The sequence below is a fragment of the Choloepus didactylus genome, chromosome 8 (genome assembly GCF_015220235.1).
Source record: "Choloepus didactylus isolate mChoDid1 chromosome 8, mChoDid1.pri, whole genome shotgun sequence".
NCBI classification, from domain to species: Eukaryota; Metazoa; Chordata; class Mammalia; order Pilosa; family Megalonychidae; genus Choloepus; species Choloepus didactylus.
Window position 1 is genome coordinate 16684198 of NC_051314.1, and position 54928 is coordinate 16739125.

At 58.2% G+C, this 54928-nt stretch overlaps 2 protein-coding genes across 10 annotated transcripts; one reads left to right on the top strand and one right to left on the bottom strand.

Moving 5' to 3' along the window:
- The first annotated feature begins 4897 nt into the window (after positions 1-4897).
- TMPRSS6 (transmembrane serine protease 6) lies at positions 4898-40311 on the top strand. 4 transcript variants are annotated; one of them, XM_037846303.1, is made up of 18 exons: positions 4898-5104; positions 10663-10859; positions 15212-15345; positions 16585-16652; positions 17137-17321; positions 17570-17611; positions 22399-22603; positions 24744-24880; positions 25982-26094; positions 26446-26555; positions 33797-33942; positions 34369-34467; positions 35384-35497; positions 36393-36509; positions 36794-36962; positions 38183-38454; positions 38757-38893; positions 39440-40311. In XM_037846303.1, the coding sequence occupies exons 2-18, from the start codon at positions 10664-10666 to the stop codon at positions 39596-39598; spliced, it is 2403 nt and encodes an 800-aa protein (XP_037702231.1). In that variant the 5' UTR covers positions 4898-5104; position 10663; the 3' UTR covers positions 39599-40311. The 4 variants fall into 4 exon arrangements, with proteins under 4 accessions (XP_037702231.1, XP_037702228.1, XP_037702232.1 ...); XM_037846300.1 differs by lacking the exon at positions 4898-5104 and adding an exon at positions 5114-5232; XM_037846304.1 differs by lacking the exon at positions 4898-5104 and adding an exon at positions 6771-6916.
- Positions 40312-42915: 2604 nt separating this feature from the next.
- Positions 42916-53684, bottom strand: KCTD17 (potassium channel tetramerization domain containing 17). Of its 6 annotated transcripts, XM_037846310.1 has the most exons (9): positions 53469-53657; positions 52233-52341; positions 49815-49906; positions 48687-48782; positions 46836-46961; positions 45409-45508; positions 45140-45217; positions 44685-44775; positions 42916-43766 (listed from the first exon to the last, which is right to left on the bottom strand). In XM_037846310.1, exons 1-9 carry the CDS (start codon positions 53655-53657, stop codon positions 43697-43699), a joined length of 951 nt encoding a protein of 316 aa, XP_037702238.1. In that variant the 3' UTR covers positions 42916-43696. The 6 variants fall into 6 exon arrangements, with proteins under 6 accessions (XP_037702238.1, XP_037702234.1, XP_037702236.1 ...); XM_037846306.1 differs by lacking the exon at positions 45140-45217; XM_037846308.1 differs by lacking the exons at positions 45140-45217; positions 45409-45508.
- Positions 53685-54928: the final 1244 nt, after the last annotated feature.

Below are 54928 nucleotides of genomic sequence, written 5' to 3' on the forward strand. Positions count from 1 at the left end.
GCTTTCAACGGCCATCTTCAAAATGTGTCTCTCAGCTGTAGCTTTGAGCTCCTATTTGCGAGCTTTTGTAAAATTCCAGTGAACTAATGAAGGCCTACGCTGAAAGGGTGGGGCCACACCTCCATGGAAACAATCCCATCAACAGGTCTCACCCTAATCAAAGGTGTTGCTAGTCACATCTCCATGGAAACAATCAAAGGTTCCAACCTAATTAACACTAATATGTCTGCCCTCACAAGACTGCATCAAAGAACATGGCTTTTTCTGGGGGACATAATATATCCAAACTGGCACAGTGTCCTCCACTGCCCTCAAATCTGGTCATGTTAGCTGCCACCAGCCTGGTCCAGGGCCAAGGCCACTGTGTCCCTCCCAGTTCTGCCCCACTTTCCCCTTTTGTGCCTCATCTCCCTATCTGTAAAATGGGTTTAAGAAAGTGAGGGCGGGGAATCTGCCCCACCCCTAAGCTCCCTTCTCGCTGAACCAATCTGTTCTGTGAAGGCTGAAGGATGGGAAGGGGGCCCTGCTCAGTCTGGATAAAGTGACCCAGCACATTCACCAGCAGAGCTCTCCTCCCCACTTCCATTTTGATTTTAAATGCATTGGGGTGCTAACGTGGCATGCTTGGTAACCCACCCTATGGCAGGCAACTCTTTACTTGTTCATTCGAATACCTCTACTGAGCTGCTGCCATGTGTGCTGCACTGTTTCAATTGGACACTTAAATTTGATGGGGTTGGGGTTGCTTGGCATTGACTGAACTCCAAGGCCAAGGGCTCAGTGACTCTCCTAACAGGGGCAGGACAACACCTGCCACAGCACTAGTCACAAGCAATCACCCGGGACTGAATAGGTCAGCGAGTGAATTCTGTTGCTTATGATTTATGCAAATATGAAACCAACAACAAAACCTTTACTGCTGGGATCCCAAAGTCCGACGCTGATAGGGAACGGGGGGGCAGGACCCTCAGTGTCCTGTCCATCACTGCATCCCAGCACTCGGCACAGGATGTTTGTGGAATGAATGTGTAGATTGATGAAGGGGCAAAGGGAAGGAAGGAAGGAAGGAGGAGAAGGAGGGAGGGTGAAAACATGGACTTACATATACATTGGAGACCAACCTGGCCAGAAGAGGCAAAGCCCACTGGTGTTAGGCCACCTCTCAAGATCATCACCAAGTTCAACAGCTGTCCTGATGACTCGGATCTTCAAGGAGACGGGATGCCCCCAGGGAAGCCAGAGTGAGTGCTGTGGGCTTTGTACGAAAGGGCAGCAGAAGAGGGGCTTCCCGGAGAAACTTCTGTCTCCCTGGCCTTGCACGGGGCTCCCTTAGAAGGCAAGAGCCAGACCCTCGAACTGAGCTGCCTGCAGAGGAGGGGTTCTGGCTGCAACATTTTAAGGCAATAAAAATTAAAATGCTGAAAAGTGGCATTGTGTGCCTCTTGGAAATTTTTGACTCTCAAGCCTAAGATCTTATATTTATACTAATGATATTGTCCTTGAAAAATGTTTTGAAATGTGTTTTTGGATGACGCCTGGGAAAGAGCACAGGACTAGGGGTCAGATAACTTGGGCTGCAACCCTGCCTCGGCCTTGCTGTGTGGCTTTGGGTGCACCCGCCCCCTCTCTGGGTCTCGGCCTCTCTACCTGTTCCGGGAGCCCCTCCTGTTGGAACCTCAGGGCGGAGGAGGCCAGGCCAGGCTGGGTGACACATGCAGTTTCCATCCTGCGTCCCCGACATGGCTTCACACAACCCCCTGCAGCAGCGGTGGCTTCCTGACCACTCGGCTGGGAAAGCAGCCACGGGGCGGGCCAGGGGCCCGGTGAGTTCTCCCCCCGCTGCACCTATCGACAGAGGCCAGAAGCCGGGTCCCCAAGGCACAGGTGACACTTTTCTTATTACGGGAGGAGAGCAGTCGTGTGTCTGATTAACAGTGTCACAAAGTCATAGAGCCTTAGAGCCTCAAGGGCTCTCGGGAACCCTGAACCCCCTGCACAAACGAGGGAAGGGGGGCTGCCAGAGCAGCGACCCCCGTGAGGTGTCACACTTGGCCTGTTGCCAGGCCATCCTGACAGGTTCTTGTTCCTCGAAGCTCCATGAGCATCTGTAAGTCCTGCCGAGGGTCCCGTCCTCCATTCAGTGCTCTGGGGGGGGACGGTGGAAGGGAAGGAACCTCCATGGCCGAGCACCCAGCCTCTGTCCACTGTGGTACCCCCCACCCCCAGGTTCAGCTGCACAATTCAAGGGCCGAGCCTGTGCCTTGCTCGGTCAGTGGCTTCCAGGCCAGACACCAACCAGTTCGGCTTTGCATTTGGAGCTGACACCTCTGTAATACACGAGCAGGCGAGTTGCACTGGACGCACCGTGCAATGGACAGGGGTGCCGGGGAGCTTGCTTTCCTCTCACCAGTGGGGCCACCCACCCCAAGCCTCCAGAGTGGGGTGAAGGGAGCAGCACTGACCACTGCGGATTTGTGAGGGGAGCGAGGGAGGTAGGGCCTCAGATGTGGGACAGTGTGTGCTTCAGAAGCGACTGGAGGACTCAGGAATTACGTGGGAACTTTGAAACACTGGTCCAGGCAGTGTCACCAGCCAGCTTGTTCTTGCCCTCCTCGCCCTGCCTCTGAGGCCCTGGGGCTCCGTCCTCCTAGACATCTGTCTAGACAGTGTCTGGCTGGGGCATCTGGAGCCCACCCCCTCGAGTACCGGCCTTCCCCTGAGGGTTTCAGAGACAGGCTGATGTTCCAGAATCTTCTCCAGGGCAGGCTGGACCCTCTTGGTCTTTCCGCCGTGGCCTCCCGGTGCTCTGAGACCCACTGTCCCTCAGGCAAGCTGCCTAGGGAGGGCGGCTCTCCTGCCTTCTCACCACCTCCCAGCCCAACTCCCACCCCAGGATTGTACCCTCCTTCCCCATCAGAGACACCAGGCTGGATGGTCACCAGCTGCCACTGCAGAGGTTGGCAGTCGCTGTCACTTGTTCACTTGACAAGTGTTTATTCCTCCGCATCCGGGCTCCATCCTAGGCTGGATCCCACGGGAGACGAGGCAGCCGAGGCCTTTGTCTCCACAGAGCTCAGGTGCCTGCCCCTCCCCCTGGCTCTGGCCGATCGATGGCCACAGGGGAGGCCCCGAGGTACGGGGACACGGATTGTGCAATGCCCCTGACTGTCAGAACGCCAGCTACCACCTGCTCTGCCCTTTGCCTTTGAAGGACGGAGCGGGCTCAGCAGGCCTGGGGTGTCCCTGTCTCTCTCCCACGTTGCTCGTCCTGGGAAAGTTTGCAGTGGGGTGGGGGCCTGGGAAGGGGGTTAGTTGGAGTGGGGAAGCCGAAATGCCCGGAGTGGGGCAAGGCAGGGGTCCTTGGTCCCCGGGTCAGGGTTAGGCCCACAGGCAGGAGTTGGGTCCCGGGCAGAGCTGAGGAAAAGGAGGAGATGAGAGAAGGTGTCCCCACCCAGGATCCCTAAGCAGCCCTACAGTGCCCCCCACCCCCCAGCCCACACATGATGCTGTACAGAGGATGTGCCCAGACCCCTAATCACCCAGATATGTACCTTAGGATACACACGGGACCCCCCCATACATCTGGGGTGCACACCCTGTGTCACACGCTCTACAGAGCCCGCACTGTAGCCAGCAGATGACACAAGGAGGAAGCACGCGGGGAGGTGCTGTGCACGCAGAGCCACTGCATCCACCCCATCGCCGGCATGTATGGAGGAGGGCGTCCGCTGAGCACCCCTGGGTGCCTCCCGTGACACTGGGCTTCACAAGTGCCTTATCTCATCAGATGTCAAGGGGCGCTTCATTTTGTGCCTTTAGCGGATGAGGAAGCAGAAGCTCCCAGGAGTCAGGGAACCTGCCCAGGTCCATGCAACTAAGACGTGGCCGGGCCGGCTGACCACCAGCCAGTACGCCCAAGCGTGGGACAAATTCACCCCCACTGCACCGCCTCCCACAAAACACACACACACACACCCCTGCCATGCTCCACACACACACATTACACACACACACTTTCCCCTACCCACACACAGCCCGCATCCTATAGTACACACACAACTTGGGACCCCCATACCCACAGTGCACAGGGCTTCAGGTGTGCACACCTGATTGGAACATGCACTGATTGAAAGCCAACCCCCTTACTGGGGACAGACACCCCGGTTCATATCATGTGCTTGGGCGCATACCCGGGCAGAGCGCATCACCTCTGCAGCAGCGCTAGCTGATAGAACGGTCACATGAGCCACAAATGTGATTTAAATTTTCTAGCTGTCATACTTATAAAAGTAGAAAGAAGCAGGTGAAATCAATTAATGTATGTTAGCTAACCCAATGTAGCCAAAATAGTATCGTGTCAACATGTCATCAATACAAAAAATTACCGAGGAATTTCACATTCAGTTTTTGCACTGAAGCTTGGAACCTGGTGTGCATCTTACTTGTGCAGCCTGGCCACATCCTAATGGCTAGTGAGCCACATGTGGTCATCGGCCAGGTAATGCACAGCCCAGTGCTATAAATTCAGGTAAGACTTCAAAATCATTCCCAGCTCAACAGAAAATAGCAATGAGCCCCACCCTCCCCTTCTTTTTCCTCTCCTGTCCCCAGAGGACATGGGTTAGCCTCCTTTTCTCTCCCTTGGGCTGGTGGGCTCATCTGGTCTCACCTGTCCAGGTAAGGAGCACTGCATGAGCCCCCTGCAGCACCTGCACAGGGTGTCCCACCTCATGCTGCGGGACCCGGGGGGTGTAACCAGGCAGATGTCACCAAGCAACGGGCCCCTGGGGAGAGCTCAGATCTCCCGCACCTGCCTGCCAGCCTCCAGGTGCCCACGGGGCGGGGCGGCCGGGCGGGAACCGCCTGCCTCCTGCCTCCTGCCTGTTTACCGGCGCTCACTCACAGGGCTACCCTGGACCCAGCAGGAGGCCCATGGAGGCTGGGGCCACAGGCCACGGAGGACAAGGGTCAGACACCCCGGCCATGGCTCGGGGCCATTGATCCAGGCCAGGCCAGCCGGGTGGGGGTGGGGAGACCTTGGCCTGGACAAACAGAGGCTCCCGAGGCCTGCACGTAGGCCCTGCATCCATTGCCGCTCCCAGAGGTAAGCGGGGATCTCCAGAGTGGGGGGCCGGGACGTATGAATGGCCCAGTGACAGTGTCCACTCGGAGAGCCAGGCCTGGCTCCCTGGGGCAGGAGCTGTCTGTGCTACTCGGAGGCCAGGCCTGCAGGTGAGGTGGGAGGTGGGGGCTCCGCAGAGCTGGGCTTGGGGGAGGAAGGACAAGGCCAGGCAGAGCCTGCTGCAGGGGCATTGGCTGGGGGGTGGGGTGCTCAGGCACTGGGGGCTGGGAGGCCCGTGGTTCCTGCAGGGGCCCTGGGTGCTGGGCTGAGACAAGGGGGAGGAGAGAGGCCCAATTCTCTGGGCTGACCACACCACTCCTGCCCTGCAGGACTGGACATGCTGCCCCTCCCACACCCAGGTACCCCACATGGCTCTCCAGGGTGGGAGACGGGCCCAAAGCCCCACACCCACCCCTGCATGCTGCCCTAAGCTCCTGGGGCCCCTTAGCTCCCAGGCTCAGAGTTGAATGCAGTTGGCCGTGTGTGCGCGCGCGTGTGTGTGCAGGAGAGAAAGATATGCGGGTGTGCACCTTTGAGTTTGTGTATGACAAACAGGTGTGTATGTGCTTGCCTCAGAGTGTCTCCGTCTGCGTACGTGTGTGTGTGAGTTTGCTTGTTTGTGTGTTGGAAGGGACTGTCACTCACTCCCCCGCACACTCAGGGGCAGGACACACAGTGAGAGTGGCCGGTAGGGATTTACTCCAGGCCCCACTGGCCTCACGGAAGGCACCTCCCACGGTCCTAGATTAGAATTCCAGCACTAGATGAGTCATTCCTTTGCTCTGTGCCTCAGTTTCCCAAACGATTAAATAGAGGCAGCAAAACGAACGTCCCGACTGCTGGAGGCTGAAATGGAATGCAGTTTGCAGAGTTGCCTGGCCCAGGCATGGCACATGGCAGGAGCTCCACATATAGGAGTTGACCCCAAATCTGCACCTGCCGGCGTCCAGCTCTCTGCTGGTGAGGTGTGGCGCAGGGCTGCAACAGGGACCTCGGATTATGCTGTGTGGGTGGGAGCCCAGGGAGGGTGGGGAGCAGGGCAGACGGTGACAGGCCACTGGCAGTCAGCCTCTGGCAGGCAGACTGAGGATCCTCCAGTGGTCAGAATGAAAGGAGAGGGTGAGGCGTGGCTGCCCCTAGGGGCTGTCAGAGCAGGGCAGAACCCTTCAAACCCCTTGGCCATCAGGGCACAGACCCTCCTTCCAAGAGCCTGCCATTGGGGAGCCCAGAAAATGCCACAAGGTCAACTGCGCAGTGACGCTTTGCGGGGGCAGCCGACCCTCCTGGGCACTCTGGGGGAGCTGTCACGAGGAGGTGGTTCTGAGCTGATGAGGCCAGAAGGGGCCGTGAAAGCAGCCAGGCAGACCGGGGGGTCAGGCCATGGGGAGCCAGGTAGAAGGAGGAGAGAGTGCCTAGGCTTGGCGGCAAGCGAGAACGCGCAGGGGTCAAGGCACAGTCACGTGAGGCTCCTAGCCTAGGGCTGGCCGAGAGCCCTTGACCCACAAATGTTTGCTGTTATTCTCATGATAGGAATTGATAACCAATAGAAGTCCAGTATCTCTGGGTGCGCAGCAGGGAAAGGGAGGGGCGGGGAGCCCGGAGGCTGGAGAGACGGGCCAGGCCCCAGGCAGCGTGGAGGAGGGCACTGGGCCTCTCACTCATTTGTGCAGCAGCAGTTACTGCATGCTAGCTCCATGCCAGGCTCTGCTCGAGAGCCAGACACACGGCAGTGAACAGAACGACGCCGCTGCTCTCATGCTGTCTGCAGCCAGGGAGGGGGCAGGCAAAGAACGAGTAAGCATATCATGCAGGTTAAGCCTCGAGAAGTTATAAAGAAAGATGCAGCAGGCAAAGGATTGGAGGTGAGGGGTCAGGGAAGTCCTCTCTGAAGAAATGACATTTGAGTAAAGACTTAGAGGAGGTGAGGGAGTGGGCCATGGAGCAGACAGAAGGAAAAGTGTCCCAGGCAGAGGGAACGGCCAGTGTGGAGGCCCTGAGGTGGCTGTGTACCTGGTGTGTTGGAGGGACAGCAAGGAGATGGGCGTGGCTGCAGCAGAGGGAGGGAGAGGACAGGAAGACGGGCAAGGACTTTGTCACATAGACCCCTGTGGGCTGCAATAGGGACCTCGGATTATGCTGTGTGGGTGGGAGCCCAGGGAGGGTGGGGAGCAGAGCAGAGGGTGACAGGTCAGTCTGGCACTTGAGTGGGAATTCACCAGAGAGGGTGGCTGGGCCACTGGCTAGTGCAGTTGAGGTGGCAGATGGTGGCGACCAGGATGGAGGGAGCAGTGGAAGTGCAGAGAAGGGGTTGAATCTGGGCACCTTTGGAAGTTAGAGCCATGGACTGTTCTGGCAGTTTGGACCTTGGACAATGGGGGAGCACTGGGTGACAGTGACAGGCAGGGGTGGCATGGTCATCTTCACAATTATCCATTGCCTCTCTCTGCTGCTGGACAATAAGCCCCGAGAATGTGGGAAAAAGTTCTCCTATATTCACCATCGTGTCTCCCATGCTCAGCACAGAGCCTGGCATTGACAACTGAGGTGACTTGTGACTCAATAACTGAATTAGGACTCCCTGGGCCAACCCCTTCATCCAAGCCCTCGCTCCAAGCCTCCCAACTCCTGCTTCCTGGAGGCAGCAAGATGTACAGAGAGAGCACTGCGTCAGGAGTCTGGAGACCCAGCTGCATTCATTCATTCACTCATTCATGCACCAATCATCCATCCGTGTGGCCGACCATGTTCTGGGTTCAATGGGGAATAAGGGAAGAAAACACAGGCCTGGCCCCTGGCGGCTCCCTTTCTGGTGGGGGAGAGAGACAGGGTCAAAAGCCAGGCCTGGTGTTGCTCTGATCGAGGGCCACCCAGGGGAGGCGGCAGCTTACCTGCCAGGTCCTGCACTCATTGCCTGGCAGCTGGCCTCTGAGGACTCGCGCCGTCCTCCGGGCAGAGGCAGGGTCTCGCGGGCCTGTGGGGTGCTGGGCCCCATGAAGGCTAGGGCTAGAAGAGGGGTGGGCAGCGGCCTCGGGGTGGAGGGTCTTGGGTACTGAGGCTACCTGGGCTTAGGATCGCAGGTGGTTGGGAGCCGAGAAAAGATCCTGAGCAGGTGAGTGATTGGAGCTGGGCAGAGAGGTCTCTCCAGGGACAAGGTGGGGCTGCGTGGAAGGACCGGAGGTGGGAGGAGGCAGGGAGCACAGCCAGGGGCCACTCCAGGAGTCCAGGCCGGAGCTGATGGCAGCAGGGGGAAGATTTAGGAGGGATGCAACATCCACAGAGTGAGAGCCCAGCCTGGGCACCAGGGAGGGCGGGCAAGGCTGACAGGGGGTTCCGCCCCACACTGCCCCTTTGGGCACTGCTTCTAACTGATCCAGTGACCACCTCTGTGCCTCGCTTTCCCCATCTGTACACCGATGGTCTATGAGGCAGTGGAGAGTGGTGGTGAGAGCCCCACTTGGAGACGAACTGCTTGGCTCTGCTGTTTACCGACTGTGTGAGTGTGACCCAAGCTGCTCAGTCCCTCTGCACTTAGTTTTCTCACCTGTCAAATGGGGATAATAAGGTCTATGTAGTAAGGCTGAGGCGAGAGAATGCACATAAAGCATCGGAAACAGCAGGCAGCTGCGACTTGATACAGAGTCCCCATGTGTGAGTTTTCTAGAAACAGCTCCTTGGTGATCTGGACTTAAAAGTAAAGCAGGGGTATAGCTGTCTCTGGTGGAGGGAGAGGACCTGGGGCTGAGAGGGTGAGTTGCTGGCCGGTCCCCTGGGCTCCCCATCATCTGCTGCCCTGCTCAGATCACGGGGCTTTGGCCCACAGGCAACCAGCCCTGGACGGGGAGGTGGCTCTGTGCTGGGGACTGGGGCTCACTGGGTGGCTGGGGCAAGAGACTTTGCCACTCAGCCTCCTGTCCCCACTGTAAAGAGGACTGGTGTTTTGCACTGGGGTGCCGAGGGCATTCGGGGCAGTGAATGGGGCTGTCACACCTGTGGCAAAACTGGTCATCCCTGGCTCTGGTCCAGTAAAAGCCAGCAGCCCCCACCCCCATTCGCCCCAGCCCTCTGGGTGGAGGTGGGGGGGGGTGTCACGCCCAGTTGTGACTCACCTGCGGTGTCTCCCTTGCTTGCATCCAACGGAGGCCACACAAGACCACCACTGTGGTGGACGCCAGGACCTTGTCCCAAGAGGGAGAGCAGGGAGGAGGCCGGGGCCCTCGCGGCCACCTGGTAGGACTTTGAGCATCGCAGAGGAGGCCGATTTTCAGAAAACCCACTGAGTAAAAACCCAAGCTTCTAACTTGTACCAAATTTCTATTTAGGCTGATGTTGTAAAGGTGTAGAAATAGATGGTGTGTAATTAACAGCAGTGACCTACAAAGGTGAATGTGGTTAAAAGGGGAACTTTAGGATGTGTTTATTACTAGAATAAAAATTAAAAGATAAAACAGGACTGTACAACACAGTGAACTCTATTATAGACTATGGACTACAGTTAATAGTACAGTATAAGAATATTCTTTCATGGATTATAACAAATGTATGATACTAATACAGGTGTTAGTAATAGGCTAGTTTATGGAAAAAAACAACTAATATAAATTATGGATGAGAGATAACAGTACGATTGTAATAATCTTTCATCTATGGTAACAAAAGTCAGTATTGTTTAAAAAAAGTACAATTATTTTTAAAATGCTGCCGTCAGTTGTAACAAATGTTCCACACCGATGCAAGGTGTCGGGAGTGGGGTGGTATATGGAAATCCTGTAGTTCATGCGTGATTACACAACTTCTCTAATAAAAAACAAATAAATGTTTAAAAAAAACAAAAACAAAAACAACCAAGCTTAGATATAGCCCAAATAGGGTCCCTCCACCCCCACCCCCCAGTAGCTTCCGGAGATGTATTTAAAGCCAGGTGGCCATTTATTTATGTAGTGAGAGGAGACTAGCTGCCCACTGGTCCCGAATCCTTGCTTTGCTGGGAGGCCTTTCTCTGTGCTGTGGAAAACCCTGCCTGAGACTTCAAATAAGGCTCAGAAGTTTGCTTGTGGGGTGGAGGGTCTGAAGATGGAGCTGCAGACCTGGGGCAGAGAGGACGCACACTCAGTTACGATGCAGTCATGATTTATTAAATAACAGCTCATTTACAAGAAGTGGCCCCAAGTAGTGGGAACAGCAGGGAGTCAGACAGCTGGGCTCAAGCCACCTACCTACTGTGTGACCCTGGGCAAGTGGCTTAGCCTCTCTGAGCTTTGGTTTTTTCATCTATAAAATATGGCTGGTAGTGAACGTCAGATATCAAAATCACAACTGGACAATGAGTCTGGGAAAACCCTGGTTTGAGTTGTGACTGAAACACTCTGCACCTCAGTCTCCTCCTCTGCCCAATGGGTGCAGACCCTCATTTACAGAGGCTGGCATCATCCTTCTCCTCCAACAGGCAGGGCCCTGTCTTACTTCTGTGCACAGCTGGTGCTTGGTGAAGGCTGCTGTGCACGTGCTGGGCTGTTTCCAACCATGGTCTCTTTCCTTGCCAGGATGCCCATGGCCAAGGCCCCCCAGGCGGCTGGCGGGCAGGGCGACGGAGGCGAAGGCGAGGAGGCAGAGCCGGAGGGGATGTTCAAGGGCCCTGAGGACTCCAAGAAGAAAGCCCGGGACTACCTCCGCCTGGCGCCCCTGTGGCTGGCCCTGGTCGCGCTGGCTTCGGTGGGGGTCCTGCTCTGGTATTTTCTAGGTAACCACCTGGGCCCACCTAGAGAGGCACCTGGGGAGGGCTCGGGGTTGCCTGGGGTCCCAGCAGGACAGACCAGGATTCCAGGCTCAGCAAGGCCTGGCAACTCGCTGTGCTAACTTGGGCAAGTCACGTCCTCTCTCTGAGGCTCCTTCCCATCCTGTGAGGAGGGAGCTGCAGCAACTGCTTTCTATGTCCTGGGCTCAACTGGGGCCTGTTTCCTCTTCAGACAAGTGTTCCTTTAGCTCCCCACCAGCTGGGGATGGTGGGCTCCCCAGCACCCATTTACTGTGAACCAACAAGCCCTAACCCTAACCCTAACCCTAACCCCTAACCCCTAACCCTAACCCTAACCCTAACCCTAACCCTAACCCTAACCCTAACAACCCAACAAGCCAGGAGTGTAAACATGGCCTTCCCTTGCCCTCAGCCCTCCGGGGTTGCTCCTGGGGCTCGGAGCCAGCCTATCTCTCCTGAAGGAGGCTCAGTGGTGCCCATGGTGCCCGGTGCTAATTAGTGTCTCTGCTCACTCGCGCCCAGCCTGGGTGCTCCTCCAGTGTGGGGACCACAGCTCAAGCACCTCTGGGTCTCTAGGGTTCAGCAGGAAAGGAGATGAATGTGGGGGACACCGGCCTGGGCCTCCGGGGGCGTCCATGTACACAGATGGCTTTCATATCCCAGCTTGGGCCTGTGCAGAATTCAACAGTGGGGGGGGGGGGGCTGCGAATGTGGAGAGCACCCAGGCTCGGGGCCTCTGGCATGTCCTTAGCCTTGCCCCACCCCCCGTATCACAGCCCTCCATCAGTACCCTGGAGCCCCAGGAGCAGCTGGCCCATGCTCCAGCCCATCTATCCATCCATCTGTCCATCCATCTGTCCATCCAATAAGCACTCATTGAGCACCTACTACATCTTTCTCTAAAACTACAGAGACCATATCTCAGTCCTTTAGTGCTTGGTATCGGGCAATAATAGATAAACTGAATTAGATGGTACGTGCAGGAATGCTCCCTGCACAGCTAGAAGACTAATGCAGTTGTTCAGTCCTGTGTGCCAGGCTCTGTGCTGGTTCCACTCTGGCCTTGTGATTTGGCAGCGGGGTCCAACAGAGCCACTATAATTGAGCGTGGCCATGCAGGGACAACTCACCGACTTCCCGCTGAACGGTACTCAATCTCACGGTGGAATTGGGCCCACTGGAAGACACTGAACCAGTGGCCAGGGAGATCCACCTGGGTCCAGCCCCAGAGGAGGTCGGGTGGGGGGGCAGGATCAGCCTCTAGGGGTGACCCTGTCGGGAGCCCCATGTCAGGCTCGACCTGCTTGCAACGACTCGGAAGGTGGATTGTGATTCTGCTCGGAGCAAAGCAGCGCAGGTAGGGAGAGGAAACCGTGTGCACTTCACCACCGGCAGGAAGCCAGCGCCCCAGATAGTGGCATGGCTGCGCGGCCTCCTTAGGCGGCAGGATAATTAGTCTTAAGGGTAAACTGCAGCGCGCTGGAGGCTAGGGACACGCTTGCCAATCCTTTCCTTGCAGAAGAGTCTAAATTCCTCCTGATTATGCTTCAGAGGGAAATCCCCCTGGGGTGGAGCTGAGGACCCAGGGTTGGGTGCTGCTAAGCTGGGGGGTGGGGAGCCACCCTCCACCCTCCACCCACCCGCCCAAGGGATTAAGGGTAGAAGAGGCGCCTCGGGATGCTGGAACGAGTCCTTCCACCCTGGGCCCCGGCTTTGCTTCCAGGATGAGCTGGGCCCTGCCCTCGGGGGTTTCTGGTGAGAAAGGGAGATGGAAGAGTGGCCGATTAGGCTAGAACAGGGCTCTGCTTGAGCCTCAGCCTGGCGCAGAAAGCTGCCCATCCGAGGCCAGGGCTGGCTGCCCAGGGTGGGGGCGCGCTCGGCCCCAGGGCTGCACCCTTCTCCTGGCTGCTGCGCCCGGTCCCGGGAGTGGGTCTTTGATACAGCCTGGGGATCACACTGCGGCCCCTGCTCCTTTCCCCCTCCGTTCACATGAGTGGAAAGAACTCTTTCTTGGCAAAACTCCAGCAATAACTCCCCCCAACCACCGCCCTCCACTGGCCACCACGCCCTCCCACTGCACCCACGCACTCTGCCTCCTGCCCCCTGCCCTCCCGCAGTGGTGCCCTGTCATAAGCCCACCCTACTCTCAGTCGGTGGCTCCCACCCCCAGTGCCCACACAACACCCCCACCGCCGAAACCCTCTAGGGTCCCTCCATCCCTGGAGCACCCCATTCCTCCCTCCCCTCTGCAGCAAACTCCTGGGAAAGAGCTGTCCCTGCACGCCACCGCCTCCAACCCTGCACCCGCCAGTCTCCCTGTGACCCTCTCTTATCTGGCTTTCGCCCCTGTAGTAACTCCAGCAGCTCGTGTGAGATCTCCAAAAAACGCTGGTTCCCAGGCCTCGCTGCAGCGACTCACGGGCAGCGTCTGCCCCCTTTGCTCACCCCTTACTTCTGGGAATCCCTGAAGCCCTGCATTTTTTTGCCTTCAGCTCACGGCTGCTTCTTCCTGGGGTCCTTGCCGTGGAGGGCCACTCCTCCCCTCTCCAGGCCACTTCTGTCATGATCTCACCCAGTCCCACGGGCCTTAAGTGCCTCTGATACCCTTACGACTCCCAGATTCTCATTTCCAGCCAGGCCTCTCCCTAAAGCCCCTCCTCCCAGCATCTAAGGGGCATCTCAGACCATCACTATCGGTTGTGGCTCTCCGTCTTCTCCCCACACCTGAGCCGTGCACATACCTGCATGCCAGTCCAAAGCCATTTCATCTTCCAGGTGCTCCCCTACTCCCCTCTTCCTCTACGCCCCACCCCCAACTTGCTGGCAAACCCAGTCATCTCGAACCCCCAAAGACACCCAGAATCGAATCACTTCTCCCTGAGTCTGCTGCCGCCACCCATCCAGGCCCGTCTGCCCTCACCCGGACCACCCCAGTCACCACCCCCCTCCTTTCCCTGCCTCTGCCCTTGCTGCCTTGGGTTTTATTCTTGGTGCAATAACAGAAGGGATTGTTGTATAAAGTGAACCAGAGCATTAAAACCTCCCACCTGTCTCAGAGTAAAAACAAGAGTCCCACCAGGACGTGCCAGGAAGGGCCTATGCGGCCGCCACCGCCCCCCTGCCCAGCCGTCTCCTCTCCTCCTGCTCGCCCCTTGCTCACTCCTTGCTGTTCCTCAGACACATCAGGCGAGCCCCTGCCCCAGGGCCTTGGCACTTGCTGGCCCCCCTGCCCAGAACGCTCTTTCCCCAAATACACGTCCACAAGGCTGCTCCATCGCGTGCTTCCCCGGCCTTGATGTTGATGGTTGGAGGTGCCAGCACCATCACCTCTAACATCACACACTACGTTTGTTGCTTATTGTCTGTCTTCCTTGCTAGACTATAAAGTCTTAGGGGCAGGTTTTCTTTAGTCTTTTGTTCATTTCTAGACTGATGTATTCCCAAGTCTTCAGACCATTCCCTGTATATGGGACGTTCTCAGTAAAGAGTTGTTGAATGAATGAATCCATGCATGACTAGGGGTATAAACCCGGGTTATGAATCCACTCTTGGCACATTGGCCAAAACAACCTTTGCCAAATGGAAATTTGATGATGTCATCCCTGGTTTTAACCCTTTCCTGATGTATCTTGCTCACCAGGCAAAGACAAAACCCCACAAGGGTCTGCCTGGCCACTTCCTGCTGACGCCCGGGCCTTTGGCTGCCCTCTCCCATCTCTGATTCCTTCAGCCAGACGGGTCTTTAGCCACGTCGCACCATGGTCCCTCTGCCCCAGGGCCTTTACCCACGCTGGGCCCTCTGCCTGGAAGAGACTGTTCTCCCTCCCCTCTTCCCAGTTTACGTTCCCCGTCCTCACAGATCAGAGGTCACTCCGGCCCAGCCAAGTTTCTTTGTCACACCCTCTCAATAGCACAGCGGGCTTCTCCCTGGGGTCTCTCCTCACAGGTGGCTCCTGCATGTCATGTGGTCGTCGGGGCAATTCCCGTCTCACCCACCACTGTCAGACCCACAAGCGAGGCACGTCTGTTTTGGTTTTCTAGGGCACCCCACATAGTAGGTGCTTAGCACACACTGTCAACTCCTTGGAGTTGGCCACAGAGGTGCTAATCTGGGAACTTGACCTTCTGGGCCCATGTGGGTGTCCCTCTTCTCTCTGCCACCTTGGATGACAACGACAACAGTGACAATGACAAAAATGATGATGATGATGGTGCCTTGGAGGCCGAAGATGCTCAGGCTGAGCTGAGGGTCCGAGGTGGCGGAAGGTGGCTTGGGGAAGACAGGAGCACCTTCCGTCTGCTCCCGTGGTTAACTCTGCTGGTTTCTTCCTGGCCAGGGTACAAGGCGGAGGTGACGGTCAGCCAGGTGTACGCAGGCAGCCTCCGAGTGCTCAATCACCACTTCTCCCAGGACCTTGCCCGCCGGGAGTCCAGTGCTTTCCGCAGTGAAACCGCCAAAGCACAGAAGATGGTAGGGAAGGATTGTGGGGTTGGAGGGAGGGGCTCTAGGATTAGATGGAAGGGGCCTGGAGCCAAGAAAGGAGCAGGGAGGGGTTCTGATCATGACAAGCCAACCAGTCAACACACCTGGAGCACTCAAGGAGCAGAGTCCAATTCTAGGCATGATGGGGCTGGCTATTGAAGAAGAGGCTATGGTGTAGGGTGGTGGGAATGTGAATAGACTCTAGGGTCAAATGCACGCTGATGTGCCACTTCTGTGGAGTGTGACCTTAGGAAAGTCAGCGCAGCGTGGCTGATGCTGACGGGTCCCCATGGCCTGGGCACTCACTTCCTGCGCCTGCAGACGGCTCGCTTCTCTGGAGAAGACGTGATTCTGCGAGCACCTGCCGCTGCGGGATGGAGGGCCAGAAGTGCTGAAGCTCACATGCCCCGGAGCAGCCCTCAGCCAAGGAGAGGTGGGAGCTGGTGGATAAATATCCCGGCTCCCTCGGCCTCGGCAGGAGGGCGATTCTGAGGATACGGCACAGTCTCTCCCAGCGGTTCCCTGTTGGACTGAGCCTCGGTTGCCCGACTGTAACCTGCTCACCACCATCCTGTGCTGCCCGCCCTCCTTTCCGCATCTGTCTTCCCCACTCCCCAAGGGTATTGCCCCGAATCACTGCCACATAAGTCGCTTGCCCCACATCCTTGGCTCCGGGTCTGCTTCCAGGGAACCTGACCTAAGTGTCTCTGTTCCTTCATTTGTGAAGTGAGGGGAGCTGCCTCGGAGGGAAGGAACAAGACAGCGTGGACATTATCTCTGTGCCACTCAGCGTGCTTTACGAACATATAGTTACTCATTTAATCCTGCCATCAGCACTGTGCTTCAATACGTGCAAAGCTCCAACCAGCTAAGCTGATCAGAGCAGCGGGCTGTGCCCACAGCTGCTGGGGGGAGGTGAGGAAGGGGATGTGGGGCCGAGAGGGACTTTTCAGAGTTTCAAGTGGCTCTTGACAAGGGGGTGAGAAGGCCATTGGTGGTGGAGGCATGAGCTGGGGTGGAGGGGCGATGTCTGGGTGTGGGGGGCAGAAGGGTGGAATGGGCGAAAGGTTTGTGCCAGGTGACTGCGGGCAAGACTCTCTACCCCCGGGTCTCCTTGGGCTCATTGGTGGAGGACACCCATGTGGGAAGGTGCCCCGGAATCTTGAGGGGCTGTCTGCCCCTGCGGGACGTTAATGCTGGGGGTTATTATTATTTTCTTCCTTGCAGCTCAAGGAGCTCATTGTCAGCACCCGTCTGGGTCCTTACTACAACTCCAGCTCTGTCTACTCCTTTGGGTGAGTTGCCCCTGACCCTCCCTACCCAGCCCCAAAGAGTGGGAAGGGACTCTGTAGGCTTCGGGTGCAATGCCCTCGTTTTATAAATGGGGAAACTGAGGCAAGGAGAGGCGTTTGGCTTCCTGTGCATGACCTCCCCTCAATCAGCATGGCTCCCTCATCTGTAGAATGGGCCCAGTGGTGTGGTCCAGACTACATTAGACAGTGGATGTCATGGGCTTGTCGAGGGCTGGTGGGTGCTGGGTGAGGCCCAGGGGGCTGGCCAGCATGACTCGTGTCCACATCCCAGTTTCGCCACTTCCGATGAGGTCTACGGCACACAGTGTCACCTCTTGTGCCTCAGTTTCCTCGCCTGTGAAATGGGGATGCTGTGTGCACCTCCCTCAGAGCTCCTGGGGGCCCTGCCTGGGGCGCAGGAGAAGGGGCCGGGTGGGGGCCGGACCTTGGGCTCCTTCCAGGCCCCCCTCACTTCCACCTTCCCTAGGGAGGGGCCCCTCACCTGCTTCTTCTGGTTCATCCTCCAAATCCCCGAGCGCCGCCGGCCGCTGCTGAGCCCCGAAGTGGTGCAGGCGCTGCTAGTGGAGGAGCTGCTGTCCACGGCCAACGGCTCGGCCGCAGTGTCCTACAGAACCGAGTACGAGGCGGACCCCGAGGGGCTGGTGATCCTCGGTCAGTACTGCGGACGGTGGGCAGCAAGGTGGGGGTGGGGAAGGCGGCCGGGGCCCGGGATGCTCTTGGGGCGCCCACCCCCACCCCCAGTGACCTCAGAGGGGCAGCGGGAGCTGGGAGGCATTCAAGGTGAATCTCAGACAGGGCTGGCTCTGATGGTCTCCTCTATTTTATTTTTATTGTATTTCATTTTATTTATTTATTTATTTTTGTCCTTTTTTATTTGTTTGTTCATTTCCTTTTAACAGAAGCCAGTGTGAAAGACATAGTTGCACTGAATTCCACGCTGGGTACGCTACCTTTGTTTTTTCCTCCCGGCTTTCCTTTTGAGTAGGGGTTTTCCTTGGCTTGATTGAGGGTCAGGGCTGCTTGGTTTCCATGGTGGGTGCAGAGAGCCCTGGCCTGGGCTTCACCCAGGAGATGCCCCTGGGCGGAGGGGAGGAGGGGTCGTGCACGCGTGTGCGCGGATGTGTGTGTCACGCGTGTGGGTGTGAATGTGTGCCCTGTACTGAGGGTGAGGGCGAGTGGCAGGTTTAGTTGTCCGTAAATGTGATTCTGCTTTTCTGTCACTGAATTCATCTCGCCCACAAGCTACTGTTTCCACTGACGGTAAAAAAGTAATTTTGCTGATTCGAGATATAGCAGTCGCTTTGGACTTGAAACTTGGTCTTTGGAGGTAACGGTCTCGTCACATTTAAGGCTACTCTCTCCACCTTCCCCTTTCTTTCTCAGCCAGGCCAATCTGCCCTCCTGCTCCTCTCCTCCCCTCTGGGGCCATGTTGCTAGAGCCACCTTGCTTTTCTCCAAGACTCCCCATAGCGTCCTTCTGGGCCCCGGGAAGCAGATCACCAGCAGGACACCGTGCTGCACAACTCCAGGGGGCACTGTTCGCAACGTGGCCTGCGTGACTGGCAGCTCCCGAGCTGGGCAGCGTCCTGCCTGTGCCCCTCAATTCTCAGGGTCCTCCTACACTGTCAGGGTTTCTACCAGAGCTGAGGCGGGGGAAAGGACCTTGGCCCCTGCTCGTGGAGGCAGGCAGAGTTTAAACCCCAGTGGTGCCTTCTATGGCCTTCCGTTCCCCCCATCTTGCTGGTCAGACTCTTACTGCCTTGGCCAACAGAGATGTGGGGGTCAAGGCAAAATTCATAAAAAGTTGAAATCGTGATTCTCATACACAAATATAGTGAGCATGTGTCAAAGATTTATTTAATGATTAATGAGGGAACCAGTAGGATGGTAACATTGATTCAAGGAAGAATAGAAGAAACTGATTATCTGTCTATCTATCCATATCTATCTATCTATCTATCTATCATCCATTTATCTATCATCAGTGAAAAAAGAATGCTGGCGTGAGATTGCAAAGTCAGTTGCCTATAGTTAGATAGCTTTTGGGTCTATCTTTTCTATGCAACCAAAACCATTTCTATAAATTAACTCTTACAGAGCCTTAGGGGGCCTCCCCAGACAGAGATCCAAGAGAGGGAGACAGGGGTGTGTCCTCTAAACTATAGCCTGAAGGTCAAATCCAGTGGGCTGCCTGATTTTGTATGCCCATGAGCTAAGAATGGCTTTTACATTTCAAAATGGTTGAAAAAACAATAGTGGACTTTCGTTTCCTCTCTTGCTATTGAAGTACCTACAACGTAGCCTCAGTTTTGCCTCTTAGCCCTCAAAGCCTACGCTATTTACTCTCCGGCCCTTTATAGAGAAAGTTTGCTGGCCCCATTCTAGGACAAGGATTCTCAAGCTTTCTGGTGTCAGGTCTCCTTGATTCTTTTAAAAATTATTGAGAACATCAAAGACCTTTTGTTTATGTGGATTGTAGCTATCAATATTTACCATAGAAATTTAAATGGAGAAGATTCAAAAACAATAAGAAACCCATGACATATGGACAAAAATAGTATGTTTTTATGAAAAACCACTATTTTCCTGAACAAAAAAAAGTATAGCTTGAAGAGTGGCCTTGCTGTACATTTTTGACATCTAGAAGACAGCGGATGCTCAGATCTGCTTGTGCGCTCAGTCTGTTGTGATGTCACAGAGCTCTGGAAAATTCCACTGTGCAGTCGTGAGGGAGCAAGAGTGAATAAGGCAAACAACATCTCAGTATTATTTTTAAAATACTTGTGACCTGTCTGCCTCCTCCTATGGGTCTCAGGGGCCCTGATGGGTACCCCTTGTCCAGAGAGAGACCCTGCTCTCGTGTAGCAATGAAAGGTCTCTCGGTGCAGTCACCTCTTTGCTTTATTTCCAAGTTTGGGGTAATTTTTGTCACCAGTAGGGTGACTTTTACAGCATTGTGCCTTTTCCTACTCTGTGGTTTATGGTTATCAAACTTTGAGGTTCACAGGAACCCCCTGGAAAATTTGTTAAAAGACAGAGCATACCCCCCCCCCCACACACACACCCCACCACCATCATTCAGATTCCATGGTCTTGGCTGGAGCCCAAGGATCTGCATTTCAATTCGCATCCCCGGGAGAAGGCCACGAGATGCTGTGGGCCCTGAGAAACCCAGCTTATAGGAAAACAAGCGTATTCCCCAGGCTTGGCTTGAGTTCAGGGAAAACCTTTATTCCTCAAGGACTTTTAGTCTCTTTTCTCTGCTTTGAAATGTCTTTTCAAAGGTCACAGCCAAGCAAAGGCCCCTCTGTCGGCTCTGTCAGCGCGAGGGCGGCTCCCCAGGCGAGCCATCTGCTGGGCCCCCAGCGGGGACCAGGGAAAGGAAGATGGAGAGAAGGGAGGGCGGGACAGGCAGTTGGTGCAAACCACCACCCTGTCCCTGAGTAAGTGGCATCGGCGTGCTGCATCGGTGCGCTGCATCGGTGCGTGCACAGGCACTCCCCTGTGTGTACACACTGCATCGGTGCACGCGTTGCCCTGACTCTCAGAGGCAACATTTTGGAGTTTGGAGTGAAACTTCCCCTTGCTCTGGCCTGTGCCATGTGTCCCCATGTTTCTGGCCCTTGCTTTGTAACTACCCGTTTTTGCTCAGTGCACACCCAGAGCCTCTGTGCCCAATGCCACTTCCCCCACATCAGGCCCCTTGGCCTGTGCTGGGGACAGACACCAGGATGACACATTCTCACCCCGGCCTTTGGAGGAGTCTGAGCCCCCCGGGGGAGAGAGACACATGAGAGACCTTCACAAGAGGGAGCAGCAGTGCTAGAACAGAGGCCCTGAGGGCAGTGGAGAGAGGGACAGAGGGGGACACCAGGGGCTACAATCCAAGGCAGAGGGGCGGACCTGCCTGTAGAGACCCAACTCAGTGTGCTGGGACTCCATGGGAGGAAGGAGTTGCTCCTGACCAGGACCCAGGAAGACTTCCTGGAGGAGGAGACGTCAGGCTCAGGTTTGGGGATAGGCAGGAATCTGCCAGGTTGAGACGGGACACAGGGCACTCTAGGCAGAGAGAGCAGCTGGGCAGAGGCCAGGGAGAATGTCCAAGGCACCTTTGTTTACTTTCTCCCAACAACCAGAGGAGCCAGGCTCCCCCAGAGGAGTGCTTGATTAGCAGAGGCCAGCACACGCCTCCCCACTTCATTGTCCCCGGAATAGTCATATTAAAAAGGCAAAATCAAAGTGTCAGCTTGGAACAAGATTTAAAGAATATCACTACCTGGGAACAACCAGACACCTTACCCCAGTGCCAGCTGAAAAGATGTCACGGTCCTGTCCCTTCCCAAGGTAGATGTCAGAGGTCAGGGAGAGGGAGTGGAGCAAAAGACGGCAGCATTAGACCTTGCTGATCCTCAGACCCTCCGGAGAAGGAGAGGTAGGGCAGGGATTACTGTGTCCTTTTGTCAGAGCTCAGAGTGGCTAAGCAACTGGCCCAGAGTCACACAGCTGGTGGTTCAGGGGCCATGAGGAGGGGTGTGTGCTCCCTGCACTCCAGGCTGCCCGCCCTGTCGGGGTTCAGGCCCCCAGCCTTATGGCTCCCTGGCTGCTTCTCAGGCTGATGGTGAGGATTGAATGAAATGCCAGACGCTCCATGGCAGAGGGTGTTTGTCCATTCATTCAGTGTGGGTGAGTGCCTGGTGCCTGGGTCAGAGTCTGGCTCAATAAGAATTCTGAATGAATGAATGAATGAACGAACGAATGGTTTGGGTGGTACTGCTTTGCAAAGTCTGGCACTGCATACAAAGCTAATGGATTAACTGTGAGGGTGGAGGCATAGTCCGCGCTTTTGGAGGTGGGCGGGTGGGAGCGACCGAGCAGCAGGTGTAGAGAAGGCAGCCACAGGACTTTCTCCCCAGCTCCACCTTCTCCCTCTCCCCCCAACTCCCCAAGAGAACAGTCTCTACATTTTTTAAGCACCTGCTGTGTGCAAGGCTCTATGCTGCTCACTCTAAGATTTATTATCATTGTTTTATTATCATTAGCCCAGAGCACATCTCTATCTCGGGCTGCCCCCCAGACCCCACATTCTCTTCCCTTCACCTGCAGCGATACCCTCTTCCCATCTCACCTTACTGCACAGCCGCCTCGGTGTTGCTCTCAACAGCCAGAGGAGTCCAACTCAGACCGTGCCCCAGCCCTGCCGAACCTTCCATGGCTTCCCATGGCTGCAGGATAAAGCAGCACCTTCTGGGCTGTGGCCTGGGCACGGCCTGCCTCTCCAGCTGGATCTCTTTCCATAGATCCCTGTGCTCAGACTCCTCAAAGTTTCCCTGCTCACCCTGGCCTCCTGGACTTTGTGCCAACTGTGACCCCAGGGTGTCTCGATCCACAGGATGGGTTTGGAGCCCTCACCTCCTGAGCTGTTATCTTTTTCTGCGTCTGTCTCCTGGCCTGTCCTCTGTGTCCCCACAGGCAGCATCTGGACCTTTATTTTGGTGCCCACCTGGCAAGGAGGGGTCAGTGAGTGCTTGTCACATGGATGAATGATTGGACCAACGAATGAATGAATGAATGAACGAACAAACGAATGAGGACATGGGGAAGAGGAAGCAGCAGGGAAACGAGATGGGACCCAACAGGTCCAGCCGCTCTCCCCGCCCCAGCCTGGCTCGCCAGGGCCTCTCCTCCTGGCTAACAGGGGTCAGGGGGCCTGTCCCTCTCCCCTCTCCAGGCTGCTACCGCTACAGCTACGTGGGCCAGGGCCAGGTCCTCCGCCTGAAGGGGCCCGACCCCCTGGCCTCCAGCTGCCTGTGGCACCTGCAGGGCCCCGAGGAGTTCATGCTCAAACTCCGGCTCGAGTGGACGCTGGCCGAGTGCCGGGACCGGCTGGCCATGTACGACGTGGCCGGACCCCTGGAGAGGAGGCTCATCACCTCGTGAGTCCCTGGGGAGGCGGGTGGGAGCGGGGTGGGCAGGGATGAGCGATATGGGGTCTAAGGCCACACCCAGCGTTCTGAGACAAGCCTCTGTGTGACCCTGGGCACAGGTACCTGGGAGACGGTGAGGCCAGCCTGGAGGGCAGTGGGAGAAGGGGCTGAAAATGGCTATGCCCCATGTCCCCTCCCCACCTGAGCCTCAGTTTTCCAATCTGTAACAAAGCGCCGTAATATATGACTCCTAAGGACAGCTCTGGGAGCCAACGTGGCTTATTGGAATGTAGTAAATGAATGCTGGCCCCTGTTTCTATTGTTGCATATAATTGATTTGGGACTGGGTCACAAAGGGTACTGAGTGCCAAGAGCATCGGGATTTTAATACATGGTAAGTAGGAAGCTACTGAAAGTTCTTGAGCAGAGGAGTGGGGCTTTAGGATGTGGGATATGGGGGTGGAGTGCAGAAGGAGCAGGGTGTGGAAGTGGGCTCAGGGGTGGGCAGCCCTGGTCTCCTCCCCACAGGAGGAGGGGGAGGCTCTGTAGGAGGAGGGGGCAGACACTCTGGGCCAGGCGGTCCTCCCCTCATTGTTTATTGAGCACTTACTTGGAGCCAGGCACTGGGGTAGCATCTGCGCTCAGATCCGGGGCAGTCCTGAGGGCGAGCTTGGCGAGGTCCCTGCCCCCTCCCTGCCCCGGGGCCTCTGTCTCCAGGCTCTGGGGCTGCACACTCATCCTCACCCGTGACCACAGCCTGGGCTGGTTCCTGCGTAGGCTGGGTTCCTGGAGGGCTCTGGGACGCTCAGAGACGTCAGATACCATCGGATTGCAGGCCTGGGGAGGGCAGGGACATTTGCAAGGTTTCCCAGGGCTTCTCCCATTCACCAGCCCCCACCCCCAGCCCGAGCCTTCCATTGGGAAGCTTCCTCCTCGTCTCTGACCCTCGGAGAAGTTCTCAAATGAGGTTAGATAAGATCAGGGGTCCTCAAACCTGCACCCAGAGCCATGCTGGGGGTGTGTGTGTGTGTGGGGGGGAGTGCTTTAGTGATGGTGGGAAGACTGAGCAGGTGGTTCGCTTTTTAATGTGTTCCACACACTGGGATTCTGGGAGATATTTCATTTGCAACAAGGGCTCTGTTGTTTAGTAAATAAAATAAAATCCCCAATAATAAAAGCTGACATCTCTAATAAAGGTGACCTCCAGGTCCCTCATAACCCCAATAGCTTATCTCGAGAACTGGGGGCGCATGCTTGACAGTGGAGGGGGCAGGTCCCTCCTAAGGAGGGCTGTCTCCTTCCTGGGGAAGAGCCAAGGCTGGAGGTCCCCATCCCTGGGCCCTCCAGGTTGCAAGGCGGTGAGGGGTCCTCCTGGGTGCTGGTCTTGAGGTTCTTTTGAAGGATGTCATGTATCCACTTGCCACGGTGCCCAAAGCACCTCCACCAAAGCTGGTTTCTGCCCTTCAAGGCCCAGGGTCCGCAGGTAGCTGGCTTCAGTAGGATGCTGCTGGGTGTGGGGTGACCCACTCGAGTGGGGGCAGGGCCTCGGCTTCCTGCGCGGTGATCCATCTGAGTAGCAAGAACTCCGGAGCTTTATTGGAGACCATGGAAAGTCTGATGGAGAAGGGGAGGGTGAAGGGGACACCTGGGCCCCGCTGCCTGAGATGGGCAGACCCAGTCTGCACCCACACGTGTCCCAGGCAGTGTGGAACACACGTACTTCTCCACCACAGACTAGCAGTGGGGCCTTGGCAAGTCCCTGAGCCTCAGTTTCCCCATCTGTAAACCAAGCAGATTGACCTTGACAATCCAAAAGAGTCTTTTCAGGGCTGAAGTTCTAGACTTCTAAAAGATGGAAGGTTCCTCCAGGTTCCAGTCTGGTCTACCTGTTGGGCACATGCTGGGGGCTCGGGGGCCCTGGGTGGTTCTGAGTGGGGGTCTGGGTAACCTCCCAGCCCCACTCAGCCTCAGGGTCTGGCCTGGTCCTTGGAGGGCATCCATCAGTCCCTCGGGGCCTGCTCATGCACGTGACTCACCCCCATTTGCAGACACCCAGTGTGCCCTTGCATCCCCCCAGCAGCCCGCTGCCCTCCCAGATGCCCATCCCACACACTGATCCCGCCCTTGCTCCCCTTCTCTGTCCTGCCAGGCTCTACGGCTGCAGCCGCCAGGAGCCAGTGGTAGAGGTCCTGGCGTCCGGTGCCGTCATGGCGGTGGTCTGGAAGAAGGGCCTGCACAGCTACTACGACCCCTTCATGCTCTCGGTGCAGCCCGTGGCCTTCCAGGGTGAGGGGTGTCGTGGGTCCCTGCGTGGGGCGGGGGACGCTGAACCCCGTGGGGAGTTCTCACTCCTTGTCTCCACTCCCTCTCCCATCTGCTTTCTGAATTTTCTCTCTTCTGATTGTGTTGCCCACCCTCCCTTCTCTCGGGTACCACCCCCCCCATCCTGGATCGGTTTCTCCCTCCTCACCCCCCTCCCACCCCTCTCCCCTCTGCACCCACTGTGGCTGGGCCCGGAGGGTGGCAGGAGTTTTCAGCAGGCTGGAGAGCTCCTGCAGACCTGCCTCCAGAGAACCCTGTCGCCCCAAAGCCTGGGACAGGGCAGATGCCCTTGGAGATCACGTAGTGCAGTCCGTAGTCCGGGAGAGGAATTATGCAGCGTTTCCTGGAAAGGGCTCCCTGACCCTTCCCCACTGCTTACTCTGCCTTCTGCTTCTAGACACTATCCCCCACCCGACCTCCTCCCCTGGGCTTCTTGCCCCCCCGACCCTCTTTCTCCTGAAGAGGAACGTGGCCCCAGCCCAAACCTCCCCCCCTTCACTCCAGCCGGAGGATGGGGATGGTGGGCTTGGACCCGCTGCCCTCAGGGGCAAACCAAACCTTCCAGGTTCCCGAGCTCCTGGGCCCTTTAGGGCTGGAGGATGGCAAATAGGAGGGGCTCTGTTGTGGCTGCATTTTCCGCCACCCCTCCCTCCCTCCACTCTGCTCCCTCGCACTCAGTTTCCTCTTCCCTTCCTGGGAAATGCAGTCGTGAATGCATTTTATAAACCATCAAGTGCTGTGCACCTAAGGCTAATAGCTAGCATTTATTGAGCATTTACTACATACCAGGCTGTTTGAGCCTTTTGTGTCTATCTAATCCACTCAACTACCCTAGGAGGTATGTTCTATTATTGTCCCCATTTTACAGATAAGGAAACTGAGGCTCAGAGAGGTCAAATAACTTGCTCAAGGTCACACAGACTCAACCGCTGGGTTTCACTGTTTAGTGGGTAGTGGGCGGGTGGGTTCCAGGGACACCCCCCTGCCAGGTGGGAGGGGCAGCGGGTGTGAGGGTGGGGGGCTGGGCTAAGGGACTCTGCGTAAAAGGCTGTTCTCTGGGCCCAGCCTGCGAGGTGAACCTGACGCTGGAGGGCCGGCTGGACCTGCAGGGTGAACTCAGCACGCCGTACTTCCCCAGCTACTACTCGCCCAGCACCCACTGCTCCTGGCACCTTACGGTGAGCCCCACACCCCAACTGCACACCTGCCTCTGCCCAGAGCACCCCACTGGCCTCCAGGGACCCCAGCTGGGAGGAAAGCACTGTCCCACCTGTTCTGTTGCAGTGCCCACAGGCAGGGCCCTGGGTGCAAATCCTGCCGGGGTGGATAGCAGCGTGGACAAGGTCTCCCTGGGTTTGTCGAGTGACTTGCTGACTTCAGCCCCAGCTAGGTGCTCTGTGCTGGGTCCTCGTATGGCCCAGAGCCCAGAGAACCTTCTGGGCGTCCTCCTCCCTTCTGTGGTCCTGGGCGGCTGGTCTGCCAGCCTGACCGCGCCCCGCCGGCCCCCTGACGGTGGCTCCCCCTCCCAGGTGCCGTCTCTGGACTACGGCCTGGCCCTCTGGTTTGATGCCTACGCGCTGCGGAGGCAGAAGTATGATCTGCCGTGCACCCAGGGCCAGTGGATGATCCAGAACAGGAGGTACCCACCTGAACCCCCTTCCTCTCCTTCCTCCGTGCGGCTCATACCCCACCCCCAGATATACCCCTCTTGGGAACTCAAGTCCTGGGCCTCAGAGAGCAGGGGCTGGGGCTGGGGTCTGGCTTGTTGCCCCACCCCTCGACCCTGCCCCATCTGGGCCCAGCCCCCGCCAAGCCCCCCCCACTCCACCCCTAAGGTCTCTGAGACATGGTTTGCCACTAGACACCTTGAATGTTGATCCAAGTTAGAGTGAAACGGTTTCTTTTCCTTGGGTGCTACAGCCCCACTGTGTGACAGCCTGAATCCTTAAATGAGATGATCTTTCTCCCTACACCTTCCCTATACCCTGTAAGAGCAATTGGAGGCTCATCTTCCCTCATCCCAGCTCCCGGTGCTGGCCCCAGTCAAGTGGTTTCATGGCTGAGAAGCTGCACAGCCAGGACAGGACACTGTTTTTGCCGATCCCTCTGCTTTGGTGGGGAGATGGTGGTAATCAGGGGAGCCCTGGGTCACCTGCACCCCAGCAGGGCACCCACTTTGCTCCCTGTCCCTGCCCTTTCTGCCCTTCACCTCTCTGGTAACGAAGCTTCTGGCAAAGATGTGAGTCCCTGGGGACCAGGAAGGGAGCAGTGGGGTCAGGCAAAGGGGTTGCTATCAGTAGGGTCCACCGGGACTGGGGCTCGCGCAGTAGGACTGGTGGGAAAAGCCCCCCGAGTTTAGCAACATGGAGGCCTCTGGTGGTCCTGGCAGCTTCAAAGGAGCAGAGTGGGCAGGGGGCTGGGAAATGAGGCAGGGAGAGAAGTCAGGCTGGGGAGGGGAGGAGAGACATAGGAAGTCCAAGAAGGGGGATGTGTAAGACGGGAGAGAGCCACGTCCAAGTGCTGTGTGGGAGCACCCAGTAGAGGGAGAGACGGGTGGTTAGAAAGGGGGTGACCAGGGAGAGGGGTGTGGTTGGGAGGGAGGGCGGAGCCGGAGCCCAGGAGATGCTCCAGTGGCTCCTTTAGGGGGACTGGGCAGAGGTTTGGGGAGAGAGAGGGGGATCTTGATGTAGCCATCAAAGAGCTGGGGAAACCCTTCCCACTGGGGAGCCGGAGTGAGAAGGGAAGTTGAAGAGAAATTTCTACATCAAATAGCAGCCTGGGTCTCAGCAGCCACCTCCAGTCCTGAGACTCTTGGGCATCTAAGAGGCTGGGATTCTAATATTCAAGATTCTTGACTTCTGGGCTTCCCAGATTCCAGTACACTAAACATGGGTGGTTCTAGGACTCTAGAATTCTTGAATTCTGGGGTTTGTGTCCATATTCTCCAACACTTATACTTTGCCTGTTGGTTCATTTCATTTAAAAGGATCACACAGGCAACAGGGGTTGTTGGTGCTCCCCTGACTCGTGCTCCCTCCCAGGCTTTCTGCCGTTCTTCAGGGACTGTGCATCAAATGAAAAGGAAGACACGCCAGTGGTGGGATCTCAGGCGCCACAGTATTTGAGGGGAATGAATGAAATCTGAACAGTGTGACTTCAGGCGTGTTGATGCTCTTTGGGGAGCAGAAGGCGTCTGTCCCACCAGTCCCAGCACTCAGACCTCTCAGACGGAGGATGGCTGGGCTCAGCCCTGGGCGTCAGGAGCCCACAGGGTGGCCCTGAGATTGACCCCTGATTCACGGTTCTGCAAATGATGATAACACTTTTTCCTGCCACCCTCCCAGCCCCAGAGCTGAATCTGAAATCTAGGGGAGGGTGCAGGAAGCAGAGCAAAGGGTCCTGAGTCTAACACCCGTCTCCCTCCGAGGGTGATTCCATTTTGCCAGGGGCCGGCCTGGGGACCTGTGGCAGCGAGCCAGGTACTCAGCACCGGTCATTTGGTTCAGTGGCCCGCCATCCCGTGACATCAGTGGCACTGGTTCCATTTCCCAGAGAAGGATTAGGTGGATTAGGTGGATCTGAGATGGGACGAAGGTCAAGGCTTTCCCACACCCTCTACCAGCCATGCCCAGGACTGAGGACAATCTTCCCCTTGCACCCTGTGGGGGCCCCTTCCTCCCTCCCCACTATGACCAGGAGGGTGGTTGGGCAATGGCATGGGAACAGGGACACGAGCCACCTCAGGTGACGCAGGGGGTTTCAATGTGAAGCACGGGTGGGAAAGTCGTAATGGAAAGGGATGAAGCCACCTTGGTGGGATTTCGGGCTCCGTGACAGATTCTAAAGGGCTGGGTGGGGAGCCCTCCCCAGGGCCTCTAAGCACACTTGAGCTATAGAAACATCTGGGCTGCACTGGTCATCGAGCCCAGGCCCCACTCATTGTACAGGGGGAAACTGAGGCCTAGAGAGGGCAAAGGCCTTGGCCTCTTGTTCTTGCCTTTTGCCTTTAAGTGGTGGGGAGGGCCTGCGGGGTGTGCTCGGTGGTGGCTGGGGTGGGCAGTGGTGGGGCCTGACAGAGCTGCTGGACTTCCCGCCCTCCTTTCCTCATCCCACCCACCCCTTCCCCACTGCCCCCAGCCACGTCAGGGGCGGAAGACAGAGCAGCCTGGCCCCCTGGTTCCCATGTGTGACTCTGGATTCATGAGTTAGGCCAGCGCAGGGCCTCAACCTTTTACTACTGACCCATCAGAAAAATGCAGTCTCCTAAGCAGTGCATTTATTAGCTCCTAAAGAAATATTGTTCCCAATCAGACTAGTGAGGTGGAAAGAGCTTAAGTGTCCAGGACAGACAGACAAGGGATCAAATCCTGCCTCTCCTACTTCCTACTTGACTTTTTCCAGCCTCAGGCTACTCATCCAAAAATGGAGATGAAACACACACACACAGGGTAACTGGGGAGACTAAATGAGACAATGGAAGGAGGTCATTGGTATACACAGGCCTGGATAAAACCAGCTTCCAGGGCACCAAGTGTGCATTAACAAGTGGCCCTCACTCTGCACAGGGACGGGGGTGGGTGGGGAGGACACCGAGTGGAGGCCTTGCCAGATGCTTTGCAGGTGTCACCCTCTTCAGCCTCGACAGCCCTGCGAGGAAGCAGGGGCTCTTGCTGCCTTCACAGACCAATGAGGAGCCCGAGGCTGGGACGGGGGTGGGGGGTGATGATTTGTACAAGGTCATAGCCAGCAACTGCAGGAGCCCGAGCTGAGCCCCAGCAGCTCCTTGCGGGAATGCGCACGCACACCCACGCCAGCTATTCTCTCTGGCCAAGTCATTCCCGACCAATCCATGGGCCCCGAGTGGCAGAGTGGGCAGAATTCCCTGCCCTTCATTCCCCAGGTGGGGAATCACGTCCCCGTTCCCCCAGCTCCTGCCCAGCTCTGGGTGTGGAAGGGAAGGCAGAGACGGTGCCAATTAGTTACAGGCAACAGGCAACCCGTTTCCTCTAGTTATTATCGTTTTTGATAGTGATCACCGACTGTAGCTGTTGGGAAATTCTTAGAATAAGCATTTGTTGGAAAATCTGCATGTGTGGGTGGCGTAGCGACACCAGTGGCCTGGGGAAGGGTATAGATTTTCAGGCACAGGGTTTATAAGGAGGTGGCACAGTCCTGGGCCCAGACAGCCCCTCAGGCGCCATGTGCGGAAGGGAAGGGCTGGCCCGGGTCCCCTCCCCTGGCTGAGCGACCTCAGGCTAGGCCCGTGTCCCCTGAGCCCTTGCTGGTTTCCCCTGCCCTCCTCGTTTCCCACCCGGCTTCTCCCCGGTGCCCATCTGACCCTGCCCGGGGCCTCATGCCCTCTACGTGGCCCGGAGGTGGGCGGAGGGACTTGGCCTGGAGAAAACCAGCGTCATTGCATGCCGGCTTCCCCCTTTCCGGGAACCTGCCTCCCCGCCAGCTTCCCCTCTTCTGATGTCACTTCTCTTGTGTTCTGCCCCAACCATTTCCACCTGGCTCCCAGCCAACGGGGACAGGCAGAAACCGCTGGCTCCTCAAACCCACTGCTCCCCTGAAGCCCTGAGGCTCCCAGCACTGTGTGCGGACACAGACATTCCCTGGTCACTGCTGAGGGCCGGACCCTACGCTGGGTGCTGGCGATGCAGAAGGTAGAGCTCACTGTGCCCCAGACGAGCTCACGGCCCCACAATGCCAGCAGCTTGCTTTCAAAAAAGTCATTTTCTCATTTATTCCTTAAAACACCCTACCAGGGAGGTATCATCCCCACTCTACATGTGCCAAAGCCACACACACAGTTCGCAGGGAAAAGCTGGGTCTGAAGCTCAGCTCTGGGGCTCCCAGTGCAGTGCCCTGGCTGCCACGCTGCTGTCCAGCCTTCCTCCCACCTGCCGTCCCGGGCCTCCTGCCCATCTAACCCGTCCTCAGGAAAGGGGTTCCGTGTGTGTGCATCCATTTGTCCCTCACTTCCTCTCTCCCTCCCTCTCCTCCCTCTCTCCGGTGTTTCTCCACGTCCTCCCTCAGTGGAGTTGCCAGAAGGTTCACAGGGTCCCTGCTTACCCTCTGGGTGAAGCAGGAGGGAAAAACCCCCAACTCCTTATTGGCGAGAGAGCCCAGCAGGCCACACAGGACACAAAAGCCCCTTGAGACACCGAGGGCTTCTGTAGCTGGGGCGATTGGGTGGGCTCGGCAGGCCCCAGACTGCTGGTGCTTCCTGGAGGGGGTTGGGGGGCACTGGGGTGACTTGGAGGAGTTGGGGGGCTAGAGGATGTGCACCCTCCCACGGAAGGCTCTGCTGGAGGAGCCAACTGCTCAGAGGTGCCCGGGGGCCAGGTCAGTGCGGGCCGGTGAGCAGGCTGCGGGGTGGGGGGCGGGAGTGGGCCTGCCCAGGGCGGGCAGCCTCTGTGCAGTGTCAGCCAGTGTTGACGGGCTGCTTAGCTTTCGGAAGCAAGAACCTAGATTATTACGTGAAAAAAGGTAACTAAATTAAACAAAAAAAATTAAAACAAACCCATTGTGTAGATTAAACAGATCATGTCAGAGTTGGGCCCAGCCTGAGTCACGAGATCGCAGCCTCTGCCCAGACGTCCTGTGGGTCCCTACTAAGGGAGACGGGCCCCCAGGGACTCCGTCACCCCAGGCCTGCCCCAGGCCCCCAGGTCCCGGAGACCAGGCCGTTCCCCCCGGCCAGGAGCTGATGAGCTGATTCCGGGATTCTCTTTCCAAAGCTGAAAGAGTCCGACGGGTGGGCAGGGCTGGTACCTGGTACCTGAGAGCCCCCGGCTGAGGCTTGGGGTGAAAGAGCAGCCCTCAAATGCCTCTAGGCTGAAACGTCCCGCCCGCTCCAGCCTGGCTCTGGTTCCTTCCCACAGTCGTCCCCCCGACGCCCCCTCCACGGCGTGGGAACAATGCCCAGGCGTCCCCGAATCCTCACCGTGCTAAGGGATGCTTTTGGCTCCTGGTTCCCCTGCCCAGGGTTCCCCAGCCCCCAGCTGCCCTGTGTGCCTCCTGGGGTCATTCTCTGCGGATGACAGTCCACGATAACGCTTGTTTATCCACTTTACAAGCAATCCAGGACAAACCCCCCTTCTGGGCCCCTAGCTTGAAAGGGCAGGCGGGGCCAGGCTGGCTCGGGGGCGCCCTCTGCTGGTGCCACATCCCCACCTGGTCCCAGCTCGGGCTGCGGGCGTCTTGGGGTGAGGGCAGTGGTTCCCAAAATGTTGGGTCTGAGAACCCCTTTACACCCTTAAAAGCGATTGACTGCCCTAAAGAGCTTTTGTTAATATGGGTTATATATACCTATATTTACTATATTAGAAATGAAAACTGAAAACTTACAAATATTAATTCATTTAAAATAACAAATTCTCCACATTTGAACATACTTTATGAAAAAAAATAATTACATTTTCCAAAAACATTTAATGGGAAGAGTATCATTTTACATTTTTGCAAGTGAAGCCTTCTCTTAAAACAGAAGGAGAACAAGTCCCCCCTCGTTGGCTGGAGTTGCTGTAGCACCTCCGAATCCGGGTGCATCTGGCCTCGTGGTGCTGCCGCTGCCGAGGGCGGGCGCTGGCTGAGAAGGCTCCACTTCCCAGCCCCAGCCCCACACTGCGAAATGGTAACCCCAGCCTCAGGCTCAGCTGTTTTCTGATTCAGTGACTGAACCGTTAAGTGCTTACCAGGTTCTAGAAGCTTGGAGGAAGGGCCTGGCCCCCGAGGATTGGACGGCCTGCTCTGTGGGGTGCAGCACCTGCTGTGGGGTGTTCCCACCACTGCCAGGCTTTGCGGTGTTCCTGCCAGCTCTCCTGATTCCCTCCTACCTTCTCTCCTGGGGCTCTCTGTCTTCCCTCTCGAGGTCTTTCTGCCTGTGTTCCAGGTGTTTCCGCCATCTGTAGAGGTATTCCTATTTGCTCTGTGGGGTTCTCCCTCCCCTGTGCAGGGCATTTGATAAGTGAACGGTGCCCTTCCCATCTGTTCTGTGAGGACTTCCCATCTTGGGTGGAAGGGAACCCCGGCTCTGTGGGGAGAGTCCCGCTCTTCTGGGGGAGTAGCTGTACCCACTCCGAGCATGCACTGGCTCTGTGAGGTGTGCTCCAATACTCTGTGGGGGAAGCCCCCTGTTTCCCTTCCCCCAGGGGACAGGGAGGCCTTGGGCTCTCTGGTGGTTCCCCCACCTGCTCCGTGGAAACAAGAGCATCTTCCTGGCAGTGGGAGCAGAGGTGGGGTGGTGAGTGTTCATCAGGAATGTTGGGGTGCTCCTATGGGGTGCCACGGTCCCACCCAGGTGTGGTCAGGCACTGGGAAGGCGCTGCCCATCAGCCCGGCCCTAATGGTCATGGGAGAGGGGCAAGTCCTTCCTTCATGTCCAGAGGGTCACAGGGAGACCAGCAGGGCTGTGGGGGTCCTGACGCCTGAATGGGGAGTGCAGCCGCCACCCTCACCCCTTGCCAAGCACAAGTCTTCACAGAATGATGCAGCCGGACACTGGCCTCTACTGAGATACGGAAGCCTTTGGGCAGATCCAAGGTCCATGAGACAATTCTCCTAGTTTATAAGGGAGGCAAGTGAGGCTCAAAGAAGGACCCTGACTTGCCTGAGATCTCACAGCTCATAGCTGACTGGGACTAGGATCCAGAGTTGAATTTTTATCTCATAGGCAATAGGGAGTGGCATGGCCAGGCTGCTTTCCAGAAAGATGATTGTGGGGGTCAGTGGTCACTCAAGGGAGAAACCATGGCGTCCTGGACCAAGACATGGGAAGTGGGGGTGGGGGGTGCAGCTCCCCCGCTGCCAGCCACGCCCTTGCTTTGTTGGCTGCATCTTCCCTGTGGCCCTGAGTCCAGGTCTGGTCGCCCCCAGGCTGTGTGGCCTGCGCACCCTGCAGCCCTACACCGAGAGGGTCCCCCTGGTGGCCTCGGCTGGCATCACTATCAACTTCACTTCCCAGATCTCCCTCACTGGGCCCGGCGTGCAAGTGCACTACAGCCTGTACAACCAGTCGGACCGTGAGTATGGGAGGGCCAGGGAGCACGGTGGGCACCCCCTCGCCCCCCACCCCCGAATGCCCACAGCACTCCCTGCCTCTTCACCATCTCTGGAATCACTGAGTGGGTTGTGGGCAGCTGCCTTCCAGGCTGGGCAAAAGGAGTGTGTGCATGTGTGTGTGTGCACATGCATGTGAACTCACACATGCAGCTATGTGTGCTCACAAGTGCCCAGGCAGTCACGTGTTCACTGGGTATAGACGCATACACATACCCGCATTACTTGCACGTGTCTATACGTGTACATCCGTGTGGACCTTGGACACGTGCACCCATAAATGGATGTCAATGGACACATATTTATGCACACGTGAGCACACAGGTGCATGCATTGTCAGCGTGCGTTCACGGTTGTGCATGTCTTGATGGTGCCCTCTCTGTCCCCAGCCTGCCCGGGAGAGTTCCTCTGCTCCGTGAACGGACTCTGTGTTCCTGCCTGTGACGGGATCAAGGACTGCCCCAACGGCCTGGATGAGAGAAACTGTGGTGAGCAGCTGCTCCGCCTCTCCCACCCTCCTCTCTCCTCGCCCTCCCTGTGCTGAGCTGAGCCCACACTGGGGAAGCCCCCTCATCCCAAGTTCCCAATATGAGCACCCAGGAAAAGGGTTCTCTTGCTCAGTTGAGATGGCAAGATGGAAACCCAGAATGGGAAGGTGACCTCCCCAGGGCCATCTTGTGGGGCTGGGGCAGGGACAAGCTGGGACCAAGGTCTCCTGACTTCCAGCTCAGGGCTTCTCCAAGAGGGGAGGACTAGAAGGGGAAGGTCCTTAAGCAGGGACCATCAGGCCCCAGGAGGTCAAGGAGAAAATAATTCTTTATCGCCCCCCCTTGAAAGGGGCTCTCGCCACCTCCACTTCAGGGCTCACACTGGGAGCTGCCAACCCTTCCTGGAGCTGCTCTCACCACTGCCTGGCCCTGGTGGAAGGGGCTCCATGTCCTGGTGGTCTCCTAAGCCAGGGTTCCCTGGGAACAATATCTCTCCTTCTCCGAAATCCTGGCTTCTGGATCACCTAGAATCACCATCCAGGCAGCTCACTCTAGTCTGACCTCCCCATAGCCTTCCCTAACCTTCCCCTCCCCATTAAAGTTTTAAAAATGTGGGAGGGAAGCAGAAGGGAAAGGAGACGTGCCCACTTCTGGGATGAGCCCATCATGGTGCTGGAAAGGTGCCACATATTTGGAACCAGAATATCTGGCTTCAAGTTCTGGCTCAGCCAAGTGACCTTGGGCAAGTCCCTTCATCTGTTTCCAATCATGAAATGGGGCATCTCCCAGGGGTGCTGCAAGTATAGTAGCTGGAAAAGAGATGTGTGATCCATGAAGTGCAATGCAAGCATGGGGCCTACAGGTGCTAGGTTTCTCTGACTTCCTCCCACTTGCCCCCATCTGTGTCCTCACACAGTCTGCAGAGCTGCATTTCAGTGCCAAGAGGACAGCACATGCATCTCACTGTCCAGGGTCTGTGACCAGCAGCCTGACTGTCTCAATGGGAGTGACGAGCAGCAGTGCCAGGAAGGTAGGGAGTGGTATGACCAGGTTGCAGTCAGCCAGCCAGCCCTGCCCTTGCCCTTCCGCACACTTCTTCTGCAAAGGTTTCTGCCCTCTTGTTTAAACACCTACCAGCCCATCTGTATGTATATCTAGATGTCTGTCTGTTCACCCATCTATCCACCCATCCATCCATCATCTGGTCTCCCCATTACCCCATCTGTCCAATGATTCATGCATCCACTCATCTATCAATCCATCCATCCATCTATCCATCCATTCACTGACCTGTCCAGAAGTCTCCCTATCCACTGAACCAACAATCCACCCACAGATTGGTCTGCCCAACTACTTGTCTGTTTGTCATTGTCCACTTACCTATCCAAACAGCCATTCATCCATTCATCTATCCATCCATCCACCTACCCACCCATCCACCCATCTATTGATCCACTGATCTCCCTAACCTTGTTTGTCCATTTGTCCTCACACCCATTCATTCATCCACCCATCTCGCTGTCTGTCAGTCTCCCTGCTGAACCATCAATGCACCTATTTGTTGGTCTGCCCAAGCTCCTGTCTGTGTCTCCATTGTCTCATCCATCCATCCAACCGAGTAACCAACTGACCAACACTTGCAGAACACCCAGTGATGGGCAAGGCAGGGTGATGAAGTGGGAATAAAAGACACCACCAGAGATCCAGACCTCACCCTCCAGTCCATAGGAAAACATGACATAGCTTTGTTCTCAACAGACTAGTCTGAGGGGAGAGATAGGGCCGGCCTTTAGGAGCCTCCCCACCAGTGTCCCAAGAGACCCCTCCTTGGTCACCTCCTGGCCTCTTCTGGGGCCTTGTTTTGGAAGGGCCCCCTCTGGGCTCAGGACCCACCTTCTGTGCCCTGTCCCTGCCCCTCTCCCCAGGGGTGCCCTGTGGGACTTTCACCTTCCAGTGTGAGGACCGCAGCTGCGTGAGGAAGCCCAACCCGCAGTGCGACGGGCGGCCCGACTGCAGGGACGGCTCGGACGAGTGGCACTGCGGTGAGCCTGTCCCCGCCCCCTGCCTGAGGGGCAGCCCTGGGGCCTGGGAGGGAGGGAGGCGCCCCCGGGGAGCCAGGGGAGGGGGCATCTCACCTTTTGTCCATCTCTCTTGCTCACCCCCCGCCCCGGGCCCCTCATCTGGGTCTTGACTGTTCCCCTCCCTCTCTCTCTCCTTCATTCTCTTTCTCTCCATCTCTTCCCTTTGTTCTTCTGTCTCTCTCTCCCCGGCCTCTCCCCCTCCCCTCTTCTCCTGGGCACCCTGCGCCCCTCCCCATCTCCCCCAGACTGTGGCCTCCAGGGCCTGTCCAGCCGCATCGTGGGTGGGACCGTGTCCTCGGAGGGGGAGTGGCCGTGGCAGGCCAGCCTCCAGGTCCGGGGCCGACACATCTGTGGGGGGGCCCTCATCGCTGACCGCTGGGTGATCACAGCTGCCCACTGCTTCCAGGAGGACAGGTGAGGGGGCGGGCATGGGGCCTCGACCCTAAGAGACGTGGGTAGGGGCGTGGCAGGGATGGACAATAGAAAGGAGCCCCCAGACCGGCTGCTGGGACCCTTGGGCCCCAGTGCTGCCCCACTATGAACACTCTGCATCCCTGGACAGGCTGTTGGGTCTCTCTGGGCTCTCCTTTTACTAGCTTTCTTTAAGTTGGTGGGTAATTCATTCATTCATTGACTGACTGATCTATCCAAGGGTATTTACTGTGCTCCTTACTGTGTGCTAGGGGCTGTGGTAGATGTTGGGGATATATTAGAAACAAAACAGACAAAAATCCCTGCCTGCCCTGTGTCTTCAGCCATAACCACCACCCCTTCCCAGGTATAACTGGGCTGCGACAGGGTGGTAGGAAGGGCTGGGAAGCCCCAAAGAGGGTACATTTCCTCCAGCCCCACGGCCACCTTTCTGTCTGCATTGTGGGCTGACAACAACCCCACCCCCACCCACCAGATCTCCTGGGCCCCTGGATCCTTCCCCTCTCCCCACCTCCTCCGTCCTGGGTCTGCATCAGGGCACAGTCTCCCGAGCCTAAGGCCTCAGATGTGTCAGCTCCCCCACCTCCCCTACACCCAGAGTCAGGCAGCACGTCCTTCAAGGCTCCCGGCTAACTCACCGCTCCAGCAGCCCAGGGTCCAGCTCCTTTTGTGTCCTCTGCCCGGGCGCCAGCGTGCACTTTCTACCATGCCATCTGACTACACCACTCTCCTAATCTCCGTCCCCTGCTCCCCATTGCCCAGGAGGTCAAGACAGACCTGAATGCTGACCTGGGCTCTGGGGGTCTGCAAGGCCCACTCTCTGGTGATCCTGCCACACTCAACTCCCACCCCCTCCCCACCAGGACTAACGCTTCTCCGGGAATTCAGAGTGGGCTTTGTCTGTAAAGTGCACAAAAAAAGAGAAGCGTTTGTCGGGTGCTTGGCGCTTCGCTAATTCTTTACCTACAGGGTCTTGTGAATGCTCCCATGAAACTGCTATTCCCATTTTGCAGATGAGGAGATTGAAGTCTAGAGAGAGATGAAGCTGGGGGGGGGGGGCAGGCAGGCTCACTCCAGGGTGCACACCCCCAACACGGTGCCACCATTCCCAGAGGGCTTCCCGGGGCCGCGGCAGAGGGGAGGCCCAGGGCGGGAGAGGAGCAGCCCCTGAGCGAGTCACTGCCCTCCCCACCCGCCCCCAGCATGGCCTCACCCGCACTGTGGACCGTATTCCTGGGCAAGGTGTGGCAGAGCTCGCGCTGGCCAGGCGAGGTGTCCTTCAAGGTGAGCCGCCTGGTCCTGCACCCGTACCACGAGGAGGACAGCCACGACTACGACGTGGCCCTGCTGCAGCTCGACCACCCCGTGGTGCGCTCGGCCGCCGTGCGCCCCGTCTGCCTGCCCGCGCGCTCCCACTTTTTCGAGCCGGGCCTGCACTGCTGGATCACGGGCTGGGGCGCCTTGCGCGAGGGCGGTGAGCGGTGGCACCAGGGTGGGAGGTGGGGTGGGGGATTGAGGGGAGGGTCTCGCTTCAGGCAACATCCGGGCCTGGAGGTGGGCGGGGCTTCGGGCTCCAAGGCTCCACTCCCGAGGCCGTGGGGTACAGCTGCCTGAGGCACAGTGAGGCCGAGGAGCAGGTGCTGCCTGGCAGGAGCCGGGGGGGCGGGGGGGGGGCGGGGGAGGTGATGAAGTAGGGCTCCTGAGATAGAACGGGAATAGGGGAAAGGTGGGGTTAACCAGAGCCCTCTGACCTCTGCCCCCGACCCCACCGGGCAGGTCCCACCAGCAATGCTCTGCAGAAGGTGGACGTGCAGCTGATCTCGCAGGACCTGTGCAGCGAGGCCTACCGCTACCAGGTGACACCGCGCATGCTTTGTGCCGGCTACCGCAAGGGCAAGAAGGATGCCTGCCAGGTGAGGCCCGTGGGGGGGGGGGGTGCAGACAGGGAGGCGGGGTGGGGGCGGTGCCTTTGCCCACATCAGCCCGCTGAAGCCTCCTACCCTCCCAGCAAGGGGGACAAGCCCCCCCCCCCCCCGTGCAGATGCAGAAACTGAGGCTCAGAGGCGAGGAGGTCCTTGCCAAAGGTTGCAGAGCTAAGATTCAGGCGAGACCGTGTGGTGGGCAGTCTTCCTGCTCACCTCCAGGCACGTCCTCCATGTCAGGTGGTAGAGAGGACTCAGGAGGGAGGGGTGTCAGCCCACAGAGCGGAGAGGTGGAGTGGGGGTATTGGGACATATATCCAGGGTTCCGCGAGAGATCCCATCATACCAGGACCTGCTGGAGGACCCCCGGGGATGGTTTTGGCTTTTGCCAAAGCGGGGGGGTGGGGGGAGGGGGGGTAGAGGCTTCAAAAGGACAGGATTTTCTCTCATTCACCCAGCAAATTCCAAACAGTGGCCCCTAGCCTGGAAGGAGCCCCTTACCCTGAGGCAGCCCTGTCTCTTCTCTCCCCCTTTCAGGGTGACTCAGGCGGTCCCCTGGTGTGCAAGGAGCCCAACGGTCGGTGGTTCCTGGTGGGACTGGTCAGCTGGGGCTTGGGCTGTGGCCGGCCCAACTACTTTGGTGTCTACACCCGCATCACTGGTGTGATTGGTTGGATCCAGCAGGTGCTGACCTGAGGAGCTGCCCCCTTGCAAAGCTGGAGCCTGCTTCCTGGACTCTGCCAGCCCAGGGCACCCACTAGGCAGGGGGAACAAGTATTCTTGGGAGGGGAGGACCCTGTGGGGGCAGGAGGTGGCATCTTGTTTCCCACCTTGCTCCCGGACCGGGGGGTAGGCCTGTCTGCCACAGGGAGGGCACAAGGAGGGTGGAGTCAGGACATCCCAAGGGCCCAGGACAGGGCATTTGGGCCCAGACCTCTTGCCATCCTCCCTCCATGGCCTCTCACGTCTCCTGATTCTCTTTCCTCCTCCCCCTTCCTCCACCCCTGTCTTTGAGGGGAAAGAGTTCAGCAGGGATGCTGATGGCCTTCAGGTCCCCACTGGGAGCCTCTGAGACCCCCACCCCCAATCTCTAACACAGAGGCTGCTGGGGCAGCAATGCTCCAGAGAGCAGAATCCAGCCAGGAAAACCCCGGCTGACCTGGGGGGTGGGGTGGGGATGCTCCCACAGGAGGCCCTTGGAGCCCTCGTGACAGTCAAGTGGGTCAGCTGCCACCAAAAGCCAAAGAGTGGGGGAGCCCTGGACCCAGGGTCCTCACCCACCTCTACCTGCCACCCGGGCCTCCACCAGAATCCCACCTGGAGGTGAGCTCGCTCACCCTGTGGAATAAAATCGCCTGACCAGGGTCCTGCTGTGGAATAAAATCGCCTGACCAAGGTCCCGGACACCAGCCTCTTGCCTTGGCTGAACTATTCTGTCCTGCTCAGCCCACCCGCCAAGGGTCCAGAAGGCCCAGGTGGGGTGAGTGGGGGCCGGGTGGCCCCTGAGAGCTGAAGCCTTCAGAGCAGCGGCCCAGATCCTGGGAGAAACCCTGGGGAGACAAAGGAGGGGATAAGTGAAGGGCTCCTTCTAGAACCTTACTGAGGCCCTGAGAGGGGCAGAGACCTCCTGCTGATTGCACCGGAGGTTAGGAGAGGAGCCTGTGAGGAATTCAGTTTCATGATCTCTGGTCTCCTACTTCCTCCTCTGCCACAATACTCTCTTCACATTCTTTGAGTCATTTATTCAGCATATCACAGACTCCTACTACGTGCCAGGCACTAGGGCCACAGAGATAAACAAAACTTGGTTCCTGATCTTGGGAGTGGGTGCAGAATAGGTCACAAGACAGTGATGATCCAGCCTGAAGGGGCTAGAAGGCAGTGTGGAACTTGGGAAGTCAGGGAAGGCTGCCTGGAGGAGGTGAGCTAGGGCTCAAAGGTGGTCATGGTGGGGAAGGGCATTCCAGGCAGGAAAGAGCATGTGCAAAGACATAACAGTTCCAAAAGAACATGGCATATTTGGGAACAGCGGGCCATTTGTTAGGCAGAACTGAGTTGTGAGGGGAAGGACTGAAGAGGAATTTGGAGGGGCAAACTGAGACCAGATGACAAAGATCTTAGAGTTGAACTAAGGACTTGACCCTGAGAGCCATGGGCAGCCACCAAAAGGTCTATGGCAGAGGAGTGACTGGAGTGGATTTCCATGGTAGAACCACCCACTGGCACAGCACGGAGGTTGGTGGCAGGGAGGCTAGTTGGGAGCCACTGCAGAACTCCAGGAAGTAGAGGACAGGGGCCTGGACCCAGCGGTGGCAGTGGGGATGGCCTGGGAGTTAAAGGACCCAGTGCCCCACTGGCTGGGAAGGGGGTGAGGGACGAGCCCTCCAGGCGCAGTCTCAGGCGGATGGAGGCACCACTGCCTGACCTTGGGACCTGAGGAGGGAAAGGCTCTGGGAAGATGCCATGGGCTCAGGGTGCCGCTGGAACCTCCAAGAGGAAGACTGGAGCCTGCGAGAGAGGTTTGGATGGAGGATTTTAGAGGGAGCAGCCTCTGTCTGGAAGCTTACACCATGGAAAATGGTGCGGGGGAAGGTGGCAAGATGGGTGGGAGATGGGGAGACCTGGAACCAAGCAGGCCCTAAGAATTGCTGTGAGCAGGGACAGGGCTGCAGGAAGGAGGCCGAGGGCGAGTGGTGTGGCCAGAGGAGTGGGATGGGAATGGTGTCTTAGCAATCCCGGGAGGGTGGCTGAGGGGGCAACGTGGTCATGGCAGGCCGGTGGGCAAGGCCCTGAGTCACTGGTGTCCACAAGGGAGGGGTGCTGGCAGAGCCAGGAGCCAGGCTGGAGATGATGAAGAGGGGTGACAAGTGTGGTCTACTGAGAGAAGGAGGGGCCTCAGAGGGGACCTAGCAGCTCCCATGTCTGCAGACAGAGGAAGGGGGACTGATCCAGGAGAGGGGGATGCCCGCTGGGACCAGGCGCAAGGAGATGGGTGCAGCAGGCTGTGTGCGGAGCTGCACGGTCAGGGCAGATGTGGTGCGTGCATGCCTTGGAGGTGGGGGCGGGATGTTAGAGAATTCCACCCAGCAGCCTCTGATGCTCTCGGTGGACCACCTTGGGTGCTCGGCTACAGTGCAAAGCCCTGGGCTCCTCCCAGTCTTAATCAGAATCTGGGGAGAGCAGGGTCAGCTGTTGCTTTAACAAGCTGCCTGGTGGCATTAAGTGTGTGTGTATGTGCAAGTAGGAGCCTCCCCTGGCCCTGGGAGGGCCCCGCATCAGGGGGTTGCTCCTTTGCAGGGATGTCCCCCAGCAGTGGGACTTGGGAGTTGAAGGAGTTGACCAGAGCGGGGTGGGGCTGGGGGCCCGGGTGCAGGCTGGCAGGGAAGAGAAGCCCGGCAGTCCTGCTGGCTCCAAGAAGGTGCAGCAAGAGGCCTGGCTGGACCTTGGGGCAGAAAGAGGGGTTGACTGGCAGCAATGGGGAGGGGTGGAAGTGGCCAAGAAATGTCCTGGCAGGAAGGGGAGGCAGTGTCCTGGGGAGGTTTGAGATGTAGCAGGCTGCCTCAGGGGGTCCCAGGAATGGTGGGGTGAGGCTGAGAGGATGGAGAGCAAGGGGTGGGAGGGCCTGGTCTGCTTCCAGGGAGTTCCCCACCCCACCAGCACCTCAGCACCTTGGTCCGGGGCTGCCTGGAGACCCACAGGTGTGGCCTGTTTGACTCCAGAGGGCTGGGCCTTAGCAGCCATCCGTCCCAACCCTCATTTTAGAGACACAGAACCAAGGCCCAGGGAGGGGCAGGGGCTTGCCAGGGTTCCCCCAGCGCAGCTGAGCTCTCCTTACCTGACCCCAGCCTGGGATCTTTCCAGTGCATCAGCTGGGCAGGGTTAGTGCCCCAAGGAAAGTGACAAGGCAGGTCCCTGAGCTTTAGGAAAAAGCCCCTTCACCTTCAGGATCACCCCACCTTGAGTTTAGCCCATGTCCCCAAAAGCAGCCCAAAGAGGGGAGACAGCCAGGCTAGGCCGTTTCTTCAGGGTTTATTACACAGTGGAGTGGGACGCAGCTGAGAAACAGGAACCCATCCTGGGAAGTCAGAAACACAGGAGGGGCCCTTCACTCAGCCCCTGACACCGCCCCCCACCCCCAGACTTTCCCTTGGGCAGGAGTGAACCCCTGTCCCTCATTGTGAATTCCTGAGTCGCTCCACTGGCCCTGCTGACCCACGGCCACGGTGCTCTGCTAGCCGTGAGGATGGGTGGGGGGCAGCCATGGTGAAGGCCGGGTCACCCAAGCCCTCCTTCAGACGGGGCCCCTACACCTGAACTTCCTTTTGCAAACGGTGTCCTGCTTGGGGGTTCCGCCAGGTCCCTCCCCGCTCCAAGGGAAGGGGGAGGGAGGGCCAGCTGTGCTCACATTTCCCACACACCCCAAGGGCTTCCCTTGCTCCTCTTTGCACCCTCACAACAACCCTGTGAGGTAGGTGGGTGGGAGACAAAGGCTCAGGGAGCCCATGCCACTGGACAGGGGAGGTTTCTGCCATGCAGCAGGGAAGCCCGGGGCAGGGGCAGGAGGGCCTGGGGAGCACCGCTAGGCAGTGCCACGCATCGGCTGTGGGCAGGTGGCTCTGCCCAGGGGTCCCAGGGTCCACCTCTGGGCTTGAGAGGTGCCAGTGGACCCCCATCCTGCCCCCCGGAGGCAGGGGTAGCTCACAGCCCCACAGGGGGGGACAGAAGTGGCAGGAGGGAGAGCGCTGCCTCCACCTTGGGCTGGTGGCCCGCCCCACAGTACAAAAATAAAGGATTTCAGATCGGAACCCCAAGTCCCTGGAGGTGATCTGAGGCCTCACATCCGGGTAACTCTGGCTTGTAACAGCTAGAAAATAAGAGGAGGAAGGGGCAGGGGAACAGGGTAGGTGGTCAGAAAACCAGGGAGGGGTGGGGGTGGGGCCAGTGAGGAGAGGGTGATGCAGGGCCAGGAGGAGAAGGGCAGAGAGGAGATTGAAATGGAGGGAGGGGGTGGGAGAGAGGGAGAGAGAAAGAGGCCAGTGAGTCACAGGCTCCCTTCTGGGAGGAGGGGAATGGGGTGAGGCCCCTGGAAGGGGTTTCAGAGCCAAGGAAGAGGGGGAGCAGGAAGGGGACCCCAAACAATCCACCCAGGAGTCCCATACCCCGCCTTGGGCTGGAGGGGGCTCCCAGGTAGCTGCTCAGGGAGCCCGGAGTCTCTGCCAAGACTGGCCAGAGGGGAACTGGGGCCAGGGGAGGCAAGTCACTGCAGCATCAGGCCCAAGGGGCCACAGAGAGCAGCTGTCTGGCCCATTTTAGGGGCAGCCATGGCCAGGAGAGGGACAGTGACTTGCCCGAGGTCACACAGCAGGCAGATGAGATTGAATGGGGGCTTGTGGGCTCCTAGCTAGGTTTTTTTCTGCCACACACCAATCATCAGCCGACCAGGGCTGCCTGCAGCTGTGCTCTTGTCCTCCCCACCCCTGCAGAATAGGGCACCCAGTGTCCCAAGGTGGTGGTGCAGAAGCCTCTGGAGGGGTGAGCTCAGGGCATCTGGCTGCAGTGTCCCTCCCTCCTCCCTGGCCCAGCTCTGGCGTTTCCCGGCAGGTGGGAAAGAGTTCCTGCCCCCAGCTTGCCATCCCTCAGAGCCTCATACCCAAGGCCAAGCCAGGCTGAGCAGCTCTGTTTGGGGGAGAAAAGCAGCCGAAAGCTCGGCTCCATCCAGGGAACAAGAGGTGAGCACCCTCCTCGCTTCCGCCCCTCCCTCCAGCTCCGCCAAGCTACAAACCAGGGATGGCAGCTCTGGGGGCGGGCGAGGGGCCGAGGAGAAGCCCTCACTGCCAGCTCGGTCTCAGGTCTGAGAGGGTGCAGACGGGGACCTGCAAGGAGGAAACGTGAGGAGGAGGCGAGGAGGCGCTGGGGCCGGGCGGGGCTGGGGGGCCGAGGCCCGGCCTCAGGGGTGCCCAGCGGTGTGGGCAGGCCCGGAGCAGGTGCAGCTGTGCCCCTCCTCCCCAGGCCGGGGGGCCAGAGGTGCCAGGAGGGGCACAGGAGGCGGCAGGCAGGATGCCCTGGGGCGTGGGGCCTGGGGGCCTGGGTGGGGGCGGCGGGAGGCTGGGGCCAGGGCCGCCCCGGGATGGAGGCGGGAGCAGGCAGAGAGAAAACCCGGACAGGAGCAGAGAGGGAAGAGGCAGGGTGCAGATGAGATCCAGGAGGAAGAGGAGGTGGGTGGAGAGGAGGCAGGACCTCCAGCGGGAAGCGGAGGAGGAGGAGGCGGTGGTGGTGGGAGGGAGAAAAGGTTAGCAGGATCCTGAGATGACTGGGCTGCAAAGAGAAAGTGAGAGAAGGGATGGTTATGCGGGGTGAGGCGGGAGGCCACGGCTGAGCTAACCCTGGTGGGCCCGCCCCCCCCAGCAGTCCCGGGGGCCCCCCAGGCTCTGCAGCTGGCTCCAGCAGGGAGTGGGCGGGAGGCTCCGGCTTTATTAGCAATCATTCTCCTCGGGGGTCGGCTGCACCTTTCTCCTGCGTATCTGCCTCCACCTCCACCTCCTCCACCTCCACCTCCTCCACCTCCTCCTCCTGCTGCTGCTCCTCCTCCAGCTGCTCCTCCGTGCTCTGTGAACCAGCCGGCGGACCCAGGGAAGAAAGAGTGGAGACACTAACGAGGGGGCCGGGGCCTGCTGGCAGCTGTCCCCCAGGCCCCTCATCTCAGGGCAGGTAAGATAAAGAGGACCTGCAGGAGAGGGGAGGGCTGCGGCCATCGAAGAAGCTGGGGTGGGGTGGGGTGGGATCTTTTCCAGACCCATGGGCAGCCTGGGGAACACCAGCAGAAGATGGGACCCTCTGTGGGTCAGCGTGGCTACTGTTGCTTGGAGCAAGGCTGGGGCGAGGAGACAGAGGGGACAGGGTGGGTATGTGACTGGGCTATCCAAGAGCAGGGCCTGGGAAGGCCTTGTAATAGCAGAAATGAGGCCAAGAGCGCCCCAGGACAGCCACCCCCCAGATCTGGGGTGCCAGCTACAGTGCCTGGCACCCCAGGTCCCAGGGCTTTAGCCCAGCGAACATTTCCAGAAGGCAGAAGCAGCAGGCTCCCTCTGTGCCCTTGCAAGGAAGCGCCAGCACCTGGCACCCAGGGGAGTAAGGTGGGCAGGGGGAGTCACAGCAGGACAGGGAGACAGACAGACAGGAAGCCAGAGCTCATTAGCCTCCACTGACCAGGGACAGGTCCCCACAAGGAGCGGTTTGCTGCCCACCCCAGCCTGCTGCCTGCCGCGCCGGCCTTCCACAGGCCCTCCAGGCGTCTGACCGGCTCTGGGCCCAGAGGCACCTGTCCTCGCCCACTGCCCTGCCCACAGCAGGCTGGGTACTGCCAGGAGTGCCCTCGGGAGGCCGCACCCTGCCAAACTCCCGATCCCCCTCCTGCAGCGTGCCTGGGGAGGAGGCCTGGGAAAGGGGCAGGATTTCCGGAAGCAGCTTCCCCATCCCAGCCTGGGCCAGCCATGGACAGTCACCCACCCCTGGGAAATAAACTGGCCACTTGGGGTCTCAGAAGTTCCAAGCGTGGAGGCACCACGAGAGTACACGGTCCACCCGCCCCTTCCTGGAGAACACAGTGAAGATGCCGAGAAGGGAGGGGACTCGTCCGAGTCACACAGGAGGGACACAGGGTGCCCCGACCCGACCCCAGTGGCTCTCCCTGAGGCCACGTCCTTGGGACGGCCCCATCCCAGTGCTCCCCTAGCCTGGGCCTGTGGACCTGGCGTGAGTAGACAGGACCACAATGGCATGGGATGGGATGGCATCGGCTGTGGCCATGGAGGGTTATGCATAGACAGCGGAAGGGAGAAAGAAGCAGCAGCGGTGGAAAGGCAGAGGGCAGGGGCGGGTAGAGAAAGGGGGGAGGGGGCTTCTTCAGCCAGCATGGTGGAGGCTGGGGGCTCACCTTGGTTTTGCGGCTGGACTCGGAGCTCAGCCCATGTGGGGAGCTGTAAAGCTCCTTGGACACCACACACAGAAACTCGGCCTGGTCCTCGCTGCCGTAGTTGTAGGAGGACCCGATGTTCACCAGCTGGGGGAAGGCGCAGGGGGAGAAAGATGACGGGTGGGGGCTGGGGGGCAGTGGAGAGGGGTGACACAGGCACCAGCACCCACCAAGACAGCACCTTATGTTCTGACCTGGCTGTCCTGCCCAGGCCCATCCCTGGGTTTCTAGAAGACACGGCCCCCACCTGCCTCATGCCTCTGGTTCTGTTCCCCAGGACCACCCTCCCCACCTGGCTTGGCTACCCCAATCCCACCCCCCAGCCTAGCCCCAGATCATTGAGGCCACTTTCTAAAAGCAAGCAGAGACCTGTAATGGGTAGCCTGTCACCCTCTGTCCCGGATGAGGCTGGAACAGCCCCAGGATCCGGCTGCAGGGTAGGTTTTGCCTGGTAGAGCCCCATAGAGTATCCCCTTCCCTTTTGGAAGCAGAGGTTGCCCATTTCTTAGGCCAGAAGGCAAATGACCAGTGGCCCCTGAGCTGCTTGCTCAGGCTCTGAGATTCCAGCAGGTTCCCGAGAGGGGTCCCTAGAATAACCACACTCACAGTGTGATCTCATTCAGCTCTCACATAACTGGGGGACAGTCAGGATGGATATCAGCCCCTTGGCAGACAAGACTTGGAAGGGTGACTTGCCAGAGGTCACCCAGGCAGGAAGAGGGATTAGAATCTGGGACTCTGCATCCTGTATCCTCGCTGGGGCTCTCAAGACTGAAATATTTCTAATAATTTGCATAACACTAGCTCCAATGTATCAAGTCCTCCTCTGGGCTAGGCCCTTTACTGATGGCCCTTCTAATCTCCATACCAGTCCTGCAAAGGAGGTACTACTGGCCTATATCACAGGTTGGGGAACTAATCGAGCCCAGAGAGGAGACGGGATTTGCTTCTTGTCATGCAGCCTGTCAGTGCTGAGGCCTAGAAAGATGATAGGTGGGGGCTGGGGGGCAGTAGGGGGGCAGAATCCAGACTTCTGATTCCTCGGCTGGGCTCCCAGTCTCCCAAATTGTCTGGCCATTCTGGGGAGCCCCCGTCTTCTCCTTTTTACCGTCTCCACATGCAAGGGAGCTGTGGAGCTGTGGGTGGGTGTGGATAAAGGCTTACCAAAACCCACTCCTTCTCTAGGAGCAGTTGTGATCTGGGGCTAACTGTCTGCCTCTGCTCCTTGGGAAGACTAAGATGTAACATCAGTTGTGTTATTGCTGAGGGTAAAAACCTCCTGATCAGTAAATTGGACCTGGACTGGGAGGAACCATAGGTCATTATACTTACCTGATGGGAAACCACTGCTTTGGGCTTCCCTGAATGTGGAGATGCTTGTAACTGGGTGTCTCCCTTGGGGGACCCTGGACACTGTCCCTATGGAATTGCTATAGGAGGTATTGGTTCTGAGAAAGCGTGGGGTGCTAGGCGGGTGGAACCCACTCACATGCGTGGATCTCATGTCCACACCAGAGCTGTCATTTGGGGGCCAGAGATTTGCAGTATAGACTATTATACGGATGCTGGGAGGGCTTCCACCCAAGGGGACACCTGATGTTGCCCTGCAACCAGCTGGGGCTCCCGTCCTCGCTCCTTCTTGGTGAATCTGCCTCCAAGGTGGCCTTTGAGAGTCCCGCTTGGTTTAAGTTCAGAAGACCCCAAGGTGGGGGCTGTGGTGGGGAGCCTCAGGCTGGGGCTGCAGGAGGGAGGGGCCTGCTTTGTTGGGAGGAAGGGAGGTCCCAGGATGGGCCCAAATATCCCCCAGCTCACCTGCTCAAAGCGCCAGCCATCGGACATGGTGGAGACCATCTGTGTGAGCTCCTCCTCCTGGCATTGCAGCACACGGTACACATGCTTTGGCGGGACCTGTGGGCAGAGGGCATGTGGAGGGCCCCTTTGGGGAGCAGGCACCCCAGCAGGGGGACAAGCGCCTTCCTCCCACAGCTGCTGCTTCTCTCACCTCCACCTCTCTCCCCTCCGCAACTATATACCCCTAAAAGGAGCAAGGGAGAGAAAGAAGAGGAGGGTAGGGTGGGAGGAAGGAAACTGTTCTGAGCACCTTCCACGTGCCAGTTACTCGGCAAGCATGATCTTACTGAATTCCTCCAATAACCCTATGAGTTTTGGGATTTTCACTAAAGCTCAGAGAGGTTCAGTCATTTGCCCAGGGTCACCCAGCTAGAAGGTAGCAGAGCCAGGCCTGGAAGCCAGGTGATAAAGGAGGGAGAGTGGGAGGGGCCCTGAGGGTATTCGGGGTCACTAACCAAGTCAGATCCTCCAAGAGACATGAGGCCTCCTCCCTTAGATCCCCTGGAACTGGGAGGTGGTACCCCCCTTCCTCTCCTACCTCCCCTCTCTCCTAGGGTGGGCAGGGAATCTCCCCACATCTTCCTGTGGACTTGCCACTGAGGCCCAGGGTCCAAGCTCAGAAAGGCTGGCCCCCAAAACTTGTGCTGTGCCCGGCAGGGGGCCTCCTAATCCCACGAAATGGACGTTTTACTAATCCTGCACTGCCCCCACAGGCTCCCTCTCCCCTGTACCTCCACACTGATCCCATTTTGCCCGTGAGGAAGGGATGGGTGGGTAGCTCTCAGCACTTCTGTATTCCACAAGGGGAAATTAAGGTCAGAGAGGGGTATGAACCAGTCCAGAGTCACACAGTGAATGGTGCCAGTGCAGGGACAGAACCTGACACCCGTCGCCCAGTCTAGGGCAGTGCTGGGTGGTCTGAGAGCCCGAAACCCAACCCAGCAGGCCAGCTCGCCTCCCCAAGGGCAATGCCGTTCCCACCTTCTGCAACCTTTCTCCTGCCTCCCTCCCTCCTTCCCTCCCAGCATCTCTCTCCCCACCCCACCCCACCCCCTGCCAGGGCCCCAGAGGCTCCCTCTGGCTTCCAACCTGTGTGATGGTGTAGTCTTTCTCCTCCATCCGGTCCTTGATGATGCGGATCAGTGGGCCGATGTTGTAGAACTCAGCTTCCTCCAGGACCCCTGGCACAGACAGAGCAGCCCCCAGCTCACTCCCATGGCCCCCATGTGCCCCATTCTCCCCTCGTTCCTTTCACCCCCAAACCCATCTCCTGCTCAAACACACTTTGAGAGGGCAAGCTGAGTGGCTCAGTTCAGGGGTCAAGCAAGAGGGAATATTTCCTTCCTTAGAACCCACCCTCCCTGTGGAAGGGGCCAAGATGCTGCTACCACTCAGCCCGCACTGAGCACAGTGACTCAGGGATGCCTGCTGGCCACCAATTTGGGACTGCTCTGGGGCTATCAAGAGACAGACTCAAGGGGACTGAACCTTCAAGCCCCACAGTGAGAAGGGCCTTGGCTGGTCCTGTCGTACACCCCATAGCAAGTCCATTCTAAGTGCCAGGCCCTGTGCCATGCATCCTTTATGACGCTGTCGTACTCTCATCATCCTCATTGAACAAATGGGGGAATTGAGGCTCAGAAAGGGAAGCAGCTTGCTCAAGGTCACAGAGCCAGTAAGCAGCAGAGATGGGATTCAAACTTGAGCTCCTCTGACTTCAGAGCCCCTGTTTTCCCACTTTCAATGCCTAATCTTTGCACATGTGCAGCTCTCTGAACACAGTACTTTACAGTTTGCAGAGCCCCTCATTTGCTCATCACAAGCCCTGGAGACATGGGGAAAGCAGGCATCACTGTCTCCATCAGACAGTGAAGGGAGCCCAGGGTCCGAGAGGTTAAGCAAGTCACCCCAGCAGTGAAGCAGAATGAGTCCCAGGCTTCTGGACTCCCCAGAGCTCCTGCAGGGCGGGAGATCTTCTGGTCCTTTCCTCAACTGGCCTCTAGGCTCCCTGGGGACAGGGCTTGTATCTGACCCCTGCTGCTGCCCAGGCACCTGCACAGAACCTACTGCAGAGCAGATGGTCAGTGAGCATTGCTGCCCAAGTGACCCAATCCCCCCCTTGGCCCTGCACAGGGCCCTCAAATGACAGCCAATACTGCATCGCATGTCTGCAGCACCAGGCACTGCCATGCTGCACTCACACTGGTCCCTTTTGTTCTCACAGCTGCTCAGTGAGGTGGGTGCTGGCTTCATCCCCATTTCACAGATGGAGGCATGGAGGCACAGAGAGGTTAAGTAATTTACCCAGGGCCACACAGCTAGTGAGTCTCCTCCCAGATCCCCTTAGCCCTGTGAAGGTACTGGCAGCAGCAGAGCTTTGAGGAGCCCAGAACCTGTAAACAGGTGTTGGCTGTGATGCAGCTGGAGTGTCTGCATCTGCTCCTGTGGGACCTGCTCCTGGGCCTGGCCACGCCCTCCATATCTGTGTTCCCTCAGGGGAAGCTGTGGGGCTCCACAAAGCCCAGGACCAACTGAGGCTCTGACTGAAACTCTGACTCTCTGGGGAGCCACTCAGCCTTCTGACCACTGTATCCCACGGTAACGAGGAGGGGAGACCCCAGACCAGCGTAGGGAGGGCTGGGCTGTGCTAGACACCCATGAGGGCACCGTACACAGCAGATAGAGTCCCATGCATTCCCTCCACAGCATGCAGCACTGCCCCATTTTACATACACAAGAGGTGGAGGCTCACAGAGAAGTGACTTGTCCTAGCTGGCCCGGTCTGGTCAGCTGACCCAGGGCCACACCCTGTACCCTAAGGAAGTATTGACTTAGCACCAGATTGCAGGCCCTACCCCTGGCTGGGGCTCGGTCCAGAGGCCATCCTCCCGAGGTGGGGTTTCCCTATGTTCTGCTGGGCTCAGGTTTGGGGTCTGCAGGGCCTCAGCCAGTAAGGCCCTGGAGGGATCAACCACCCCCCACCCCCGCGGGCTGGGAACAGGTCCCCTCTGCCTGCCTCCACCCACAACCAGGACTGTGCTGCAGAGACTGCCAGACATGGGGAAACGTCACCTGCTCCACCCACCTGCCTTCTGCCAACCCTCACCAAGCATCTGAAAGACAGGATCACCCAGAAGAGGACAAGGCCTCTTCCCAGGCCTGCCTCCACTCGTTCCCCTCACGCCCACTGCTGGGTGTGACCATCCACACCTGGCTTCCCAGGAGGCCAGGGAGAAAGGGCATGCCTCCCCACAGAGAGGCCTCGGGGCTACCTGGCTCCCTCGATCTCGGATCCCCACCAGCACCAGTGAAAGCTTGGGTCTGTCACCTGGGCAGAGACTTTGTGATTCAGCCCTGTCAGGGCTGGAAAGAGGCAGGAAACGCAGAAGAAAGCAGCTGTCCCTCCCGGCTGTGAGAAACGGCTTTGGGTCTCCACGGAAGGCCCCAGCAGTTTGCGGAGGGCAGGGCTGGGATGTGGGCACAGGCCAGTCCCCTGGACCAACTCACCCTCCTCAGCCATGTCCTTGTCCAGCACCAGCTTGCCATGCCGGAGGAAGTTCAGGATGGGCCCGAAGTAGGTGGGGTCGCGGTCAATGAGGTAGGCCCCGGTTTCATCCTGCAGAGACAGGGGGTCCAGGCAGTGAGAGGAGGGGGAGGCCTCCCCACCTGCCCAAACCCACACATACTCTCTCACTTCAGCCCCGCGCAAAGGACAAAGGGAAGGAGGGCATCTGTTCCTCCCCAGAAGGAGGCAGCATGATGGAGCAAAAAGGTTTTGGGGTCAGATGGGACTGGGGTTCAAATCCTGCCTTTTCCCAAATGTGTGACCTCGGGCAAATAATTCGTCCTCTGAGCCTCACTCCTCTCCCGATAACTGGGGGAGGTGGGGAGGGGTTCCCTGTGAACATTCTGTGAGACGAGGCCTGAGGGGTGCCTCCCAGTTGGAGGCTGTTCCCCTGAAGCCAGCCCCACACCGTCTCCACCATGCTCCCAGGCATTCGGGGAGTGTTTACATGTTTCCAAGGCTTGGAGCCGCTACCTCATTGGACACTGGCGGCCTGCAGGGAGGCCAAGGCAGGCATCAAGAGCTTAACTCCACAGAGGGAAAACTGAGATCTCAGGAGGTGCTCAAGGTCACAGCACCTGGGGGTCAAAGGGGTGGGGAGAGGGGACCCTAAGGTCATCTCCAGACCAGCCTCCTCGGGTGACAGACTGGGAGGCTGAGCCCAGAAGGGGGAAGGATGTGACCAGAGGTCACATGGGCAGTTTGCAGCAGAGCCAGGATGGGAGCCCAGAAGTGGGGCCTGCTGGACTGAGCCCAGCTCAGAGGGCACCCCGGGACTCGCTGCCCCCCTAGGCCACCCACTTCCCAAATGGTGAGAAGCAGCCTCATCAACTCCGATCGGGAGTCCCATTTAAGCAGGAGGCAAAGCCCTGCGTGTCAGTCCGTCTCCACAGCCCCAAAGCAGCGAGCGGGGAGTCCCGATCCGCCAGCGTCCTGAGGTGGGAGCCCAGGGCGGCTTCAAAGGCTCTAAATGGCCGCGGGCTTTGCGTTGTCCGGTTGCCACGGCAATGGGCATATCCCTAGTCTCAGCTCCCCTTCTTCCTCCCCAGCCCTTCCTTCCCGTTCTTCCCGCCTCCAGCTCTCGGGAAATAAATCCCGCCGCGTTCCCGGCCGGACAGCCCCGTTTCTGGCGAGCAGAGGACCCCCAGCCGGGCCGCCGCCCACCCCGCGGGCCTCACCCGGTCCGACTGCAGCTCTTCCCCCTGGCACAGGCGGCTGAGGAAGGACTTCTGCTCCCGGCACAGCGTCTGCCGGGTGGTCAGGAACACCGTGCCCCCCACGTTCAGCCGCACCCACTTGCCCCAGCCGCCCGCGGCGCGGCCACCCGCCCCCGCCGGGGGCGCACCCTCGCCGGCGTCCATCCTCATCGCTCGCCCTCGCCTCTGCATCCTCCCGGCTCCCGGCGCAGGGGGCGGGCGGGTGCCGCGCGCAGGGCATGCCGGGAGCTGTAGTCCGCGCCGCCCCCGGCCGGGCCTGGGCTTGAGCCGCGGAGAGGGTCGCGCGATACCGGTCTCCCCGACTCCTCCACCGCCACCACGGGGCCCTCCCCGGGAGGCCCGCACACTGGGGTCTCTTCGAGAAGCTCTTTGTCCTAATCGCTGTGTGTTTGAGGAAGGTCACGTTCCCCAGTTCAGCATCTCTCTCCCCATTTGCTCGCTATGTTATTGTTTTTCCTTTGTCCAGTCTGGGTTATCAAACAGCTGATGTCAGACGAAACGCATCCCTTGCGAAATTCCCATAGCATTTACTTGCATCTGCTTTTTAATATTCTTTCATTCTGCCCTTTGTGGGGGCGGGTCGGGTAGGGGTCTGAGGGGAGGGGCGTGTTCCTTCCCCCAGGTAAGTTCCCGTTGCCACGGCAATGGGCATATCCCCAGCCCTCAGCTCCCCTTCTTCCTCCCCAGCCCTTCCTTCCCTTCCTTCCCGTTCTTCCCGCCTCCAGCTCTCGGGAAATAAATCCCGCCGCGTTCCCGGCCGGACAGCCCCGTTTCTGGCGGTGAGGTCAGACTTAAGGTCGGCTGAGCTCCTACTTATGCCTGATACTTTGTATATATTTAAAAATCTCAGCAGTCTTGTGAGGTTGCTATTACTGTACTGTACTGTACCCATTTTACAGATGTGGACAGAGAAGCGAAGGGACCCTACCGACTCACACAGCTCCCTGGCCATGGGTTGTCAGCGCTCCTTGGGATAGATAACTAGGGAGGAAGAGTGGAAGGAGTGCCGGATCCAAGTCAGGAGAGCTGGGTTTTCATCCTGGCATTTGTAAGATGAGGTCTTGGGAGAGGCATCAGTTTTCCTGTCTACCAATGGGGGAGAAGAGTGGTCCTGTGGGACCCCTTTTTAGCCAGATGGCTTGGAGGTGGAACTGACACTGTGGGTACTACAGGATGGGGAGGGGAGCAGCTCCTTCCTGGTCCAAGACCTGCGAGGGACAAGGGCTGATGGGGAAGGTGCCCTTGGCTCCTCCACTCCTTGCTGTTTCAGTCCTGGGCCTGGATTAAGGGGGAAGACCCTGGGAGTTCCCCTCATTGATCCAGTGTCACACACAGGCCCTGCACACTGACAGAGCAGCCTGGCCCTGGACTGCCCCCCACCACCCAAGGCCCTGCTTCCTCCAAAAAGCCTGTCCCCTGGT

Excerpts from the sequence above, each read along its gene's own strand:
- TMPRSS6 (XM_037846300.1), top strand. The coding sequence starts at position 5,141 with ATGAATGGCCCAGTGACAGTGTCCACTCGGAGAGCCAGGCCTGGCTCC. Across the intron at positions 26,556-33,796 it reads TGGATGATCCAGAACAGGAG|GCTGTGTGGCCTGCGCACCC; the intron begins GTACCCACCTGA and ends GGTCGCCCCCAG. Across the intron at positions 34,468-35,383 it reads CCTGGATGAGAGAAACTGTG|TCTGCAGAGCTGCATTTCAG; the intron begins GTGAGCAGCTGC and ends GTCCTCACACAG.
- KCTD17 (XM_037846305.1), bottom strand. The coding sequence starts at position 53,657 with ATGAGGATGGACGCCGGCGAGGGTGCGCCCCCGGCGGGGGCGGGTGGC. Across the intron at positions 52,342-53,468 it reads AAGAGCTGCAGTCGGACCGG|GATGAAACCGGGGCCTACCT; the intron begins GTGAGGCCCGCG and ends CTGTCTCTGCAG. Across the intron at positions 49,907-52,232 it reads CAAGGACATGGCTGAGGAGG|GGGTCCTGGAGGAAGCTGAG; the intron begins GTGAGTTGGTCC and ends TGTCTGTGCCAG.